This window comes from Lonchura striata, chromosome 2 (assembly GCF_046129695.1).
Source record: "Lonchura striata isolate bLonStr1 chromosome 2, bLonStr1.mat, whole genome shotgun sequence".
NCBI lineage: Eukaryota > Metazoa > Chordata > Aves > Passeriformes > Estrildidae > Lonchura > Lonchura striata.
This window is the reverse complement of record NC_134604.1, coordinates 110464741-110527673: the sequence shown is the minus strand read 5'-3', so window position 1 is coordinate 110527673 and position 62933 is coordinate 110464741. Positions and strand designations below refer to the sequence as shown.

Sequence of the window (62933 nt, the reverse complement as noted above, 5' to 3'; positions counted from 1 at the left end):
CTGAGGAAAGCCCTTGCTGTCAGGCATCAGAACCTGGTCAGTGGGACGTGGGAACCAGCTGGTGGGAAAGCTGGATGTTGAGATGTGTCAGACTGTGCTGGCACATCACCCTGGCTGGTATTTTTGTTCAAATACATAATGCTAATTTTGCCAGTAGCTGGGGAGTATGTTTGATCCTAGGAAAAGAGATCAAGTACAAACCTGGGGGCTGAATCAAATATTAATTGAAAAGTATTGCTGGTGAAGGACTAGCAAAGAGACCAAGTGAAGACAGCAACCTCTTGCTTCCCCAGAATGGATTTTCACAATAGTAATAGAAAGGAAGGGACCATAAAGAACAGGTTGGAGGGGACCTTAAAGACCATCCCATTCCAATTCCCTTTGATTAAAAATGAGTTGCCTGGGGCTCCATCCAGGGAAACCTTGAATACTTCCAGGAATGGGGCATGCCCCAGTTCCCTGGGCATCCTGTCCCTCACCATTTTGAGGCTGGATGTACCTATTTGGCAACCTGGGTGTGTTTGATGTGACCTCCCCCTTGTCCCACACAAGGAGCATGACTGGAAGGCCACTGTGTCCCTGGGGGATATCCACGTTCACTGCCCCAAAACATGGAGCCCCTGCAACCTGGCACTGCTTCCTTGGGGTGGTGGCCCTTTCCCAGACCTGTCACACAGTGGTTCCCAGCCAGAGGGGTTTGTTTTGTCAGTTCCCATGCCAGGAGGTTGAGGGCTGGGCAGGTAATGAGGGAAGGAAAGCCTTGCTAGGCTGCTGGTGCTAAAAATAACCCAGTGGCTCTTCTCCTGCACCTCCTGCCCACCCAGCTCCTGCTGACCCAGCAGCCCATCCTGTTTCAGGGTCCCTGTCCCCATGGGATGGTTGATGTCACCCTTTGCAGGCAGGAGCTGCAGCCAAGGGGAGTGGGCCAGAAAGGAGGAGGGAGAGTCTCACAGGAGTGTTTTTCCATCCCCAGGGCTTGGGCAAAGCTGCTGTACTATCTGTAAGCAAACCCAGTAACGTGATTAAAAAGAGGCAGATCTTCTCATATGTATCACCCTCACTTGCTTATTTTGGACTGCCTGATCTATGTGCTCATTGGTGTTTCTTATTTCACTGCTACTATGGAGCATTATGGGTGATTTTTCTCCTTCTGCCAGTGCTTGCTCTGGTCTTTGTTTTACTTCCAGCAGCCCTTTCACCTAAGGTTTTCCCATTTCCCAAGGGTGTCAATGCAATTTAGTTCCCACACTAGTGCTGCAGGATTTGGTGTGGACCTCAGCCTCTCCCATCTCACCCTGTATTCAAAGAGGACAGAACATTTCCCACTTCTGCCAAGGGAATGCAAAGTTCTTCCTCCAAAAACTGGGGCACTGAGCACCTCTGGTTAGGGAAGGTGTCCCAAGGCATTCCCACTCCCCAGCCTGGGAGAGGGCTCTGCTTGGCCCTCAAAAGAAATAGCTGCTTCTTCCTGGTGCTTAATCCTCACAGCTTTAATATCAGCAGCAGCTCACTGGGGAGTTGTCAGTGGTAATAAACTCAGTCCCATTCTGTTTCAAAATTGTTTTAAGAAAGATGCCTGGCTGTTTAATATTTAAGCTAAATGTTTAATGTTTAAACAGGGAAATTGGTCTGATTGTCAGAAAGGGCATTAAAGCAGGATGGGAACTGGCCTATAATCTCTGACAAATGCTGCCCTTTCTCTGCACCAGCCTGGTGCCTGGGAGCTGCAGGAGTTTCAGAAATGCCAATTTTAATCAATCTCTCTCATTTCACTTGCTGCCTGCCAATCCCACAGCAGTGAGACGTGCCTTTTCCTGGGAAAGGGGCAACATTGTGCCTGGCCCTGTTTAACAGTCTGAGATGAATTCAGCTGAATTGCACTGGTATTTCAAACCCCAAACTAATTTCAAAAGAAATGTGTACGGATAAGCTGAAAAGTGAAGCTGGACAGTGTTGGCTCATGGGTGCATTGCAGATGATTTGGGGTTCCTTTTGTACGGAAGTTCTGATGTTAAGTCTAAAGTAAGCCTGAAAATGAATGGTTCTAAGTGCTACAAATGCACCTATGGATAAATTATTTTTGAACAGGTACAGGCAGTATTTTTCACGTGGTGGCAATGTCCCCCTGGGGGAAGTGTGTGGCAGTGTAGAACTGTTTCACACCACAAAAGGCTCATCAGCAGCCTGTGCTCCCTCCCTGAGGAGGCACTGTGGCTGTGCCAGGCTGCATGCACAGGATATTCCTTGTGCACAGGAATCCCTGCTCAGCAAGGGCTGGAGCTGGGGAGAGCACATTCAGCAGGGAGCCCTCGAGCCAACCAGCAATTCATGTAACTCACAAAAAAACAAGCAAGACAGAATCTGAAGAAAAGTTTATAAGAAGATCAAGGTCTCAGGACTATTGAAAGGCACATTTCACCCATGTTGAACGACAGCTGAGTTCATGGACATGTACAACACTCAAAATTCATGGCAAAAAGACCATATAATGATGGTACATTGTGAAACATACATTCCAGACTTCAGTAAAACACTAAAGTGATTATTTTTAAGTGTATCATGTACATACTAAGAGCGGAACAGGCAGATGCATCCAGTTATTGTAATTAACAAGGCAGTAATTCGAGCCTCAAATACATTTCTCCTTATTAGAAGAAGGGGCTACAGATTAGCAGCAAAATGAGGGGCAGCAAATGGACAGGGAATCAAGAAGCTGCTGCCATTTGGAAAATAACAGCCAGCACCTGCTGCATGTCAGGGGAATTCAACTTTGCTAATTTGTTTTACTGTGCTGCCACAGCACAAGGCTGGGCTGGCTGGATGCTCTCAGGGCAGGCACCCTGCAGAGCAGATGTGCACAGATGTTTCCTTGGCAGTGGGCAGGATGAAGTCCAGCCATGTCTCCTCTCTCCCTGTTCAGTGATTCGTGCTAATTACCTCCTTTCATCCAGCTCGGGGTTAAGTTTCACGTTGCGATGATTAATAATTAATCAAATGCATTTGAAAATTAATTTGGCAATTCTACCACTGATTGGCATGCTAATCTCTTCTGTGCAATGGGGACGGTAAGGGAACAATCTTGGATGTTCTGAGCTGCTGACTGAGGGGAATGCATGAGGGCATTTACTATCTTGTGTGGTAAAAAATAAAACACTGAGTGGAAACAAAAGCGTTCTCTGAGACCTCTTTGCAACTGCATTTTGCCTTGCCTGTATTAGGTAAGGTAATATATGCATGATGGTATCATTGATATTATCAAGTCCAATAAAAAAAAAAAAAGGACAAATTTGAAGAATGCCCCCACAGTTGATTTATTTCTGTTTAGCTGGTAGCAACTGCAGTAGATTCGATGCGTTAATTATGGGACGAAAAAGAAAAATCACAAGGAGAATAACTTTTGCTCCTTCAAGCTGTCCATGCCACTTGTCTCCAAAATAACACTCATCTGGTGAAAGGGGAGGAGAGGGGGTGTGCAGCTCCCACTGGGCGCGTGGTCCCCTCTAGTTTGGGATGACAAGTCCCTTTCTACAGACGAAGAGCCCGGCGGCAGCCACGGAGGTGAGACACAGGGTGCAGCTCAGCAGGCACAGCAGCCCCGGCGCCGAGGGCAGGTTCCTCTCCCAGAAGGTGCTGGGGAATGGTCGGGCTGGGACATCCTGGGGGAGAGAGGAGATGTGACTCCACAGCAGAGAGGTGGCAATTCCCCCCATGAGGCTGGGGAGGTCACAACTGTTTCCCAAGGTTGTGCAGGGAAGAAGAGTCATGGCTGTGAGATCTTTCTGCAATCCTGAACAGCCAGTGGATGGTGAAGATGGAGTTACTTGTGGCTGGGATGAGGTTCTATTTGGCTTTCAACCATGGCCTGGGGCTGGGCAGAATTAGGCTGCATTTTCAGTCTCCCAGGCTCTGAGATCAGTGTGCTTGGCTCTTAGGCATCCACACTTCAGACATGAGTGACAATATTCCTTGGACAAGTCACGAAAATTAATGCCATCAGCATGTGAGGTGGTCAAAGGCTTGCCTGGGAGCAGGGTGCACAGGAATCCCTGAAACAGGGACACACCTGACTGGGGGGTCTGTGCCTGACTGAGTGACAGTGATGCTCTGGTTTACCTTTGACTCTGGCTCTGGCATCCAAATTTCACTCTTGGAGATCTTCCCCATACTGTGCAGTACCTAGAAGAAAAAATTATTTGTACCACATGAAAAAATTATAACCCACAGTATTTCCAGTTTTGGAGAAACAGAGGAAGTCAGAGCAAGATAAAAGTCAGACATTGATAAAAGGTGTAACCACGACTAGCTGAAAGTCTGTTGAACCAGAAAATGTACAGTGATTTCTACTAGAGCTTCTCTATATATTTTGGTGGGAGGTTCTTAGGTTTGGGTTTTGTTTTGTTTTTTTTTTTTTCCTCGAGGCAGTTTGAGAAATACCAAGGGGAGGTTACAGCCATGCACTTGGGACACAAAACCTGTTAGGAGTGATGCTTCTGGGATATAGAAACATGAGAGATGAAACCCTGAGGCTTTCACAGCATAGAATTGTGGCGCCCTCCTTCACCCATTCAGGTAGTACAAAGCTCATCAAGGATTTTTCTTGAGAATAAACTGATTGTAAGAATCATGAGGATTTTTGGGGGCAAATGAATACCTCCAGAAGACAGCTCACTGTCTTTGTAGCTACCACTCACAGGCATGGAGAAAAGAGAAATTAGGTGACTTGAAACAAAGCAAGTAATAAGGATTATAAGGCACTATATGAATATGACATTCTGTCCAATGGAAGTAAAAGACTGATTTTCCTTTAAATAACAACTCTGTGGCTTTGCCATGCAGCAGTTGTAATTGTAGTGTGCACCCTTTAATGCTTTTTTCCCCTCCCTCCAGATTGTTTTAAAGGGATTTCACTGTGAGTGGGAACACAGCCCAACATGTGTCATTCTGACGAGATTTAGACATTATCAGAGCTGCACAGTACAATTCCATAAAGCTTAGCTAACAGGAGTGTCCTGTAAAAGGAGAAGCAGAAGGGATAGATCAAAAATGAGAACAATGTTCAGATTTTCAGATTTCTGCACAGGAAATAGCTGTAAGCATTTGAAATTACTTAGACTAGTTTTAAAACATGCAGTGATTAATTTGTTAGAAACTGAAGTAGTGTATCTACAAGCAGCATCAGGTTGGGGTTTTTTTTCCTGTAGACATGCAGTACATGGCATAAGTTTTATTTTAAGTCTCCGGTTCAGTCATATTCTGATTTGATTGAGATTCTTGGCTTCACCTTATTCAATAACTAATTAAGTAGGTTTAAAAAATAAAAATACTTTGATCACTTTGTTTTCTGGGATCCCTCCCTGTCAATTCTAAATCAGACTCTCCAAGCTGTATTTAATATTTTGTAGCCTTTAGATAGGGATGTTGAAAGCAGAGCAGTGGTCTGTACCTCTCTGGCTGCTCTCTCTCCTGCCTGCACAGCCCCCTCCATGTATCCACTCCACTGGGTCGCTGTCTCCGTGCCAGCAAAGTAGATTCTGTCAACAGGCTGGCGAATGATCCTTCAAAACAAGTGGAAAATGTCAGGTGACAAGTGACAGGAAGCTGATGATCCTTCTAAAAGCAATTTATGGCTTTTATAGAGTGCCTGGCTTCAGCTCTCCAGAATCCCTGCAGACCTGGGCTGAGGTGCAATAAGCTGTCCCTGCAGGACCACCTGCTTGCTTCTGCACACAAAATTCAAGATCTGAGAGAAAGAAAAACCTAAGGCACAAATCAGTGTTTCCAGTTTCCATACAAAGTAATACAGGCCTTATTTGAGTGCTGGGATAAGGGATAATCCAAACAGCCTCCAGCAATGCAGTGCAGCTGATAGACTTGTGTCTTCTGCATGGCAGCTTTGCTGTTATCCTGCCATTACAGTGGAATATGGGTGATGCTTCTGCAGTGCCAGATCACCAATATCAGCTTCTATTTGGAGGCTGGACTTGCCTGGCTGCTGAAGGCCTGGCATTCAGGGAGCTGCACTCTCCCCATATGGTCATAAAGCCAGTCCCTCAGCAGTACCAGCTGTAGGTACTGAGCTCCCTCTCCCACTGGGAATGTGCTTGCACTGGGGTGTAAGGGCTCCTATCTAATTTATCCCCATTAGGTTTTCTGTGTATGTTTGGCAGCAGCTTCCCCAGGCAGACTCCTCACCCATCACTGCCCAAGTGTTTGGATAAATGACAAGAGGAGAGGATGTACATGGGACAGCTCCTCCCCACGTGCCCTTGGCTCAGGCAGGGTGTAACCCCATGCTGGACATGCTGAGGAGCTCCTGGGCTTCTCCTGAACCTGATGCTCCACCTATATAGTCAGTGCAGACTTCATCTGTCCAAGATGTGTGTCCTCAAGGGCTTGGGGGTCACCAGAGGGATCCCTTGCAAATACTGCATAGCACAAATGACTGTAAATAATCCATATGGGAGAAGTTTTGTGGCTTTAGCAGGTCCCTTTGTGGCTGAGTTTCATTTTCTTAAAAGCCACAAGAGAAACTCTGCTCTTTACTGCAAATAGCAAGATCCTTGTTAGCTGAGGAGTAGGGGAGTGGAAAGAGGGTTGAAATTCCCCTAATATTGTAAATATGCCATAGGTGTGTTACCTAAGGAATATCATTGTACATGAGCTAAGAAATGTGAATTATAAAGCATAGCATTCTCTGTTTTACCTGCCATAGGAATGCATTATTCCTGGTGGGAAGTAGGCTGTGTAGCAGCCCCCTGAATATTGCTCCATGGCCCAATCCTTCTCTTCATAATGCACAGGCTGTGAGTTCCAACAGAGAAAACAGTGATACTGACAGAGAAATTGGAAATAAAAAACATATTTCTTTTAAAGAGGGGGATAACAGGCTAAGAATACCTGACAAAGGAGTGCCATGTCATCTGGCTAATGCTATCCATCTGCACAAAACAAATTTTTGTGCTTTTACAGAAACACCAGTCTCCCACGGGCACATGACAGGACAAATAAACACATGCACTGCCTTCTCTTTTCTTGTGCAGGGTGAGACTGGCAGTTCTTTTCTTCTTGCACTCAGTCCTCCCCTCCCCTTGGGAATATAGATTGCATGGCCCAACATTCAATTTTAGGTACACATTTTAGGTGCCAGAAACTTTGCCCTCATCATCCAGAACAAAGGAGCAACCTTATTGTACAACAGAGGCAAAACCAGGCATTAATTCCTTACTTGTAAAGCCTCTTTCATCCCCAGGGCCTTGGCATATGCCTCACTGATCTTCTTTTTCCTATATGAAAATAAAATCAGAGTCAGAAAAAAAAAGGGGTTGTGGGGAGGAACCTCTCCACTCTCATTTTTCTTATTAAAAAACCCGATCTTGCTGCAACACATTAGAAAGAAAGTTGGGTTAGGCTTTGTTTTTAAGTCAGATTTCAAGTTCTTATCTTAACATACATATTTCAAATGCTGATGCCTAAAAGTTACATTTAAAATGGACCCAGGGAATGGGAAATGAAGGTTGATTTTGGCAATGAGCTCTAAAAAAATAAATCTTTGTACAGCTATTTTAGGATGCAGAGCCAATTCATTCTCATGTTCACTGGTGTAAGACCAGAAGAAAAGCAATATAAATCAATTAAATCCCTAAAGATTTACTATAGCTGGGAATAAAATATGAGCTGAAGAATGCTGCTCAGATTCCTAAGCACAGCTCCCCTTTCACTTGCACAGTATCAAAATTCACATTTAGAAAGAACTGTTTGTTCATTTCACTGACTAATGGGGAAAGCATTATTTTATAAACACAGAAATTTAAAAATTTTATATCACCCAGTCTGAATCTGAAGGAGACCCAAAAGGAGACATGTCAGCACTGCTGTATCCCTGGATCAAAGCATCATTCAGTGGAGATGTAATCTGGGAACATGGTTGGAAAAATCTTCTGCATTCACACAGAGACCCAGAATTGGTGAATCATAGCATAGAAGAGTGGGCAGGACTAGGAAATGTAGAAATATCCATAACTGGATGAATATTAGCTTTAGTGTCTCAGCCTGTTTATGCTAAAATCTCAATTTCTGCCCCAATTTCCAGTGTTGGTAGTTGCACTGAGCATGTATAAATGTGCACATTCACTCACACATATTCACACATATTCCTGTGGGGAAGCACCCCAGAGAAACAATTTGTTTCTGAATATCTACAGCTTCTGAACTCTTACCTCTCTTCCTTGCTGAGATGGGCCAGTTTGATAGCCTTTCTGGTAAGGATGAAACTGAAAACAAAAATAAGGTATACAAACATCACCCCAGCTGATTTGCAGGCTCTTGCTTGAAATTATTCTAAAAAAGGGATTGGCAAAGCACTTTACTAGTAATGAGCTTCATGTTTCTCATCATACCTCAACATAAAATAATTAAGGTCACTCAGGTGAAAAAGCCCATGCAGGGTAACCTGCAGAGTTAACTGAAAGGGAGGGTGTGCATTGCCTATCTAGGTCTGATCCAGAAGGACTGAAATTCTGAGCTTTATTAAGCTTTTGAAGTCCAGCAGGCAGCTGCCTTGTCACTTGGTGGTAGTAAGTGATGGCAGCCTGCTGCTCTGACAGGCACTGCACAGCATCATGGATCACTCCTGCAAGAACTAAGATTAATATTTATCCATCTTGAAGGAAACATATTTGACAATTAGTTCATCTGACCCTAGTGGAGATATCCAGGGGATGAAGTATGTTCCTAAACTCTTTTAAAAAGTCAAATAAATCCATGAGGAGAAAGAAAGCTGGAAGCTGTTTGCCATATGGGCTTTGAAGGAGGCTTGCTGCTCTCAGGTCATGGAAGCTTTTAAGCCTTGAACATGGCCATAAACATGTACAGTTCAGTAGAAGTGCTGAGTTTCCCCTGACAGACACTTAAGGAGTAGTTGCCTGACATTTATATTGGCCTCTTTTGACAGTCTCACCTCAGATTGTGGTGGAAACATTGTAAAGATTGTTTGTTCATTTGGTTTCAGCTATTTTAAAAGCCAGTCAATGCTGCCATGTATTTTCCCACCAGTTTGTCCAACTGTAATATTTTTACTTGTCATTTTCTACAGAATCTTGATTTTTTTTTTTTTCACCGCACAGCTGCCTCCCTGCTCCAGCAGCTGATGTTCCTTGTCCTGCCTCAGCTTGTGGGGAGAGGAGACAAATAAAGATTTCTTGGACAATTGCACTGTCATTTTGGACCAGGCACTAAACATAAAAGCCCAGCATAAGCCAAATACATAAGCTCAAACAGAGAGGTAAGGGAGGGATTTATTTCTAAATCTACTCCAGAACAAAAATCCAAATGTGAACTGAATGCTTAAAAAAGACTGCTGAATTCACCAACTCCTTCCCTACTACATCCTTGGTGTCTGGGATCCTGAGGTTGTTTGTAGCAGAACCTTACTCAAATGGTTTATATGGACTAGAGAGGCACAAGAGGCTTGGCAGAGTGCAGTCCTCCATCTGTGCAAACTGTGAAAAGTGGGAAACACTGATGTAACCTGGTCATTTCCCCTCTCCCTCCTGCTCCCACTAACTCTTACAAGAAGAAATACACATCTGTGAGTATGGGCTAGCAGCTTTTACCCCATAATGGCAGGGAAAGTTCCATCAGGCTTTGTGTCATCTATGGTTATTCCAACTGGAGACTCTTCATCCTCAATGATGAAAGAACCACAATAACCTAAGGGGAAAGAAACCCCAAGATGATTGTTAGAGAAACTTGTTGATAATCACTGTTTCTGCTAGTAATGAGCAAGGAAAAATTATCCATAAAAGGAATTATACAGTATTTCTGTTATTACCAATAACACCTGCATGTCTGAAGTGTCTCTGTAACAGTTTCTCTTTTCTCTCTGACTCTGGGAAACGTGTACATAGACTTGTAAAAGTCTTTAAAATTCCATTGAAACAAGGAATTTCTGTGGATTGCTGCAAGACCCTTTGGCTTTCTATTTTGGGGAGAATAAACATTAAAAATAAATGGATCTAGTCAGAATTATGGTGATTCATTCCACGAGTAACTTTGATCAAAACAAAACCCAGTGTAATTATATCTGGTCACTGCAGGCTCAAATCTATAATATTTTGATTTTGCTGGTGATAAGATTGTTAGGAATGGTGTTCCATAACAGTAATGCAGCAGAAGCATGGGCTGTCTAATCTAGGATCACATCAGGACATGTTTCAGATGAACATGCAAAAAATCTCATCTAGAGGACACACCTGACTGTACTCCTGCCTAAACTCAATGCCCAGTTTATGCCCTGAAACATGCAAAAATTATATTACTTTGATAAGGAATTATTCTTACCACTCTCAATATTGTTAGGAAGAAAGGGAAACTCATCTGTTCATACAAATAGTTCTGAAAATAGTATCAGTTAAAGCTGAGAAAAACAAGATATTACAGCATGGAAAAAAAATATCTTCAACTAAACAAAAAGCTAACCTACTTTTCCCAGTCCTCTGAGGCATCAAGTCTGCAGAACAGAAGATTAAAATCAGGGAAAGGTCTTGCTTACACCTTAAGCTCTACTTGTCATCTGCTGTAAATTCTCTTTGGTTGACCTAACTGTCCCTGCAGGAGAAGAAGGAAGCTGATGCTGCAGGGAAACTGATGCTTCTGTGCTCTGCAGGTTTCAGCAAAGTTTTTCCAGGGAAACATTGCTTGTTCTCTTGGTCATCCCACCTCAGCCACCTGCTGTGAGATTTGGGATCCAGTTTGGGTCTGGATTCATCTTTGGGACAAGGCATGCACTCAAGCTGAGAGAAGGATTTCTCCTTTCTGAGGCGCTTTACTTGTCACTTTTCTGTATGTTTGATTTTGGGGTTTTGCACATTTAACCCTCCCTTGGATTTATTCTTTGACTGTTAGAAAGCAGAACTTCAAAATTTGCACAGTTTAGAGTTCCCAAGTCTTCCAATTTCCCCACCTACCCTTCCTCCTCCAGAAGGCTTCCCTGTAGTACATCATGGTTTTTATGACACTCCCCATAGGCAAACGCTGAATTAACTGGTTTCTGTTTGGTGGCAGCTCTGGTTTGTAATGAATCTTTGTTGTCAGGATTGGAGGGATGGCGCTGATCACGTACTTGCCCTGAAATGCAGAACAAAGTCAGCACAAGGCACTGCCTCCCCAGAGCTCATCCCACAGGACATGTTTGAAAGACATTCTTAATAGCTGCTAACAGCTTTCCCACTCCTGACCCTGCTAGGTGCCTTTCCCACACACAGATTTCCACGTGACAAAAGTAATTCTGCCATTTCAGAAGAAAGGAGCTGGAAAAAACAGACCAGGGTTGAAACTTGGCTAGAGACAGGTGGGAAATGGGACAAGACACATCCTATGGCCTGGTAAAACTGCCTTTGTCATCTCCAGGAAAATATGACCCACATTTGTCCCAGTTATAAGATGCTAAAAAATCACATTTGTGCACATTCACAGGATGATTACTTCAGGATATCAGGATAAGGAATACTAATGGTGATTCCAGCTTTCCTGAACATGCTCCATCCCTCTCGCAGGACCTGGGTCTGATTGGAGCAGTGCAGGAGTCTGTAGGGTGACCCTATATCACAACACTGCTGCTGGTGCCACTGCAGGTCATTGGGTGCTGATGGAGCATTTCAAAGCACCACAGTACAGAGGCAAAATCTTACTAAAGGTGTTTGAAATGTCTTTTTTTTTTTTTTTTTTTTTTTCCCTGTGCTGCAAACCACAAACTTAGACACAAACAAGAAGGTTATTTTTCCTTCCTTTGAAGTGGTCTCAATGCAGAACTAAAACGTAAAAATATATAAAGATATAGAAAGTTAAGGCAGAGAAGTCAGAGAAATGACAGAAACCAAGTGGCAGAACACCAGGAAGAGAGCCAGTCATAAATAAATCTGTAAAGCAGGTTCCATGGAGTGTCAGCATAGTCCAAGAAGCAGACACACACAAATGGGTACATCCTGATTACTGCTGGCTAAGAGATACAGCAGATATATTCCCCTACTAAATGCATACTCTACTTTTATTCTGATTGAATTACCTCATATATCTCATGGTTTAAAGTCTCCACGAGGACATCACCACCTGTCTGATCGATACTGATCACAGGTCTCTCCAGTTTAACTCTGCCTTTGAGGCGTTCCATTATTTTCTCTGATATCTGACCGGAACCCCCTTTAAACTTCCTCTCCTGAAACAACAAAGAGGAAAGAAACACAGACAAAAATATCAACAGCATTAATCACAATGACATTGAATATGACTTCTGCTCACCATCACAAAATTGCAGGCCAAATCTTCAAGTCCTAAGGGTTCATAAAGACACAGGCTTTCAGAAGAGCTAGGGCATAAACCTGAGCTCAGTGGTGATTACTGACTAAACCATTTTTGCAATGGCTTCCCTAATGACCTGGCTTAAAGACTCTTTGAGCCTAGAGAACATGCACATATAATGCAGGCTTTCTAGCAAAAATAAACATATCACTTCATTCAAAACGTGTTCTGAGTATTTTACCCACCATGGTGCCACCAAAACCCTCAAGTGTGACAAAGAAATCAGCTGTACAGTGAAATACTGTGCCAGCCCAGAAGCAACATCTTTAACTGAGTCTGGTCTCAAGGTAATGAGCTTTCTCCCTGTGTCTTCCTGGGAAGACACAAAGACAGTGCTGCCAGGAAAAAAGCACAATCTGTGACACACATTTACTTGTAATGTCCATGCAGAGAATCAGGGGAAGCACTAAAACTTCTTTCATCTACTAGCCACCAGCGGGAGGTAGAGCTGCTCACTTTTATCTGTAAGATGCTGGTACTGGCAGGGAGGAAAGGATCCATAAAGTTTTGTGCTGAAAGACTGAAATGGCTGCCCAAGCAGGTTTTATAAGGCTTGGAAGGGCCACTAAGACAGAAATCCTTAGTGCTTTTGCCTAACTAAAATTGATTAGGGTGAGAGAAGAAGGAAGCATGATAGGAACAAAGACAGCTTTTCCCATCCAGCTGCAAAGAAAAGGAAGTGCTCTTCCCAGGTAGCTTTCCCTTCTCCACATGTTTCATTTAGCTATGAGTATCTTGGCATTAATTTCATTTTTAGTTCTTGCTGCAACATCTAGCAGCTGCTAATGTGGGACAGCAAACGTGACTGAGGGGCTCCTGAGGAGGAGTCAGGTCTGTCTTCTACCACAGGACAGCATCAGCACTGCTTACATCCTTCCTGACACATGGTTGTCTATTCTTACCACAATGGACAGATGTTGATGGAAACTGTTGCCATGTGAGCTGACCCAAGAAGGAAGGGCCTTTTGCTATTTACTTCCAATTCCTGCTTAATTAGAGGACTCAACACCAAAGAAACATCCACTTTTCACTCTGAAGTACACTTGTTCTGAACCCTTGTAAATATTCATATGTGCCAAATAACCCATAGAAAATAAATTGGTAAAGAAGCAACACAACTGCAACAACAGTACTGTGCTGAAGTGAATGCAGAAAACCCCCAATTGTTTAAATAGTCCCAATTTATTCCACATCTTAGCTAATGAAATCCTTCATTAAACAGAGTTAGTTGACAGGGCTGAGAGCACGTTTCTCTCTTGTGCCACAGGCACTCATCTTTTCATTAATTGTAGGATTTTGATGGGTACAACAATGCACTTGCTCGTAACAGCTTCAAGAGAGGAGGAAGGAAATGAGATATGTTGTACCTGGCCCCCATTGGTGATAGAGAAGATCCTGAATGTGCCCCCACACTGCCTCACATACCACAGGAACCAGAGGGCAGAGACTTGGTGAGGCTCAGACGTGACGTTGACGTTCACAAAGACCGTGGCGAAGTCTCTGACAGCTCTGTGTGAGACACAGGACCAGGAAAAGGCTGTGAGAAAAAGATGACTTCCTGACTGCTTTCAGGATTTTATTTGTCAAACTAAACAAGGGCTGATTTCCCAAAGTCATAAAAGTCAAGTTGATTAATATTTGTTTAATTTTTCAGTACGTAGTGAGTCTGTTTAAATAGGTTTCTACCAGCACCTCCTTACCTCCCAAAGTATTTACCCATTTAGTTTGAAATCCCACTGATTTTCACCTTAGTTAAATAGTTTCCCAGCTGCTATTCATTTCATCAGAATAAATATTTTTCTCAGCAGAAGAACATTTTTTTTGTAATCTATCAGTGAAACCTTTCTGCATTTCTCATGGGGAGCTCATTGGGCACATCAGTTCCAGGGTCTGGTGGGTCCTGAGGGACGGAGCAGCCACACAGCTTCGACACTCCTCACCTGCCATGTAACACTGCTGCACTGAGCTTTGGTGAAATCAAGAACCAGACTTGGTAAATAACCCAGACAGAGAAACCAAATTGGCAATCATTACCATAAAAATAAGGAAAGGGTCACCTGTCTACCACAGTACATCCTCTGAAATAAAGAGCGAAACAGCTGCAGCAACAGAGGATCTGGCTATCCACATTTCTTGCATTTGTGGCCACAGATTTGTAAGAAAATGGGGATAGCTTTGCAAAGAAGGTAAAAGGACTTTGACTTCAGTGAAACTTCACGAAACAACATGAATTTAGAATCATCTGATAAAGGAAGGAACTTTGCAAGTTATTTGGGCTAAAATATGTAACTTACAAACTTTTATAACCTCATTTTCCCAAGTATGAAGTCCATTTACCCCTATTTCACTAGCCTGGATATGAAAACAACCTGTGACAATTCTGAGAGCACCAAGACACTAAAGAGCTGCAGCAGGTTCAGGACTAAGAAATGTGAAAAAAGTCTCTGGATCAGTAGATGTTGATCTGTGACATGGGGCAAACAAATCTTTTGTAATCTTGGCCCTGAGTCATACAGAAAATGCTGTGGTAGAGCTTTTCTGTTTAGGCACAGTTTCTTAACTGTGTGTAGAAAAATGTGGCTTGGCTTAAAGATCTAAAATGGGTTTTTCTGAGTTTTTGAATGCATTTCAGCTAAGCACATCCATTAAAACTGGATGCTTTACTGACAACATTGGCAGTAGAAGCTGCCCAGCAGAGAAGTCTGTTAAAGGAGGGATCACTACAAACCCAGTCCTGCTTATGCTCCACCAGCTCCATGGCTAAAAGCAGCAGTAAAAACTAGAAGAGGAAGAGTCAGTGCACTTGCAAAAGCAGTTCAAACTAACCAAGTCTGCAGGCAAAAGGCTCATAAAACTAATAGCAAAGAAAAGTCCAATGCCACAGGGAGCCTGAGCAAGTCCAATGGCTGTACAGCATATCCCATGGAGCTGGAGCAAGACCTAAGCCATAAAAATGATCTTCAAATTGAGAGGTTTGGTCAGGAAGCTGCAGGCACAGCACTAAACTGCAGTCAGAATGAAAGAGGAAACAGAGCAGAGACACAAAATAAAAGACATTGAATAGGAGGGAGGAGAGCATTAAAGAACAGCACAGGGGCTGGCACAGCAAGCAGGGACACGAGTGCTCATAAGAGCACATTTCTCTTTGCCTTACAAAGAGAAATTATTGAAAAGATTGAAAAGAGAAAGGAAAGAAAGAGACTTTCCAGTTGTTATCACCTCAATGTATTGAACATTTTTCCTTTTTTAATTTGAACAGTGCAGTCCCTCACAGAAAACACACTGGTCATTTTATAGATGATACAAGGCCTTGAGCCCTCTTCCTACCACCTATTGTGGATGTTCTTTTTGATCTGTTACTCACAGACAAAGAGGATTTGTGGAATGATGCAAAGGTGAAGGGCAGCCTTGGCTGCAGTGGCCAGGAGACTGGAGTGGAGTTTAAGGTCCTGAGAGGAGTTCAGCACACAGCAGAACTGCAGCCCTGGAATTTGTAAGGGCAGATTTCATCCTCCCCGAGGGCCTGAATGTCAGTGACTCGTGGGAAGCTTCACTGGGAGGCAAAGAGCCACAGGAGAGCTGGCTGGAGTTCAATGAGGCAATGGTTTGAAGTGAGAGGATGGTGGGAAGAGCCCACACCACCACTGCTGTGCAGGGACCTGCTGAGGCAAACCCCAGGCTCCCCCAGCACCTTTGATGTCACCTGCCAGCCAAGCAAAGCTCGTCTCAAACAACTCCTGACCTGTACTCAGCTGTACACCTGCCAAAAAGCCACTAGCATTCCACAGCTGGAATTTCAAAGCAGGAAAAGAGCTACTTACTTGGTCCAGCAAATCTTATTTATCAGCTCTTTCATGGTCATTTTGTCCCATTCTTCAGCATGTGGAGCATCCCATGGTGCATCAACAGGAATCTGGAGACACAGGTGAAATATCCAAGAAATTATTCAGTATTTCACCATTGCCAGCTGTGTTAGATGGTAGCGCAGACTTAACAACTTATGTTGGCCGAGAGTTACTTTTGTCCTCTGCAAGTGGATATAAACTCGGAACAAATTCACTAAATGGAATAGTTTCCATTCACACCTTTGGGCATGAATTGTACCACGACCACCAAATCTGTCTTTGGCTGACCAGTGAACCATATCTTTGTGTTGGGTCTCCTCTAACTTTCACTTTTCCAGAAGCAATTCCAATTTAGTTGTTTTGGTGTCCTCTAAAATAGAGGGGAAAGTTGTTTTTCCAGTCAGTTCCAAGATGCATATCCAAGGGCCTCTATGTCCCTCTGCTAATTGCAGAATAATAAAAAATGTCTAGATACTTTTGAAATACTTTAGGCAGTTAAATTCTTAATAATAATTCTTTGTATGTAAGTAACATGATGTGGAGGATACTACCATATCCCTAATTATTTTAAAAATGTAATATTGACCAAAAAAAAATGTGTAGTATAACATAAATTTAATTCTGCAAAACCACATATAAAACCAGTGGAATTTGCAGGAGCACAGTGAATTATACTTGAAGATTCTGATAAGATGAAGCCCTTGGTTTGTTGCTAGATTTTATGGAAACTGATGAACATTTGAAAGAGAGCATAATGCTCCAGGGGCTGCATTTGTACTGCTTATGTTTTGAACTGTAAAAATAAAGTCACGGTGAAGTCAAATTCGAGTCCAGCTTAAGCAGCTACCAAAAAAAAAAAAAAAAAAAAAAAAAAAAAAAAAAAAAAAAAAAAAAAAAAAAAAATGCTGTCATGAGGGAAGGGGAAAAAAACCCCTTCTAATCTCCCAGCTCATGGAATATTTTTTCCTGTCATGAGAAAATACTTACACTGTGTTCAACCTCATTTTTTCATATATCTTAGACACCTCCAGATCTTTTTGTCTTCTCATAGAATGATAGAATAGTTTGGGTTGGAAGGGGCCTTTACAAGTCATCTTGTCCCTGGCCCTCTCAGTGAGGAAAACCTATTATTTCTGACAATATAGAAATTTTCTGATGGATGCTTCCCTTCTGTTTTGTTTTGTTGTTGAGGGTTTTTTTTTTTTGTTTGTTTGTTTACATTAAAGAAGTAATAAAAAACCCTGCCAGAAACAAAACAAAAACAAACTTGATTTATTTATGGAGCATTGTAGAAAACACAGAATTTTGACAACCTACTTCTTTTCCCATCTTGTCCATGGTTCTCCAGAAGTTATTGTAATCCAGATAAACAAAGGGATTCCATGATGAAGGGGAAATATCCATGATATTTTGTGACTTTCCCTGAAAAGCACATAAAAACACAAGGAACTGATATACAACAGAGCAGATCTCCATTACTCAAGAACACAAAATTCTCAGAGTCATCACGTTTGGCCTTTTCCCCCAAAAGACCTGGCTGGGTTTTTTTTTTTGGTTTTTTGTTTGCTTGTGTTTTTGGGGTTTTTTTGTGGGTTTTTTTGTTTGTTTGTTTGTTTGTGTTTTTGGCTTTTTTTTGGAGGGGGTGTTTGGTGGTTTTGGGGGTTTTTTTTTGGTTTTTTTTTGTTTGTTTGTATGTTTGTTTGTTGTTGTTTTTTTTTTTTTTTTTTCCCTGCATATGAATGCAAGCAATGGAATACATGTTGCTAAGTAGAAGGGATAAAACCAGCTGGACTGGTTTTAAAAAGGACAATAACACCTTTTTATATTTTATGTTCTGAAAGGGTGGGGAGGAGTATATTTCTTCTGAGCAGGTTGTCAAATTCTGGGCTCATGGGCAAAGAGGTAATATTCCTTGCTCCTCAGCATCCTTCATTATTACATTTAAATGAATCTACTATTTGCCTGCTGCTGCAATGTGCATCCTGAAATTTGTGTGGGTCTAAAATGGAATGCATTTCAAACTATTTAAGCACCTTTATGGTACACCTCACTTTCAAAGCAAACATACCTCTTTATTATTCCATGGAAGAACCCTAGCCTATAAAAAATATCTGAACAGGAAGCTTTTAGCTGCAGGAAGAAAAATATTGTACACTTGCAAAAACGGTGTCAGTACTTACAATGTGTGTGACACAGAGTTGCAGCAGTGGCTGACACTGTTATAATCTGAAACTATTTCAGATAATCCTGTAATATCACGATAAGAGAAACAATCTAGCAGCAGCTGCTTCTTTGTGATAGCTTTAATCTGAAAGAGGACAGGATGAGCAGGTAATATTTTCTCTTGTTAATTTGCTTTGAACCTTCCCCCACCGAAGTCAGTGGTGATTTTCTGATCACACCTCTCTGTTCTCTGCCCTTCCAGCTGTGTCAGATTTTTGTGTGAGGATGCAGGTGTGAGAACCCCAGGCTTGGTCTGGGGTCTCATGTGGTGGTAAAGTCTCTCCTCCAACCCGTGCTTCCAAAGAAAGGCTCAGCAGCCTCTTGCTGTTCGGTCTCAAGGCAGTTTATTGTGAGTTATCTAAAATATTTTCTTCTCGGGCTGTGGCTACTTGGTCAGCAGCCCAGGCAGAAGCTCACACACACCCTGACACCCTCACTGCTGTCTTCTCTCTCCCCACCCAGGGCTGCTGCTATCTTTTATATGATATATTACATATTACATGTTTATAGTTTTCCCCCAATACCTACTACCTATATTACAAAGTGCTTTTCTACTCTAAACCAATCTGTGAGTGCCAACATCACCAAGAACATGGAGGTAAGGAAAAAGAAGGAGGAAGAACAGGATCAGCCCACTTTCCTCCATCTTAGAACTTCTGATCCCCATGTACAAAGTAAAAACCCCCCTGTACAAAGTAAAAACCCCCCTGTACAATACTAAAAAAAATTTCCCCTCTGTTTTGTAACTACTTCTACTATACTATCTAACCCTTTGTGACTGCTTGTTCCACCTCCAAAGTTGGTAACTCATTCCATGGCTCAAACTCAAAATCACAGCTGTTTCCAGCTGCCTGCCAGGATCTAAAAATGCTCCTGACCAAGGCCTGGAACCTCTAAAAATGTCTGAGAAACATTTTGAGTTCCAACATGCAGGGAACACTCTGACCATGACAGGCAGGAGCTGTGGTGCTAAAGCACTTTGCAACCTGCTTTTCAGTGCCATGGAGCCCGTGCCAGCCCATCACACCTGGCAGGTGGAGGTCACAGACAAGAGAGAGGCTGCAGTGCTTCAAATGCAGGAAATGGGGACCCAGGGACACGAAGCAGGAGCCAAATATGCCTTCCTCACACTTGCTAAAAGAGAAATTATTCATCTTCTCCACTGATGATTGTGTGTTCGTGTGTAAATACATACGGGTTTCTGATATTCTGCAGAACCTTTTTCTCTGCAAAGATCATAACAAAGGTAAAGGCTGCAAGGTGAAACTCAGAGATCACAGTGAGCTTTCAGACTTGGCAACAGCAGTAAAATACTGAAATTCCTACACTTTGGTGAACTTTTGTCAGCTCCAGGATAGGTGCAGTAAGGGAGCACAGCAAGCCCTGGCTGACACTGCCTGGTCCTGTCTCCTCTGGAGCCCATCAGGTCTCTCTGTGCTGTTCCTCCTCATCATCTTCAGTGAGGGCAGCAGCAAAGCCACTCTCCTGTTCCATCCAGACTCAACAATTTCTGCTCTGGGCCAAGCAAAGCACCAGCTAGTTCAGCCTGAGATCCACAAGTTTAAGGTTTTAAGGTTTTTTGGGGTTTTTTTGTTTGGGTTTTTGTTTGGTTTTGTTTTTTGTTTTGTTTTGTTTTGGGGTTTTTTTTTTTGTAATTCCAGCAAATGTTGTGCTTTCAAGTCACCAGGAAGTGGTTGGTTACCTCTGATTTCTAGGTATGTAATCTCAATCTTGTGTACCACATACTTTTTACTCTCTTTTATCCCTATTTTGTTTTTTTCAGACTTAGACTGAAGGAAAGTGGCAGTGGGGTTGCTGCTCCAGACTTCTGCAGATGCACACCTGCATGCAACACATTTCTGCCAGAGCAAGAGCAGAGTAAATGCTGCTGTGAGCTCCCAGCAGGGAATCCTCCAAATGACACTGGCTCCTCCTTTCCCTTGAGGACAATTTCTCACTGCCAGGCTGCTGCACTGTGTTCAGCCACAGAAAAGAGGGCCAAACAGTGCATGCAAAGGGATATACTGCATCCTACAGCTTTTACTCTCACAAACTAATGCTGTATCAAACTAGGAAATACAGATACCAAGCAGTAGCACACTATTAATAATTTTATTCTTATTGCACAACATTTTGCTTTTCTAGAAGATCATCAAACAATGCTTCTCAAAATTCATTTGTTGCTAGTCTTTTTTTTTCTGGTTGGGAACACAGGTGCCATCCACATTCCTTCCTTGACATGCTTTAACCCCAATAATTCTGCCCTTCAGCAGAGATGGGGTGCAGGTCTATCAGCCACCTAAATCAGGGTGAGGAGAAGTTATTACTGCTGTTCTGTCCTGTTGATACTGCAGGGGGGCAAAGGGAAAAGATAAGCCTGTTCTAATCAGGAGTAGCAGCAAAAGGTTCCCAGTTTTTCACAGGTGAGTGAAAATCTCTTTTCAAAAGTCTTTCTGATAAGTCACTGTGTTTGTACAGAGTTATGTAACTTGCAAACAGCTCTCCTTAGCTTACTTAGCTTAAAATATTTTTGGTCAATGGCATAGCCCAGGGAGATCAATGGGAACACATGTTTTATTCCCTGAGAACTACAAAATGCCAACTGACAATTTAAAAAGTCTAAAGTTGTGTTACTGCTCTCTTCTGCATGCAAAACACCCAAAACTTCAGTGAGACTGGAGTCAGGAAAAGCTGGAAAAATACAAGAGTGCTAACAGACCTGGAAGAGAATAAGACTGAATTCAGAGAGGCTGAAAGAGTTCACAGACACAGTGACCCTTGTGTGGTGGGGCTGTACCTATCAGAGATGGGATCAGAGGAAACCCAAATCTAGCAAATTCCAGGAAAGAAATTCCCATTTCCCATCAGGCAGCATGAGCCCGACAGCCTTTTAGACACATCAGTCTCCAACTTTCTCTCTGGCTCAAGTATTTCCACAGCAGGGAGTAAATCCAGCCTGAGTGAGCTGGGCTGGTAAGTTATTAATTTGGTTTTAATATTGTCTCCCTGCTAGGCAGAAGAGCTCTGGCTGCAAGTTTCACAGAGGAGCTCACTGCAAACATGGGAGGTCTTGCAATATTCAATTTTTAAACAGATTTGTAGTGTTCTGGATGTATCATTTTCAGAACTACTGTTTTCTTAACTGAAAGGCAAATAACCTACTGGCTTAGCTCCCATGCTACACGGCTGCCTGGCTGACCCACTGGGTTTATCTAACTCTTTTTTTCATTTCCTGCTGTGTCAAGTGGTTTCCTGCAGACCTCAGATCTGAGTCCTGCTGCCTGCTTGGATTAGTTACCCCACACCAACCCAAAGAAAACAAGATCCTCAAGCACCATCCCTCAGTGCTTAGAGAGAAGGAAGTGAGAGATGAGCTCTGCCAGGTCCCTTCCCGGCCCAGGGCTGTGTTGGGGCTTGTAGCCAAAACTACAGGAATTAACCCCAAGCTGTAACACCACCCCAAGAGGAGCAGACAATTTTTATCATAATTAAGAAAGGCAAGCTGCAAGTTTGTGGTGATGTCTTAATCACAGACCTACCTGCTGCACCCTGAGCTCTTAATCTCAAGGCAGGATGAAGGAAAGAAAGACTAGAGGGCTAATCTGAAGCACTGGATAGAAATCCTCATATTTTGTCAAGTGTTCCCTCCCTCTGAAAATCATAATTCTTTATTAAGTAATATTATATACCCTGGAGCTGTGTGCTGCTGCCAGATACTCAGCACACACATGAAAAGGTTCACACCACACCAAGGCCCAATGCCTTCACTTTCTAGGGTCTCCTACTAAAAAGGTGAAACCAGCACAGAGCTTCAAAGAGCTCTGTTAAAACAAACAAAAAAAAAGCTGTCTGTCAGTATGTTGGAAAGGATGGATAGCCCAGCCTTCCCTACACCAGCACACCTGCCCTTTCTCAGTCCAGAACCATTCTTGCTGAGATATGGGACAGTAGCCACAGAGAAATTTAGCTGGAAAGAGGGCCTATAACAAACACTTAAGTTTTAAGTTACAGATTTACAAGGGCAGGATACAAAAAAAAAAAAAAAATTCCAGTCTGACATTAAAGGAATCCATGTTACCATGCTAACTGACAAAAAAGAAAGAACAAATAAAATAAAGATATAAACAATAGTTACATATTTGGATGTTCAAAGAAACTGTAACTACAAAGGAAACCTGCACCAATGAAGCAACTTGGTTATTAAAGCTTGCAGTATGTGGAATTTTTCCACACACATATGGGAAAAATTCCTGACAGAGAAAAGAAGCTCATTAAATCCCTCTGGGGATTTTCACTTTCTCTTGGCTGCTTCTGCTGCTCAGATAAACCACTTTCCCACCTTCTCCCAGCTCAATCCAAGCAGTATCCTGGAAATCTTCAGAAAAAGCCAAGCTGAACCGATTGTTAAGGTAAAGAGAAGACCAAAAATCTCTTAATCCAGCAATGTTGGAGATTACATAGAGATGTCACAAACACAGCTGAAGATGTGCTTAGTCATTGCTCAAAACATTTCCTCTCCCCTCTGACAAAGCCACACAACATTGCAGACTTTGGAGAAGGCTCTTGGGAGGAGACCTTCCTGTCTGGCCCTGGCTCCACACTCCTGGACAGCCACCAGACAAACACCAGACAGATGAGACACCAGGGGAGAAGATTTAATCAGACCTTTCAAACCTAAAAGGCAGCAGGTGGCCCATGGCTGATGGTGTATTAGCCCAAGAGGCTGAAAACATCCATCTTTCAGATTAATATTGAATTCCTGGTGGATATGATCCTTTAATATCAAATAATCTCTTTGCTAACACTTTCTGCCATCTAGGAAATACCCCAGCTACTTGTGTTCCTGGAGCATCTTTAATGAATGTGAGGGGTGCATCTGCAGCTGGGAGAGCACAAACCCCTACCTGCACCTCACCACCCAGCCTGGCAGCAGTGTGCAGCAGGCAGATGAAAGAGAGAAAGGTAAAAGAGCCCTGGGCATTGAGCAGCCCAGCCAACAGCCAGGACTGCACAGATGGAGTTTGATAAGCTTCTTCTAGAAGTGGGATATAAGAGAGGGTTCAACAATACATCCCTAAATCAAAGGCATGGTGACTTCACAATGTCTCAAGGAAAAAGAAAGGAGAAAAAGCTGTGGAAAACCATAGGAAAATAAAATTAAAGGGCTACAATTCACTGGAAGAGAATGTGGGAGAAAGGAGACCTACAGGAAGAAAAGCATAATTATTATTCATCCAGTGCTTAAATCTGGGAGACTTAAAGCCCCTTTGCTGTCACCTTGGTCCAACAATTACAGCTCCCTTGGGACCCTGAGTAGCTCAGCAGGGCCATGATGACAAATCCAGAATTGATCCATAACTTGTGAACCAGCTGAATGGCTCATAATGCTGCCTCTTGCTTAGAAATATGTTTTCATTTCAAAGAAAACATACAAAATGACATGGTCATTAGCAGGGATGTGCATAATGCAATGTGGGACAATAAAAAGCTGCAGCTTTGGTGTCAAAATGGATTAAGGGCTCAAAGTAATGTAACCCATTACAGCCTTTTATTTAACATAAAGAAGATAAGTGCTGAGATATTCATGCCTGATCTTAAATTAGAGTGGGACAAACATTCTGCTGGTACAAACCATCCCATCCATCTTTCTGGAGAATTATATCAATTTTGCATGAGGGGGTGACAAGTAAGTTTTTTAGTATTATGGAGTGGCTGTGCAATTATTTAAGATGTGCCTGTTCTATGAGCATGGCATCAATCTGCCCAATAAGGAGTGCTTGCAGAACCAGATGGTAAAACTTTGCAGTGTGAACACATTGCTCAAATTCTTAGGGAATAAAATAGGAAGGTAATAGAAATTAAACCAGTTAAGGATCCATCACATAGGCTGGCTTGTCTGTATCAAGTATGTCAGCTGTGACTCATATAGTCTTCAAGTTCTGCCAGAGTCTGTTAAGTGCCAAAACTAAAGAATATTTTTTTAAAAAATTGAAAGTGATGGGTGTTTGCAAATTAAAATAATACTTTGAGTTATGGTTCCTGACAGTCACATCTCACACCTATGAATCTTAGGCCTTTCTTTGTCCTTCTCCCTGCTGCTCTCACCCTGCACTGGTTTTGGCAGCAGGTCCTGGGTAGTACCTGTGCAAAAAAATCAGTGGGCTAAAGATCTGGCAAAAGGGCTGGAAATCTGCTCTGAGGACAGGTTTCATTCTTGTTCACTTTAACCACACCAGTATTTGTTCAAGAGTGGCCACCTGGACTCCTGCTGCCCCACATCTCAGAGGTTAAACTTTTTGGTGACTTTTGGGAAGGGCTTGTGTGTCACCATTATCTGGAGAGGGAAGCTCAGAATCTCAGATTAGATTATTGACTTCCAAACACCCATTTGTGAGATGAATCCTACTCTATGGAACTGGGAGAGTTCTCATGTGAATCCAGTCATGTGGGCAAAATATATTATCCTACTCCCACTCTAATTCTATAATACTGCTGTTCAGTACTATCCATCAAAACTATTATTTTTAAATTTAAATCTGGCTTTTATTTCTGAACAAGTATTTCCTGAATTTCAGGCAAAACTTCTTTGGAGGGTATGTTCAAAGCCAATGTGCCAAATGCATCACAGGTTTTTTAGCTGCTGTCAGCTGCATTTTCTGAACACTTTAAAAAAGAAAATAAGAACCATTCATTCCCAAGTTAAAACAGAATAACAAGACTTCAAGCAGGTGCTTTCTGGATTACTAAGGGTGAGTTTTAAAGGAAACCCTCGACATGACTGTCAGTAATTTCCAAGTTTCAGTGCTACCTTTGGGTACCTCAGCATGGAAATTCAATACTTACCCCTTTGTAATGGAACATGTGGCCCTCAACATACACTTTATAGTTCTCCACCCCCAGCTCTTTTGCCAGTCGCAGAATCCGGTTTTGGGTAGGTCCCACATAAGATCCACCTACATCTACATAATTCACTTTATCATTCTGTGAAAAAGAATACAGGAATCAGAATCTGTGCAGGAAGCTCCTCAATACAAACATCTAGAAGCAGAAAGAATTGTTCCATACTGAATGTGTATGGAATGTATGTGCATGACAGTCAGGAGGGATTTGTTAATGGGAAAGGTTGTTGAGCATTGAAATGGGCTGAACAGGGAGGTGGTGGAGTCACCACCCCTGGAGATGTACAAGAAACTCACATTACTTTTCTTGTCATTGCAAAACATTTCTGCAGCTGAAACCACCTTCAGCATCAGGGCTTGTTTCTCTCTCTAGATAATGCTGCAGGTGCTGAGCACTGCACTGCAGTTTTCCAGGAGATTAATCTCCTTTCCAGCACTGCACACCTTGGCTCCAGCTGCTGTCTGGGCAGGGACCCCCAGCCATGCCTGCCACGAAAGGTGCTCAATGCACCCCTCAGACCAGCACCCCACTCACTTGGGAAGTGGGAAGAAAGCAGAAGGTTTCAGGGATGCACACTATTACAGCAGGCTGATCTCCCAAGGCAGTAACTCTCAAACACTGTTTATAGTGAATATTTTAAGGCTGGAATTCTCAGTGTCACAGAAGGATGGTGTTTATGCTCCATGTTTCACACACAATGATTTCTGCTGCAACACCACTGTTTATCTATGGTTCCCCAGCAATGGCACCTGACATAATTTACACCTCCCTCAATTCCAGGGTGGGAAGCAGAGGTAATGTCTGTATTACATTACCCTGTGCCACAAGGGGCTCTTCATTTCTTTCATTTTTTTCTAATGGAAATCAAGATACAATCCATTTTTAGAAGCAGAAGTGTTATTTCAAATAATTTTAAGACATTTTAAAACATATGTCTGAGCCATAATGATGCTTGGTACTGCTCAGGCTGCTTCTTATAGTTACCATGTTCTAAGTTATCAAGCTGTTAACTTAAGCTCAGGCTCTAAGTTATCATGCCTGTTACAGTACGCAAAGGGAGATGGGAAAAAGAGGGGAAATGCTCTGACACTCATGGTCCCAGATGATGGTTTTCAATATATTATTGAAGTCTAGATAGACAATATTCATTTTTCCCTCATCTACTAAGCCAGTCACTGCACCTTAGAAGGCTGTCAGGTTGGCCAAGCAGGGATTCTTCTTGGTGAACACATGCTGACTGATGACTTTTGGATTAGTTGCTCTGTCACCTTCTGAGGGATTGAGCTGAAGCTGTAGTTCCCTGGATCAAAATAATTGTAGTTCCCTGGGTCAAAATAACAGGAGTGACATCTGTCACATTGCAGACCAGCACAAGTGGGAGTCTCAGCTCATGAAGCACTTACCCTGATAGTGAATGTCCTTCCTCCCACTCTGTCCCGGGCCTCAAGGACCACCACGCTGACCCCAGCCTCAGACAGCAATTTGGCAGCTGACAAACCTAGCAAAAAAAAAAAAAAAAAAAAAAAAAAAAAGAGAAAGTGCATTAAAGCCAGTGGCAACAATACGCCACATTCATGGTCAAAAACTGAACCAAAGCTTCCAGGTCAGAGACTTCAATAGATAGTTCTCAAAAATCCCTGAGAGAAGCTAGGAGATTTGCATGGTATCCCACCACAGAAATCATGTGGCTGCTGCTTAGTTTATTTTATAACCACACACAGAGTGAAGTTTCCTTCTTGGATTGCCATTTTGGCCTTTTAAACTTTAATTATTAAGGGACAGACACATGTCCCTCTTCATGTGGAAAGGCAGCACCTAGCCTGGGAGCCCTGCAGTGCTGCAGTGACATCAATAATTCTCCTCTCCCACATCTGCCCTTGCTCCTCTGCTGTCCCTAGGTCTCATTCACATGCAGAAGGAAAGTCTGCTCCACTGTCAGGATTCATTTTCAGCAATGCAGTTTGACCATGACAATCAAACAGGCTGCATGCAGATACTTTATAAGTGGAATTATGGTCTCAGCAAAAATCATCTAATTATGGGACTTTGTGATGGAGCCACTAGAGACAACTGAAAATTCAATAGGACAGGAGACCTCTTTGCTCCTGACAGATGTGAGCTGAAATTGTAAAAAGCAATCATGAGTTGGTGAAATCAGATTATGCCAGTGCCCTGCAGGCCAATTTGGCACTGAAGCATTGTTTCTTGGGAGTTGTTTCCCCTCCTTAAGTACACGAAAGGCAGCCCTATTGATCAGAACTTCCAAGATACCCTGCAGGCAGGAGTAACAATATTACCCTCATGTTTATTACACTACCTTGAAATGTGATTAAAATCAACTTTTTCTGAGCCTACAAAGAAGGCATGTCTGAAAAGACCAGGGGAGAGTTAAATGTACTCCTTTATTTAAGGGCAATGCAGAATTGACCATAAACTCCTATGCATAGAATCTTTTAATGGGAAAATGGAACACCATTCACTGGAAACAAGAACTAAGGAAATTCAAATGTCTTTCATAGGCAGAAATTATATATATACTTTTCATACTCATCTAAAAGGCACTTTAAACCCTTGCACCATATTCTTCAGATTGCAGCTGAAGAAAAAGTATACTAAATTCTTCCAACTATTTACTATTTTAATTTTTTTTAATTGCAAGCCATTTTTCAGTGGAGTGGATATCTTATAAATTGATCTAATTTATTTCAGTGATAATTTTTTCCTCCATGAAACTCTAAAGACATTTTTTTTCTAGCTAATTCTTTAATCCATTGAGTGATGGCTTCTCTTCCTCCCCTACATAAACAGAGAAGACACAAATCTATGATGTTGAAAACACAAACTGCAATATTTTCTTACAGATATATAATTTTTTATATGCAGAAAAATTAGATTTCAAGGTTTTGTTACAAAATAGTGAATATCCTACATGTATAAAATAAAAGACTGAATTCTTTATTCTGTATAAATACCACTGGACACTCAGACATGAGTGGGTAATTCTTTTGTAAGAAAGTTTACTGCAGATATACATGCCTTGAAAAAATTGAACATGAAGCCAAAAGAAGTCTGGCCTAGGTATGGAAAAAAAAAAATTAAATGCAAATCTTTGGTGCCTAAGACCATCATTTCATGCTGATACAACAGCTCTATTCCTGCCACAGTAGTTTAGGAAGAGTAATGGTAACATTGGACTGAGTTGGAAGTTAAACTCACTGCTGGATTATAGTTTAATTATGGGATGTATCCAAATAAAGAAGGGCTGCTAAGGGATGAACGTGTCTGAATGCAACTGAGGTTCTGTAACCTGTTTGCCTGCTAAACTGTGCTTGTTCTCCAGACTTACAGGTGGTTAAGTTTCATTACTGTTAACCCAGTGGTCATCTGAGAAACTGGTCCAAAAAAAAGAAAAAGAAAAAAGAAAAAGAAGGAAAAGGCTTTGAAGCTTCACAAACTGGGAAAGAGCAAGAAATACATTGAGACAGCAATGGCTTACTGGGAACTGGGAGAGGGCATGACTCACAAGTATAAACAATACAAAAGATGTTTATTCAAGATTACTACTACACATTTTTTTGCTCAAAGCATGGAAACTATTTTCTTTCAAAACAGAAGACTAGGAACAACAGCCACATACAGCATCTCTATGTCTGTCTCCATCTCTGTCTGTTAGACCCACCTCTTTAGCTCCATCCTGGTCAGACTGAGGTGCACCAGGTCCAGGTGCTTCCACAGGGGAAGCACCACACAACTGATGAAGCCTCTGTGCTTTTTATACACAATTAACTTCTAAATTGACTGCATATTTACCCTTCATCTTCTCCATAACTTGACTTTTCAAGACTTTTGTTGCTGTTCCCATATCCTGGACAGGACTGGACACCAGAGAGTGATTGATTGATTGATTGATTGATTGATGGGATAAGAATGAGAGAAGAAGGAACGAGACCACCTCCTTTCCTGCTCCTTGCCTCATCCCTGCCTGCTCAGCTCCCCTCAGGCTGCATGGAGCATTTCATCTCCACCCCAGAGGACATGATGAACTTCAGCAACTCCCAAGGGACAGGGACGAAGCTGTGCATGCCCCATCCCTGGAAGTGCTCCAGGCCAGGCTGGATGGGGCTTTGAGCAACCTGGTCTAGAGGGAGGTGCCCTGCCCACGGCAGGGGGTGGAATGGGATGGGCTTTAAGGTCCTTTCCAATCCAAAGCATCCCTTCCAGGCACACCATTCCAGGCCAAACTGGGCCCAGTGCTCAGACCAGGCAATGCAAACGCTCCAGTGCCTGCTGGAGTGACTGTGAGACACTCCTGCCACAGCTCAGCCTGAGGGCAGCCCTGAGATAAAGCTGGAAACCACCCCAAATCACTGGGCAAACTCCTTCCAGACATCCCCTAATTCCCGGAATTAGAAATACACTTGACCAGCAAGATGGAAGGAGCCTGCCAAAACCACGGCTCATTCCCAGAGTCTGGCTGTGGAAATTCACTTATTGTAAAATGAGAGCAAACAAGGCCAGACATCCTCCACAAGGGTTTCTATGGAAATCTCACAAGCAGCTCCCCTCCTCTGAAGATGTCATGCAGGAAAGCTCTGTTCCTATTGATTTTGCAGTGCTAATAAGGACTCAGAATTGCTGCTGCTACAGATCATACTGTGGCTGCTTTCATGGCAGAAAATTGTCATAATGCTACCACAAGCAAAACGAAAAAAAAAAAAAAGAAAAGAAACTAAGATGAATTGATGCCAACCTGCAGACTACAAGACACACCCCATGACTAAAACATAAGGATGCTGAACAATACTGCATTTTGTAATACAATAAAGCCCATCTCTACCTCTTGGGAAAGAAAAGTTCAACTTAATAGTCAGTGAACAACACTGGGACTCAAGAGATTTGAACTTGATTCAAGAGGAGTCCTGTAATGTGGAAAATGGTGCCTTGTTCTGTAGGGAAGTGTTTATAAGTGTAGATTTATGAGAATAATTCCAAGTTGCCTCAATACTGGGGTTGATACAGGGCATATGAGCAGAAATGAGTTCTACAGCACAAACAGTGAGAGTTTTTAAAAAGTTACTTTATTGGAAATGTCCTAATGATTGCATACTAACAGTATAGAGTTATAATTTTCAAAATCTAGGCTCTGTAAATATAGAACATTCCTTCATAAAATCCTTATTAATCCACCCTACTGTACACAACATGGGATAGCCACATTGTGAGAAAGATGATTAACTCATTACTGTAGTGTTCTAGCAAGATTTGATTGAGAAAAAGGGGAAAAATCTTCCTGTAAAATCCCTACATTTTTTCTGATCTTGAGTGAGGAAATAATGTTAAGAATTTTTTTTGCTCATTTTTCTAACACATATCAGTAAAATAATAGAACTAGCAATATATCATTATTAAAGTTCCAATGTAATGGCATTCTAATGCTGTGATTATTTTCACTGTTTCATTGATGGAAACCTCAACTTTTTCTAAACACAATTGAGTAATTAAGCCTGTCAATGACCACCTTAAAATCAGCTCTCATATTTCCAGCTAGAAATCCCTAAGGCAAGTAAAAATGAACGTGTCAATGAGAGATGCAAAACATTTCTTCCATGACCATAGGGTAAAATCTCCCTTCCTCACCTCTTTATTCTTCTGCAACCTTGATTACCCTTTAATTGGAATTTCTGTGTACATCATAGCATTTATTTGAATATTAAAATACAGTTAAAATGTGCCCAGTTACATCAGTTTGACCAGAGAAGCCACTAATGGGCAACAACACAAAAAAAGCTAAGAATGAAAAAACTGTTTCCTTTCATTGACTTGAAGATTTTAAATTGCCACTAAAAATATAAAAAGACCCCAAGCCAACAATGCTATTAATTCAGTAACAGCATCTTAAATTCACACAAACGAGCAAGAATGCACAGTGTGGATCACAAGTCTACATTTATTTCTACTTCAGTGTTGCCTAATACCATAACAACACTAATTTTCTGCTTGTCAGAAACCATGTTTTATCTTGCCATACTTTCTTTCATGTCCCTTCTTGTAGAATACTTGGAATTAGAGAGAGATCAAGTAAATGTATTTTGTCTTTTTCAAGCAAATCTCTTTAATCTCTTTTTCATCAGTATCTTTTCCCTTCTAGAAAAAAAAATCCACTTGATTCAGCCAAGATCTTAACCAAAAGAGAATAAATATTTTGTATTACAGAGTACATTGTCCAAAGGAGATCAAGCCACTTACTGGTCTCAATGGCATCACTGTCTAAATGTTTTCTACAGATGCAAGCCTTGTTCTGCAGGGCACAAAGACCGTTTCTCATGGACAATGTTAGCAGAAATGCAGTGGGCAGGAAGAGGGAATTCTATCCCAAGGATGAATCCACTCCACACACACCCACTGGGATTTTTCATGTCCACAACTTCTTGCAGTAAACTTTCCTTCCCCAAACTAATGCTTTCCCCCAAAACAAAGGCAGAAAGAAGTTAATGAGTGTAAGCACAGGGTTGGAAATGAGGCATCTTTCCTCCAATTAAAATGAGCAATTAAAATTATGACAGTTTGATCCCACCTATTAATGGAAACAATCAAGGTAAGCACACATATGCTATGCCTATTGACAATTTTTTTTAGTTAGTGTTGTGCAGAATAAATTCTTGTTACCTAAATGGTGACCTCAACTAAAAAATAATGTCAAAAATATTGCTGCTAATTTATGATCAATGTCATCACCACAAATACCAATAACATCTGTTGTGGTATTCCCAGAAAAGACATAATGCGTGTCCCATGCCTGGTTTTGTTATGTTAGGCCATTTTTAGAGATCTGTCCTAACTACTTAGCTATTTCTTTTGCTTGTTGAGGCAAATAAATTTCATAAAATTTCAGTAGAAAAACAGCAGAACACATTATGGAGGCGGCAAATGGAAATTGGTACTTCTGCTTATTTGCAATTATTGTAGAAAGCATCCATTACACTTTGTACAGGATTCTGGGAGTTTTGTTCCTCCTGTAAATTTTTGTCATAATGACAGCTTGCTAGGAGTACATTGGGAACTCAGAGCTCTGTGAAACATTGTTATTTATTTCTGCATCTCCAAAAATGGTCTTTAGGAATCCCTGCTACTAAATGACAACTCTAGCACTGATCGCCAGCTTTCTAGTTGGATCCAGAAAGAAAGAAAGAAACCAGCTAGATGGAATGCAGCACAGGACAAATGCAAAGTGATAAAGAGAGAATACATTTTATTAATCAAATATTATATTCCTATAGGTCAAATCCCAGGTAAATACAGAAATAACAGTAGGGGAAAAATTTACTGAAAACTACTCCAGATTTACACAGGTCAGGCTGATTCTATCTCACACCAACAACTGTGTGTTCAACAGTTTATCTGACACCACCACCCACCAGCAGCTTAGCATGCTGTCAAAACAAACAGGGCAGTGAACAACAGAAGTTGTGCTGCCAGGATGGCAAGCAAGGAAAAACTGCATTTCCTCATTATCCAGTCTTTCACTCAGAGCCCCAAGCCAAGGCGTAGGTAGCTCGAGGGGTAAGGCTGTCGATCACACACTGTGGAGCTGCAGATGCCAACACAGAATGCCTTTCCACAGAGAGAAAAACAAAGATGTCTTAATAATATATCATATGTTTTATTTCTATAGAAAGGCTAATCACTACTATTTTTACATCCCAGCTTTTCCTACGATTTGTGGCCCTTGGAATCCTCCATAAGTGCAGCAGAAAACAGTCTTTTTTCCTACACATGGCTGGGAAATCTCAGCTTTGATTTTGTAGAACCAGGCAATCTCCTCTTTTCTAGATAAAAACAAACATCTTTTTCTGTGGAAATAAAAACTACCCATGTCAGCAAATGATAGCCTTAAGTGTAAGATTCAATTATGTCTGGTTTTCCCTTGTGTTTTGTATTTGTAAAACAATGTGCTGAAATTTCTTCCAAACCATATTTCCACACAAGACTTTTTGGGCTTCTCTGCATCTGGACATACTTCTCCATATCTGCTGCCTCTCTGGTTTGCATTATGTAGACAAACATTTTTAATTTTCCACGTAATCTCCTGATAAACTTGGCTTCCACATGAGGTGAGGCTGGCACATGAATATACTCCCATGAAAAAAATATTTTTTTTTTTTTTTCCAAATGTGGAACTATTTAAGCTTGAATTTTCAGGGTGTGTTTTTCAGGGTGTGGTTTTTTTGTGATTCTTTTCTGCTGGAAAATCTTGGCCAAAATTGACTGTCTATTTCTAAATGTCTACAGAAAACATAGTCTTTGATTTTTAAAAATCATGCCCTTTTTTAATGCCTATTTTGGAAGTTGCAGCAGCAACTTGAATTTGACAGGGTAGAGTCAACACAGCACATTTTGTTATCCATGTGAAAATATGCCCCAATAAGGTCAGTTAGAAGGTTTTGAGAAATTAAGGTCATTACAGAAGTCATTCTCAGATCTGACAAGCTGAAATATCTGAGGTTTCTGTCAAAATTCTCTGAGCATTTAATGCTGTCCAGTTGTTAATGAGCAGTGCCTGAGGAGTGACTGAGCACCCAGGCCCTCCTTACGTTTTGTGCCATCAGCTTGCTGAGTTTCAACAAACACACAATCAAATAAAATAAATCATGTCAAAATCAATCCAAAACAACACTCTTCAGTTCAGTAGAAAACCCTATAAATAGAAAATGGGAGCAATTTTCAAGCCATAGAAATAAAAACTCCCTGTGGGTATGGGGAAAGTCTTTAACTTGAGGCACCAGTTTATTTAATATGCTTGGCTATAAAATGCTGTAATCAATGTTAACTGTATTACAGGGGGCATTATCTATTAAGAGTGACACAAACATGTGCCTGGGGCTTTTACTGGCCACAATCCACATTTTTAACATGCAAGCCCAAGTGGAAGGAGGAATCTATCCCAACCTCTGCAGCTCCCTCTCTGCAGGGTGCAAAGGCACTTGCTGATGCAGCATGGACAGTTTGAGTGCAATTCCATGGGGTACAGCAGGAAAATCCCAGAGGTAGAAGCCACCTAAACAGAGACTTCTTCCAAAAACACTCTTTGCAGAGGTTCCCTCCACCCCTGGACTGCAGCTGCCTACAGGCAGAGGGGATTCTGTGCCCCTGGAATAACCACATTGCGGTGTGCAGGCAGAGGCCAGGAGCAGGAATGAGCAGAACATGTTCAGAAATTCATTGTTCAGAAATTGCCTCTCAGGACCATGCTTTGCTTTGAGGAACAGACAACTCCAGAGATGCTTGTCAGGATTTGAGCTCCATTTCACAAATAGTGGACAGAGAGATTTAAAAGCCACAGCATCAGTGCTGGGAAGTTCACACTTAATAGAGCAAGCACCTTGCTTATACCTCATACATATTTCATGTATTTGTAGTAAAGAGCTAGTTTATTTCAGAGTTTCCTATCCTTTCCTGCAAGAACCAGGTAGTGAGTATTTAAAATACAATAGAAGGAGAGGAGACAGAAATCTCACTAGATGAGTCAACTGCAAATTCATTTTCAGAGATACAAACAGCAAATCAACAGTGGAATCAGAGAGATGTTGAGGGGAAATCCTGTCCATACTGGAGCATGACTTACTACAGATTACTTTTTTTTTTTTTTAAGACCAGAAAGCACTGTCTAAGTTCTTGCAGAACTGAGGTGTAGGCATATTGGTGCAGGAATGGTAGTGACAGAGAAGCTCTAAGAAAAGCAAAACAGACCAGAGGCTGATCAGAGTTTAATCCCCCAGCTATGAATGGCAATGTAGAGTAAAAATGGATTAATCATTAAATAAGGCATTTAATGTCTATTTTTCAATGGCTATTTTCTTAACATTATGCCTGTTCTAATTCACAGCAGGCAGACACCAATGTCTATGCCACTGGCAGTGGAGTTTCCATTGGCATGAGAAATGTTCCTATATACCAGGAGTGCTGTGACATGTTTATTTGTCTTCCTCATGCCACTGACAAATTTTCAGGGACCATGAGCACCATGAAATTTTCTGCTTGGCTCCATTTCAATCCCCACACCAGGCTTTGGTCCAAGGCATGGGGTGTTATAAAGTAACTTAGTGGTTTTGCACGAGTGAAGCAAGACATCACATAGAAATGCTCAAAGCATTTTCTGAAACACTGCAACAGGTTGGGGACCTGGAGGAACGAGGCACCCTGAAGGGAATGAGAGCTTGTCAGAGCTCTAAAAACCATATTAAGAGAATGTTGGCATCAGCTGCACACAGAATGGGTGATAATTCCCGAAGGACACTCTGTGCATTACAGGAACCCCAAGGATGAATACCAAATGTCTTATTCTAGCAGGAAAATTACCAGGCATCTGGTACAACTAAAAAGCAAGAAAATCTACATCCACACTCTTCCTTTCTGTTTAGCAATGCTACAGATTATTTGCATATTTACATATTCACCAATAATTCTTTAAACAAATACTTTTTTTTAAGTAGATGAAATAACATAATTATGTCAACCATTTTCTGTTTTACACATTAATTCACAGCAGATTACACCAAAGGAAAGCCTCTGACTCCTTCTCAACGCTAATAAAACCTAACTTTACCCACACCAATAATGGCTGTAATATCACTGATATTATACAGTCACAAAACTCACCTTTTCTGAATCATCAGTGAAGTAAGGACTGCCTGAAAACTTGAGACCTGGCCAAAGCTGCTAACACAAAAATGACCTGAGGGACAACCTAAACACTGATTTTCTCCAGCACAGCAACATTCTCATTGTAGGTAACAGAAAAATAATTAATTAACGGGGTTTTTAAGCATAAGGATGAGGGGCTGTGATGCAATTGCTGGTGTGAAAGTAGAACTGAAGAGTATTTTGGGAAGTGTTGCCTGTTGAAGTGCAAGGAGTCCATGGCACTTGGGGAATCGGGCTGCCTCTAGAGCAGCTCTTCTCACAGCAGCAGAACCTAACCTAGAGACACTCCCAGATGTTTACTCTTCAACACTTCCCCAAACAAAACATCTGCCACCGCTGCGAGGGCAACCTGCAAAAACCACGTCAAAGCACGGGACACGGATCGCTCATTCCCCTCTCCCTCCCGCGGGGCTCCGCGCTCCCATCGCCAGCCCCGCGCCACCGCCCGGCTCCGCTCCCGGCGGGATGCCCGCGGGGGCCGCGCCGTTCCCACCCTGACCCACCTGAGATGCCGGCCCCGATCACCACCACGTCGTATCTCTGTGCCATGGCGCTGTCCCCGCTGTCCCCGCTCCGGGCACGGCCGCGGCTCCGTCCCGGCCCCGCTCCGGCGGCTCCGTCCCGTCCGCTGTCCCCGCCCCCTGGGCGTGGCCCCGCCGCCCTCCGCCAATGGGCGCGGCCCGGGGCGGGGCAGCGCGAGGCCACGCCCCTCGGTGTGCGGCCCGACGGGGCGGGGGAGGCTCGGCAGCGCCGGGAGCGCCGGGAGCACCGGGAATCCCGGGACATCGGGGATAATGGGGACATGGGGGACATGGGGACATGGGGGACAATGGGGACACTGGGGACAGCAGGGACATCAGGGACACTGGGGACAATGGGGACAGTGGGGACATCAGGGACAGCAGGGACAATGGGGACACTGGGGACAGCAGGGACATCGGGGACAGCAGGGACATTGGGGACAATGGGGACAGTGGGGACACCGGGGACAATGGGGACATCAGGGACAGTGGGGACACTGGGGACAGCAGGGACATCAGGGACAGCAGGGACATTGGGGACAATGGGGACAGTGAGGACACCAGGGACAGCAGGGACAATGGGGACACTGGGGACAGCAGGGACATCGGGGACAGCAGGGACATTGGGGACAATGGGGACAGTGGGGACACCGGGGACAGCAGGGACAATGGGGACACTGGGGACAGCAGGGACATCGGGGACAGCAGGGACATTGGGGACAATGGGGACAGTGGGGACACCGGGGACAGCAGGGACAATGGGGACACTGGGGACAGCAGGGACATCAGGGACAGCAGGGACATTGGGGACAATGGGGACAGTGGGGACACCGGGGACAGCAGGGACAATGGGGACACTGGGGACAGCAGGGACATCGGGGACAATGGGGACACTGGGAATCCTGGGAATCCTGGGACAGCAGGGATATCGGGGACAATGAGGACACCGGGGACAATGGGGACATCGGGAACAATGGGTACACCGGGGACAATGGGGACACCGAGAACACTGGGGACACTGGGATAGCAGGGACACTGAGGATACCGGGAACACCAGAGACACCAGGGACAGCAGGGACACCGGGAACACTGGGGACAGCAGAGACACCAGGGACACCAACAACACCGGGGACACCAGGAACAGCAGGGACACCGACAACACCAGGGACACCAGAGACACCGGGAACACTGGGAACACCAGGGACAGCAGGGACACCGGGAACCCTGGGGACACCAGAGACACCGGGAACACTGGGAACGCCAGGGACAGCAGGGACACCGGGAACCCTGGGGACATCGGGAACCCTGGGGACACCAGGGACACCAGCTCCGGGCCGCAGGGATGGAGGCGGGAGGTATGAACCTGCCAGCGCTCGCTGAACCCTGCGGGAGCCAGAGGTTATGGCAGCCTGTGAGCCTCAGCTCCAACTAGAACTAATTTGTACTTGATCCATGAGCCAGGCAACAAGGGGTTAACCTTTCCACGGACGTATCTTCCCAAAGACAATGACTGAAATAATGATTGGTTGTCAAAATTCTGTTTGTACTTAGCTGCCATCACTGCTCTGGAATACGTGATGGTTGTGATATTCCTTGCCGTGCGTTTTACAGCTCGCACAGGTTTTATTGCCAAGTGTAAATGTCATCTCTGTGGAGTGGAAAAAGCCTGTCCATTCCCTTCCAAATAAGCACAGGACACCTTTACATCCACACAATTATAGGAAATTGTAACGCTGTTTCATGTTAAATATTGGTATAAGTTCTGACAGTTGCCCAGTTCAGCAATCATATTCCAAGTCTGGGTATAACCAATGAATCAATTGAGACTGTAATACTTTTTGGCTGGTATTCTTTGAAATTAGTTGGTTTTCTCTTCTATAGGGAAAAATATAGGACTTTTGGTTTTGGTTAATTGTCCAAGTGAGTGAGATGTAGACCTGTTGGTGTGAACCAGAGGAGGGATACAAAAATATTTGGAGCACCTCTCCCATGGGGAACAGCTGTGATGGTTCAGCCTGGAGAAGAAAAGCCTCTGGAGAGACCTTATTGAGGGCTTTCAGTACTTAAAAGGGGACTATGAGAAAGATGGGGACAGACATTATAGCAGGGCCTGTTACAATAGGACAAGGAATAACAGGTTTAGAGTAAAAGAGAGCTGATTTAGGTTTGCTATAAAGAAGAATTTTTCACAGTGAGGATGGTGAAACCCTGCAACAGGTTGCTCAGAGATGTAATGGATGACAAACCCCTGGAAACACTCAAGGTCAGGCTGCTCCCAGCAACGTGGTCCAGTTGAAAATGTCCCTGCTTGTTGCAGGGCGAGTGGACTGGCTGAGCTTTAATGGTCCTTTCCAACCCAAACCATTCTGTGCTCCTATGACAGCAGTGACTGAATGCAGAAACATCAATAAATCACTAAGCAACCGTGTGGGAGACAGAATAATGGATCTTAGGCACCAGTAAGAGCAGGTACTTTACAAAGTATAAGTGTGGAGCTCAGTAAGTGTGTTGCAATATCTGCAGGCACAGAAGTGCCAGACACTGTAGCGAGGCAGAACAGCAGATCCCTGCTGCTCTGGGAGATCATCTGCTGACACAGAAGCTCATTATCACTCAATTGCTGCTGCTCCATGCCAGGGTAAAGGGGGCACAACGGGAAGAGACCAAGGTTTTGAGAGTGGTATGGATTCTGAAAGAGAAAACCTAATGTAGCACCACCCACTTTGTGCTCAACAGAGAAAAAAGTCTGTGTTTCTCAAGGGAGATAAGGACACCCACTCCCACAGCTCTGCTGGCTCCAGTGGGCAGGTCACAGGGAATCTGACAAATAAAAACTTCACCCAGGGACGCCTCCCTCATCATTTAGAAGCCAAGTTTGGAGGAAAGCAACAAAAACATCCTTTGTGATAACAGCAGGAAACTTGTGTGCATCTAGATAACTTGCTGATAGATAAGCTTGCCAACAAATCTCCGGTGCTAAAAGGAGCCGTAAGAGCCTTGCTGAAGGGCAGTGGAGACTGCAGTGGTTCTACCCAGACCAGCTCTAAAGATGAGAGATGAATTATCCAAATTGTTGGCTCAACCACTGTAGTAAAGACTGAAAGAATTCCTGAGGGGTTACCAAGGGTTTCCTCAGGCTTTGACAGATTCCAGAGGTAGTAATGCCTGTCAGAGCCATGTGACTGCTTAGTCCTTGGCATCAATAAGAGCACTCAGAATAATTCTCTCTCAACCCAGAACTGCAAGAAAAAAAATCAACCCTGAAGCCTTGCTTGAGAAAAACAAGGTAAACCCAATAGACTTGCTGAAAATACAAGAAGTAGGGAAGGAAGAAGGTGATGTGTCATATTGAGGGTGATCCTCCTCTTCTAAATGCGATGACCATGCCTTTAAAAAAAGTTCTGAAATGTGTCAGAAATCAACAGAAAATAAAGAGATGCTGTAAGTTTGCAGGCCCCAAGTTGAGCAACTCCCTGGGGGATCCCCTGGCAGGGGAAACCCTCCTGGAGCAGTTCTGTGTCAGGAACAAGAGACACATTGAACTTTTTTGGTCTTCAGCTTCTGTTTATTGTTATCTTATCAAAACTTCAGCACACTGTCTGCACCAGACTCTGTATGCAGGAAAAACAGCACAAAAATGGCCAATAATCTCTTGTTACAATGCTTTTAAGTTCTAATAAAACACTAAGCTACCCAATTAAGAAGTGACACCTAAATTATTTTCCTTTCTAACCCAATAACTGACCCCTAAAGACCTGCAATGTGGATTTTTCTGCCCAACTACAAGATACCACCTAAACCCAAGAAGAAAGAGGAAGAAGAAAGAAGAAAGGAACTCAAGACAACACCCTATATCCTCCATCTTGAATGCATCTATAACATACTAAAAATCCTAAAACCTAAATTTCTCACCCATGTGACATACTACACTACTCTCTACAATCTCTACAATCTATTTCACATTTTTGTGGTTTCTAGTTTACCTTGAGGCTTTGGGAGTTTTCCCTATAAATGAGGGTCGAAGTCAGTGCTCCCCTGGGGGTCAGGACACCTCAGAGCAGACAGAGAAATATTCCTGGTGCCCTGTGTTTCCATATCGTGCCCAACCTCACATTAAAGGAAATTCCAAACAGATAAAATTTTATTTGGAAATAAATCAGTTGTTGCTCAGAAAGAAGAGTTGATTAAGAAGGAAATGCTCACCACTGGGCCCTCTATGTAATGCAGTACAAAGAACAAGGGAACAACACTGGAGGATGAATACAGGAAGCTTCTGCTGCTGAAACCATTTCCTAGCAATCTCTCTAGTTGATTTATGTCTGCCTCAGTGATTGATTTGTAGCAATAATTTGCTGAGCCTGCAGAACATGCATGATCATAAATGTGAAGGTATAGAAAGTCACAGATATAGACTTTCAAATTTGCTGGGAAAAAAAAACCCTGAAAGCTGCTGAGAAATACAGTGGAATATCAAGAACAAAGCTTTCACTTGAGATCATGTCTATGTCAGCAACAAAAAAAATTATTGGGTAGCCCCAAGAATGGGCAAAAATGGATTAATTTGTTGATCAAAAAAATGAAGAAAATAATCCAAAAGTAAGTGATATGACCAAGTCCTTTATTGTACTACCAGTGTTTTGCTTTCAGTTTTCCAGCTACTGATGTGAGGAAGTCAAACTTCTCAGGTCATGCCATCAAGAGTCACTATTATTTTGTGTCTGCTCAATACCCCAAATGAAGAGTAGAATCGGTCATAATTGTGAAAGACACAGATATTTTGCATTCCTTCCTGATTTCAATGTTACTTATTTTGCCAATGCATCCAAAAATTAGAACACAAACATAAGGAAAATCTCTTGCATTAAAAAAAATTGGTATTATAAAAATAAAATCTATTATCTGTTGTAGAGAAATATATATAGTACAGGTTTTTTAGTTACTTATTTGTATTATGAGTGTATTTTGAAAGGTAAATAGAACCTAAGTGGTCTAAGTGAAGAGTGTATTATTCCTGGGAGACTGATTGCCATTACCAAGGTCATAATTACCACCACTTAGCCACCTCTAAAGTCATGCAATTCTTGTGTCTTAATGATACCAATAGAGCTCCTCTAAAGTACCCTAAAACCTGTCATCTTCAGTGTTACTGTCAGCTGAAATTTTTGCCATTAACTCATCATGTGTGTTGATTAGCACTCTACTCTGCACGCACAAAGATGAGCTTTCCAGGGAGCACCAGAGCCTTTTGCAAAGCCTAAATCACAGAAATTTGCATTCACATGCATTTTAATTCTGGTAATTATAAGGTTGGCAGTGTGGGTTGCATCAAGCTGAAATGTGAAAAATGTGAAAAATAAACTCTCCCAGACATCAGACTCAGTAGCTCTGTTTGCAGCCCTTTTGTGAGGCATGTGGTGGGGACCAACTTCAGAACTCAGCTGTAGGTGATACTGTATTTTCTAATAACAATTTTCTATTTTGGAACAGTATCTTAGAAAATCTTAGGCTAAATTTAGGGTCAATAGATAATTTATATGGCTAATAATTTTTATAGATGGTGGTTTTCTTCCCCTTCCCTTTCTCCTCTCCCTGCCCAAGGCCTTTATCTGTAACAGATATCATAAAATACCATGTAGCACATGACATTTGGACAGTGTTGCATAAGTAGGAAAAAAAACATAAGTAGAAGAAAAAATGTTCCATAAAATGTTCCAAGCTTTAGAGTATTTTCCTCTGAAACAAATTCCAAACAAACAGCAGCAGATCATTGTCTCCAAGGGTATTGTGCAAGAGGAAGGAGAGAAAACATGTATTCACTAACAGCAAGGAAGGGGCAACCCAGCCTTCTGTCCAAAGCAGATCCAGGGCTTGTGTAGGTTGAATGTACTGAAGGATGGAAAAACCCTGAGCTCTGTGGGCTTCAGGGTCTGACCAACCTCAGAGTAAATCCTTTTTTCCTTATATTGTGCTGGCACTGCCTGTGGCTCCAGGCTGTGCTTGCTGCCCCTGTTCCATCACAGGGTGCTCAGGGTACTTTTGTGTTTTGGAACTTCTCCTGTTGGAGGCATTTCAAGAAGCATTAAAACCATGGCACTGCAGAGTAGGTCTTGAAGGCAAAACATCATGATACCATGCCCTCAGTGAGTCACTCAGGGAATATTCCTACAATCCTTTCACCTCTCTCTGGTCCCCTAACTACAGAGTTATCTATATCCACTGGAATGGTCCCAGCTGAGGATTCACAAACAGATTGTTCAGCATGTTGGCAAAAATTGGTTAGAATCAAATTGGTAAACTGTGGATGCCATTGTTGAGTATTAATCTTTGTTTTTATAGACTAGTGTTATGTGTAGTAAATATAATTCGCGTCATTCCTTGTATGAAATATGCAATATTGGATACTTGTTAGATTATGCCCATTGTATTAGTTCCCCCCTCCCTTGCAGGCAAGACTGGGTGTATATTGGAAACTGATTTACAAGTAAAAGGATGTGGCTCAGCCAGGAGATGGGCCATGGCTGGACTCAAGGTGCTGACCATCGGGACTCCAGGTGTTGATCATCGGGAATCCAGGTGTTGACCATCGGGTGCTGATCATCGCACAAATGGCCCAAGATGGATCTCATGGGAATTCTCAGACAGATCCATGTGAATGCAGCCTTCCCATAAAATCTCATCAGGGATTCACCTACTACGGACACTGAATTATTCCTCCTCATCACCAAAAAAAGAAAATCTTATTAACCTATGGACTCTGAATACAAGAAAAGACTGATTGCTGAAATCTTGGCCTCAGGCGGAATTTTCCCTATAAAACCCACTTGTGCCAGGATGGAGGGGTGTGGGCATAGAGGAAAACCTCTGCTGAAGCTGACTCCTTGTGGCACAACCAGGGTCGATGCCCGGGCTCGGCACTGTCTTTTTCCGTGGCTGGCTAGATAGAATTTGACCACTAATAAAATTACTTTTTTATTTTTAATCTGGCTGAATAAATTCTCATTTATAACACTAGGATGTATCGTCTTAGTTTTTCAATGTAATTTTCTTCTTTAGATGTGTATTCAAAACCATCTGAAAAGCATCACCAGTCTGATGTTGCAGAACAGTCTTCACTGGTATGAAAAATGGGTTTGTACACAAAGATGGCTGTGTCATATTTATTCATCAGTGTTCATTTCTACTGGCACATTTTCAGCAGTGCTAGTGATCTCATGCTTCCTGACCAGCTCTTTTTCAGGCACTCTGCTGAACTCTAATCAATGAATAAGCACCTTGAAGCAAATTACCATCATCCATGGCTATTAGCATTTGGTTGGTTCATTTTGCCTTATAATCAAAACCATGAATCTTCTGATACATAAACACAGACAACAAAAATTCAGTGTCCACCCTCTCCTTGACCCGTGTTTCTCTCTCACTCATTCACAGAGCATCCCACGAACCTCCTGGTGCAGTGCCTGTCCTGAGTGCAAGACAGTGGCAGTGGGATATGGAAGGGCATGAGGGGAGTGGGATGCTCTGAGTCAGCCCCCAGCACTGGCAGAGCTCCTGCTCTTCAGTCCCTGATTGATACAGGACCTCCTCATGCCCTCCATCCCCTGCAGAGCTCCAAAGCTCTCAGTTCCTGCTCTGGATGCAGAAGGCATCATTATGTCACTGCACTGCATTTGAGGGAACTTCGAAGTAGGGATACAAATATTGCAAGGAGGGTGTCATGAAGACAGATCCAGGCTCTTCTTGGTGGTGCCAAGGACAGGAGGCAATGAAGAAAATGAAAGAAATTTCATGTGAATATGAGGAAGAATTTCTTTCCTGTGCAGTGACCAAGCACTGGAACTGATTGTCCAGAGAAGAGTTGGAGTCTCCTTCACTGGAGATATTCCAGAACTCTGTGGACACAATCCTGTGCCATGTGCTGTGGGATGACCCTGCTGGAGCAGGGAGGTGGGACCAGATGACCCATAGTGGTCCCTTCCAGCCTGACCCATTCTGTGATTCTGCAGTGGAGAAAACAGGCAACTGCATGTCAGGAGTTTCCTGAAAGCCATGAAGAAAAGGTCAGCTACTATGACTTCAATGCCCCTAGATTAATCTACTAGAACATGTTTAAAGCATTAATTCAAATTTCAAAGTGCTCCTCTACACTGGGGAATAGAAAAAACAAAACACAAGCTTGAGTCTTGCTCCCTCAAGAGCAGTGCCCTCAGCTGCATGCAGTGAAACTTTCTGTTCCCCCAGAGAAACCTGTTATGTACTCACTGGATGAAATTTCACTGCCTCAAGATGCCAAAAGATATGTGGAATAAAATTTTAAGTTCTTTTTAGCCACCAAAGAATTATGTAAATGTTTTCTTTCATTGCTAGGATAGCATCAATAATTTCATTTTGCAAAATATTTCCAACTCTTTATTTCATTGGGTAATACCACAGAATTAGGCATGTTGGGTACAAAAATTCAGAAGATAGTTTGACAAGGAGACTGAATTACCTCATTCAACTTTTTAAAGTAACTTCTCTGCATGGTTGTGCAGTCTGACTAAAACCCTTGTTGATCTTTTAACAGCATCAAACGCTCCTGTTTGTATGTCTCAGAATTTTCAGATACTTTCAAATGAAGAAAATGTTTCATTTTTCTTCTAAATTTGAGCATCCTACTGATGAGCAATAGGTAGGCTTCATCAGTGGCTGAAACACAGCACAAATTCCAGGTACCAGAAGCCAGATGTGCCCAGGGAGGTCTCACACAGAGAAGCAGTTTGGTTCAGAGTGAGGAGAGCTTTGTTCCTGGTGTTGGAAGACAGGAACACAATGCTCCAGGAAGTAGCAGGTGAAGTGCAACAAGCCCATTTTTTTCTCCAGTCAGCCTTCCCCCACACACAGCCTCTCTGAAAGAAAACAATGATTTTTAGATGTCTGTACAATTTCATAGCTAGTCGAGTTCCATTACAGTGGCAACAACAGATTTCAGACTACCTCTTGACAAACATCTTCTGAAGGCAAAATGATCACAAAATACAATTGTTGCCTTTCAAAATGTACAATTCCTCTGTGTGGGAGTGGGTATCTTTTTCATAAGATGTGAAAGAAACATAGCTGCAGATACATCTCCTGCTAACAAAATAAATAGAGGCAATTCAAGTTAAAGTTAGCATGTGTGACAAAAAAGATTATGCTGGTAACTAGGTTTTAATCTCTTTAGCTCTATTTTTTTGTCTTTAATGATGTGCATTTGTTCAAATGCCAATGTCAAGACAGACATGAAGTCTTTCCCTTTCTCTCTAATTTATCTTCATGACTCATTTGCCTTTGAAAAGAGTTTATTGTAAGAACTATGGGATAAAACATAGTCACTGACTGCAGTAATAAGGACTTTAAAAAATATATATATGTCTGTATTTGCTTTCAAATTAAAGAAGCCCTGAGATGTTTTCAAGAAGCTTAAATTAAATAAATCTTCCAGGAACTTTTGTCTGACTGATACTTTCAGATCCAATATAATGTCAGTAGGGGAGGTCCAGAAGAAGGGCTCCAGGCACTCCTCAAACCTCTGGAACTCCTTCATCCCATCTTGATGAGGGAGGAAGACCTTGCTGGGCAGGACACGTGGTGCTTTCAATGCTGTCCAAATAGCTGCCAGCAGATGTCTGCAAGATTTTTGTCCAAAAGTCATGTAAAGAGCCCAAGAAGTGGTACAGGTGACAGCAGGGAGCAGCCATGGCAGAGCTGCCTGAGCTCTGGGAATTGGGAGAAATTCCTGTGTCACCTCTCCTGGACTCATCCTGCACATTTCAGTCTCTGACTGTCCCTGTGTGCCAGACTTACCTCCTGCTCTTTCTGAGGGCATGTTAAATCAACTGAGTTCCATTCCTAGTTTAGCAGCTCCTGTTGATTTGCCCAGACTCTCTTTTCAGGTTTTGGACTCCCTGTGACTTTTGGAAGGGAAGGATTGGTGTTGCACAATGAGTGACCCAGGCAGTGAATGGGACTTTATGTGAAGACTTGAACTTTGCTCATGTAGTTTAAAGCACTTGAAACAGATTTCTACTCTAAAGTGTCATTGGTGCTATCAAGTTTTCTCTGTGCCCTTCACCACTTCTATAAAAAATTTTTATGCAATAGGTTTTAAAATGAACTTTCAGTGGTATTAACTTAATGTCCCCTTAATTGCCAGCTCCATAAAAGAGTGGCTTGGATATAGCTCATGGATTGCTGGTATCATTTGAGGTTAGATCAAAGCTTGTATAAGAGATAACAACAAGCTGAACATAATACTGCCTTTGGAGAACAAGGATTTGTTACAGATCACAAAGCCTGGCTGCAGCTTGGATGGGATTTTAGAAGCAGAGCTGCCATTACAGGCATATGGGGAGATGAGTGGAGATCATTAGTGTAGACATCAAAACAGCAAAGGTTTGGTCTGGGAGAGCAAAAAAGTGTGGTAGAAACACCAGCAGGAATAAATAATCCACTTAGAGACATCAAACTCCAGCCAATAACAAAAACGAACATAAAAAAACCAACCAAACAAAACAAAACATCAAAAAGCTTTGCTATAACTAGAACAGAGCAATTTGACATTCCCTCTCACTGTCTATCAGGTAAAACAGCACTGGGAATCTGCAGAAGCATCCAAAAAGAAATAAAGGTTTTTCTCCACTGCAAATCCTGTACAGGACAAAGTGCATGGAAGCCATGAGCACAATTTCATTTTTCTCCTAGATAATTGACTTCACTGGACTCCCAAAACCCTCAGCACTCCTCCTGAGAAGCAAATTCAGTGCAGGGCTTTGGGAGCTGAACAACCCTTCTGCCAGCCCTCCTCTCCCTGCAGCAGCCCCAGCCCTGAGTTCCACCAGCAGAAATCAGTCACAGACACAATTCCCTACCTCTGACAGGTAGATGAGCTGTGGAGAACAGAAAAGTCATTTCCAAGGTGTGTCATTTCTTATTTTCTTTCAAGTCCTTCACTGGATGTTACCCTGTAGATGCAGGGTGTTTTCTGGTGTCACCCAAGGAATCACATTCTTGTAATAAGTAAATAATATTAATTGCCTGCTTTTCTTTTTGCAAACCCAAGCAGAGGATCTCAGATCCCACCATTGTGCTCGTTCCTAAAACTGACTTAGAGGGATGTGCATCCTTTTTCCTCACACAATCACTCAATTTATTAGAAATTGGCCAAAGCAATGAATTAGCAGATTTTGTAATTAGGAACTGTAAATAAATTGGCTATGGTTAAATTCACAAGAATAGTTAGTAAATTAATTGACCTCTGGTGTAACTATAGTGTCTCAGCAGTATTTATGATAGTGACTACTGCTTATCTGGTGATATCAAACATTCTCTAAAAGCATATTGATTACCTCTGCTTCATGCAACTTAGCAACATATAAAACTTTTTGACTGCTTCAGAGAAAACAATGTCTTAATCTGCATCTCCATTTAAGAACTCCCTAAAACCAATAGAATCTCTGACCAAGTCTGTCAATGTTCTTCCTGCAAAAGAAAAACAACTGAGTGTACCCTGTGATGAAATCCAGCAGCACCACCTTATGCAGCTTCTCAGAGCTCTGTTTAGCAGTAGTTACCAGCTTACACAAAAAAAAAAAAAAAAAACCAAAAAAACCCAACTAAACAAAAAAAAAAAAAAAAACACAAACCAAAAACCCAAAACCAAAAAAAATCCATACAGTCCCAGAAAGGAAATGGAAATACCTGCTTACACATAATATTTATTAATAAATATGGATGCAGCATTCACCTGCAGAGAGCAGGCAGGGTGAGCCTGCAGGGCCCCAAAGAGTTATCCCCAATGCGAGCAGAACAAAGCAATCCAAGCTGAATTTGTAGTGCCAGGGCAGCAGCAGGGAGAGCAGGAGAGCTGCTCTCAGACTGAGCTGCTGCTCCTTGCCTCAGTGATTCAGCTCCAGCCAAAATTCCCAGCACACATAAGTGAGATTTGCAGCAGAGGGAGGCAGCTGTGTTTGTGCTCTGCCTTGGGCATGCTCCAGGACAGGGCTGCACTTCTGGTGCCAGCACAGGTGCCCAAACAGGGTGGCAAAGTCCTTGCTGCCACCAGCCCATGAAGCTGGGAGTGTGGGAAGCAGCAGCAGGCAGGTTTGCAGGTACCTTGTGCTCCTGAGTCATTAGAAAAGTACATTGCCTCTTTCTCTCCTCCTAATGAGTCATTTAAGAGACAGGGTGATCACTGCAAGTTTACTAATTTTTTTTTTTTTTTTTTTGAGATATTTCTGATGGTTCTCAGTTTTCTGAGCAGTGTTATGAGCCACAGGTGTCATTATGAGTTCAAATGTCACCCTGCATCTGGGAGAAGAGGACTGGAGGGAGCTCTGTCTGCTCCAGGATGGTGTAGATGAATGGAGATGGGAGATCTCTGAAGGCTGCTCTTGGGGTATCAGGTTTATTAGGGATGGAGCAAGGTCCTGCTTGGAGCTGCCAGATGCAGCACGTGGCGAGGCTTGAGAGGAGGAGGGAGGGGAGAGACAAAAGGATGCTCTAGGACAGGGGAAGTTCCAAGAGGAGGGGAAGATACAAGAGGCTGTGTGGCCCCTCAGAGACCCCTTATCAGGGGGCTTCAAGGTGGGCTGGAACAAGGCTCAGGCCAATGGGGTTACAGACACTTGATGTTTTAGGGGAGGATTACAGGTGCAGGGTGAACTATACATCTTTTGGGGGTGAGATGGAACAGTCCACTTGATCCCTGGACCCATCCATAGGCAAGGACATTGTCTGGCTAGCAGAGAGGACTGTTCTCATCCTAGCTGTATTGTTTATGAATAATTATATTTATCTCTCCTCTCCAACAGAGGACTGAGGGAGAAAACACACATGGGAGTGTACGTTTACTTTGTGCTGGCAGGACTGAAGGCACCTGCTGCAGCCTGGACAGGCATCAGCAGTGTCCACCCAGCTGCCCTCCCCAGGAAACTCCTCTGCCCACCAGTCTGGCAGGCAGTGCCAGGGAGGCAGCAGGGACAGGGGACAGCAGCCAGTCCAGGGGGGATGATTTCTACCCCGGGGTTTGGGAGTGGAGGCATCTGGCTGAGAGGAATGATTCACAGCTCCTTTTCTTGTGTGTCTGCCATGCACTCAAAAGGGGCTGGAGGAAAACAGTGTCTCCAAGAACTGCTTTCTGCCCCTCCTGAGGAAGTTTGTGACTCCTCCACCTGCTGCAGAGTCTGGGGGATGAAGCACAGGCTGAAGTGTTCAGCCAAGACACAAGGTGCCATCAGCAAGAACTCTCACTTCGTATTTTTCTGTACTCTGACTTCCCTTTCTGGACTTTCCCTCTTTTCTACATGACAGAACCACCTGAGACAAGTTCCTGCAGCTTCCCCAGCCTCTAACAACTGGGGGTGCTTGCCTTGCCTGATGCAATGCCTCAGTGTAAAGATTATTTCTGTGCTTCAGTTGTACAGTGCTTAAGTAAGCAATACCTTATTTGGTGCTCTTTGGATTTTGACTTCTGGTAGGTCTGAATTTTATTATCTTAAACATCACAGAGCTATCAGAAGGAACCTACAGCAATAAACAATTCATTCTGATTGCTCTCCAGTGTGAAAGTACACTTTCTGAACTGTGGGAGCCTCCTATGTGTGAGATTTCATGTTCCATATCTACCTGAACTTTTTACCTGCAGGACGTTTTGTGTTTGCAGGTGTTGAAGTTTACACACTGATGAATCATGGAGTCCTTTGAAAGGAGAATTTTACCTCTTCTGCAAATTGAGTGGCTTTCAAATACATTTCTAAGGAAACAATACCCAGATATAATTTTTTTTTTCCTGAGAAAACATTTATGTGGTGAGAGAATGACTGCCAACAGGAGATTTCTGAAAAAAGAATTAATAAACTAAGGTATAATAAAGCATTAGGTATACAATTCCTGTGTGTTTGCAGGCTTGGAAATGGCTATTAGTCTGAACCACTCCCAGAACACTTTGTTACATGCTTTCTATGTTTTTTCTATGCCTATTTAAACCACCAGTCAAAAAGTTTTATATGTTACTAAGTTGGCACTTGCTTGTAACTTTAATAGTTCCTCTTTTCTAGTGTATGTTTGCCATTTCCTCAAAGTCCTTGTATGTCTGAGGTGTGCTGATCACATCCTGATCTCTTAGTAACAAATCTGATAGGAAATAATCCCATTTATTAAATATTCTTCTAGTAAGACTCTGCTAGATCTTTCTATCTTATTTTCCACAGAAGAAAAATATCTGTTCACATGCTACACTATGTAATTTAGATACTTATGGAGTAAAGCATATGGATTATCTGCATGGTTGGTTTGTTTGTTTCTTTTAATGCAGTTTTCCCTCTGCTGGGAAAAAAAAAAAAAAAAAAAAACCACAGTGTAGTAGCTAAGGGCAAGCAAAGCAGGCTGCAAGCAAATGTGACAGAAATGTTCCTTTCTAACAGGGCAGGTGCTGACCCACAGGGTGTGCTGGCTTCCAGGGTCTTCCTATCCAAGCCTGGAGAAAAAGCTGGATCCTCTGCTTGCATGGCTTTAGCCTCCTGTACTTGCAAATACATAATGAATTTATTTCTAGGACACCCATAACCAAAAGCATCCCTTATTGTCAGGCCAAGTAAGCAGGGAGTGGCTCTGAGCACAATGCAGCTCTCCTGATTCACCTAATGAGAAGAAATTTAACTTGTCAGTACAGTTCAGGGAGTGGGTTGTAATTCACAGGCAGAATTAATTCTGCTTAAATGGCATTTCCAGGTAAATTTGTGGCAGTGGTAGGCAATATAAACACACAAAAAATACAGAAAAAAAAAAACCAAACCCTTTGCTTTGGAGAAAACTGTAACTGGGCAGGAAATTACATGAACCACATGTGTTCCTGCACAGCACACAGGGCTGCTGTCCCCAGGTTCACTGCAGAATGTAGAATGATGAGATGCATGAGCACAAGAGACAGGATCAAGACTCCTACTTATGTTTTTATGCACTTCAGTGCTTCTTAGGCGTAGCTGAGACTTGCAAAGGGAATTGCTGAAACCCCAAGAGAAAAATTTCCCATTCTATCAACCCCAAGACAGATGTGCTGACTGTATTTGTTCCCTCTGGGAAATTTCCTCTTGAGCCCATCACTAAGTTTGTCTAAATGAAGACAGATAATCCAAATTTTAGTTTGAGACATGTGGACAGCTCAGGTGGTGATCCAGCTCTCATGCTCCTAGTTTGACCTGCATTTTGATGGTTGCCATCAACCTGCTAAAATTACAGCACAAAAATCTCTCAGACAGGAGGATGTGCAGTGAGCTCTTGACAGTGATGACTGCAGCCGAAAACTCCTTCTCATTCCCAGATCCTTTAACAAAGGAATTGTGTGCATGTGATTTACTTTTTAAATTCATACACGTGTGTACACACATGAGCACACAGAATCCTTAAGGCTCAAGCACACCTCAGCCTCTGCTCACCAGGAATTTAGGATAAACACAGTTCACATGCTAAGGCTACTTCTACAATCCATTACACCAGAAGCTGGCAAAGCCTTTAAAATGAAAATGCTAATTCAGAAAAGGAAAAACCTATTAAAAATAAACTAATGCATTAACAAACAGAATATTTAGGTAGTTATAAATGTGTTTTCTGACTGACTAGCAGCAATTCATTCCAGAAGGCAGCAGGTATCTTTAAGCACCTGTGAAAGAGATAGGAAAAAAAAAGGAATGTTTTCAATTGTATAGGATTATAGATATGGTGGCATAAATATAGAAAACCTCAAAATCCTGGAATACCTGTTAAACATTAACTGTTACCTTAATTTTCTAAAAGTAATTTCTGAATTTTATGATTTTTTTTTAGCAGTTGGTGTACTTTTTTTAGTACAGTTAATGTAGCAGTTAGCAGAACTTTTTTTTCTTTCCATGAATAGCAGGTAGGTGCCTGCAACACTTACTACAAAAACAGGAAAGCAAAGAGAAAATAGTCTTCTCAAATGTTCCTGGTTTCTGAAGAGTGCATAAGATGGGCAGGGCTAAAATCTAACTATGGAGTAGGTTGTTCAAAACTGCAATCCAATGATGCAGTGCCATAGTTCAGCATGATTTCCTGTGCAGTTTGGCAAGAACAGTTCATGACAGTTCTTGGTTTGAAAAGCCAGATGTCTGCTAAGGAAGGCAGGAGCCTCCCTTGAAATGGAAAATGTAAACCCCCTCCCTATGAATTGTTATAATTTTGAAATAAGGGGCTGTCAGGCAAAGATATGGGAATAGGAATAACAGTTATGTACTAGGAATATTAAAATTAAAAATGCAATAGTACACAAAAACCACAGACAGAGTCAGAATAGACCTGGCACCCATGGATCAGGGTGATGGCAGCAGTCCCATCCCAGGGTGGCTCAGCCCTCCTGCAGTGCCAGCTGTGCTTCTGCTGGAGCAGGATCCTGCACAAGGGGGGAGTTTTCCTCTGGAGCTCCAGGGCTGGGGGAGATGGGCCTGGGCTTCCTCTGGGAATGCAGGGGGAAGGAAGCTGCTCCTCTGGGAATGCAGGGGGAACAAAGCTGCTCCTCTGGGAATGCAGGGGGAACAAAGCTGCTCCTCTGGGAATGCAGTGAGAAGAAAGCTGCTCCTCTGGGAATGCAGTGGGGAAGAAAGCTGCTCCTCAGGGAATGCAGTGGGAAGAAAGCTGCTCCTCTGGGAATGCAGTGGGAAGAAAGCTGCTCCTCTGGGAATGCAGGGGGCAGAGGCTGCTGTGCTGTTCCCAGGTCAGATTATATCCAGGTAGGAATGCTTGGCTCCTCCTCCTGGGCAGAGCATCTCCCCACGGGATGATGGAATTTTCTCAGCCATGCAGGGATACTCACTGGCCATGAATAGAAGGGATCTCCTGGCGGGAGGATGGGTGCTGGAAGAGATGAAGAAACAGCTGCCCAATGAACAGAAGAGGACTGCCCCAGCTATAACAGATGGCAATGCACACCCCCATTTCCAACCTAAAACACACAGGTTTGATCCTGTAGGAAGGACAGGAATGATTTGGGAACTGACCCTGGCCACAGCTGTGCCCTGGCAGCAGCTGCTGCAGAAACACATGTGTAGCTCTGGTGGGAGTGAAATGCTGCTGGTGAATCCATCAAACTGACCCAAAGCCAGGCTTTATTACACTTTCAGCCTTTGACATCAATAAAAGCCACAGTTATCCCTTGTTACTTTGCATTTCATGCATCTCTGGCCACAGTCCATCAGATTAGGATGGGATACAAAGCTGAGATACTACAAGGGTGGCACTTCTCACAGGAATCAGCATCCACTTTTCCCCTCAGGAGGTGTGACAATTTGAAGCAGTGGGTTTGGTGAAGAGGAGGAGGATGGGGGTGCACCAGAGACATCTGATGCCTCAGAGGGACTCTGCATCCTTTTCACTTCCTTCTCATCTTGCTCTGGGAGCGATGTCAGGAGCATTTCTGGAGCCCAGTGTGTGTGACACTCTCCTTACCCAAACACTCCAGTCCATCTGACATTTTGAAACCCCTGAGAAATGACCTCTCAATGGCTCAGCTGTCCATGAGGGGCAAGGCTGAAGCCATCTGCTGATGTTTATACCTGGTGACCAGAGGTGCAGGCAGGTGACAGAAAACAAGTAGGCAGTGCTTACCCCCAAATCATGGGATGCACATGATCTTATTCTCACAGCTTCCAGGACTGGGGGTGGCAGATAGCTAAGCACCATCAGACAGGCCCTGTTAAAAAAAAAAAAAATTGCTTTAAATTGTTTGGAACAAAAAAGAACCATAGAAAGAAAAGAGGTATTTGTGCAATTTCTTTTGCTGTGTTAGAGAAGTTACAGGCGCAGTTTCTTCTCTGCAGCTCTGGACAGCAGAAGCTCACTCCTCTAAAGCCAGCACAATCCAATATTTCCATAAATCTTAAGGACCTGCAATTCAAAGTTTTAAAGACAAAGTGATAACTGTGGGATTTTTGGTGGAGGCAGAACAATTGGCAGTTTTTGCATCTCAGTTGTAGTAACTTTGAGAAAAGCACAGAAATTTTGGGTATGACTCTAGGAAAAGAAATCCTGGGCTTTCAGCGGTTGTTTTCTTTATTCTCATTTTTCTGCAGTCGGACCTGAGGCAGCTGGTACAAACCTACAGCATTTCCAGCAGTGTGTTTATGATTTCTGTCAAAGCATAATGATTTATGTAAAAACGTATGGCACCCTCAGGAACAAGCTTCTGGAGACAAGATGTTTTATAACAATCAGAAATACAGATCTCCTTCCACACCTACATACTGCTTGTACCAATACTCTCCCATAATAAATGCTTTCCCTCTTTTTCTTTCCACACCAAAACACAGGCTGGGCAACATATGAAGTATTTGTACAATGCTTGCAAATAAATTATGCAAAATCCAGTTAACACACAGTGTTGGCACTCAGATGTGATATAAATCAGGTGCTGCTTTCCTGACAGACAGCAGGTTGTGTCCCAGCAAGATCCAGGCCCCCTGGACACTGAATTTGTCACTGTGCTCATTTATGCCCCTGTCCCTTACCTGCTCCTTGCTCAGTGCTGGGGGACAGGAGCCTGCCAGTGCCACCCTGCCACTCTGTCCTGGCACCGCGATGGAGACCAGGACAGGACACAAATGGGACTGGGATGGAGCACAGGTCGACCTACACTGATATGACCACATGAAGTGCTGCTGCCATGAGTTTGGCCCCCCTCTGGTGTAGGACTCCTTTTCCCAAACTTCACGAGTCCTTCACACACCAGAGCAGGAAAGTCCCACAGCCACCAGCACCTTCTCCTGCAGGTGCTCCAGTGTCCAGGACAGAGGTGGTGGCCAAGACACAGGAGAAGAGATGCTGGGGAAAGTGAACCAGAGGTGGAGTTCCACATCTGTTTTTGATTGAATTAATTGAACACTGTGAGCCATAGAAGTGGAATTTCTGAGGCTGCTGATCTCACCAGCAGCACAGCACATTGCTGGTCCTTTGCATGACTTGTTAATTGCAATAATGATGTTCAGCTCCTTCACTTCAGTGACATTTAACAGAGACATTTTGAAAATATGGCAATGAGCAGGAATGTGACAGACTTCACATTCTTAACCATGGCAGAAAGGGTTATATTACAAAGATTTAGCCCGGATCGTGACGTTTCACAAGGGAGTTACAATCTCAGTTTTATCTGGACAGACAAAGGGAAGAGGATGTGTACCCCTGTGACAGCCACCATTGCAGCTGAGACAGCAGTGGCTTACATGTAGATATTCAGAGATAAAACTATAAGCTGGCTAAGCTTAAGCTAAAGAATGAGCATCAGGGGCTGTAGGTGCTCCTTGTAACAGTCCTCAAATAGTGGATTACAGATTTCTCACAGGCTAAGAAAAATAACATTCCTGTGGTCCCACACAGCTGGCTTGAATTCATTCTCCTCCTTCCAAACAGGAATAAAAGACTTGGTGGTAATCCCCAGCTGCCAATTAAAAATAAAGAGGATATCTAGGCCTAAACTGTGACAATAAAGAGTCACACAGTAACAGGCTGTCACTCCACTGCCTCCTTCTCTCCAGCTTCTGGTACATGACTCCTGCACGTGAGACAGATTTTTTAGCAGGGCCTGTTGTGATGGGACAAGAGAAAATGGTTTTAAACTAAAAGAAGGTCAGGAGCAGTCCCCAGCTGTGCTGGCACAGCTGCTCCCTGGGACCAGGTGTTTGGCATCACTGGAGTTATCTGATTGCTACAGCAGAGAACACCTGGGCTTCCACATGCTCTGTGCTAATTGCTGCTAATGAATTGCCGAACTAAAAAGGCTTAAACTCCATGATTTGGGTCAATGTCCACTATTCATTCATCAGTGGACACCACCTCTAATTTCAAGCTTCATTAGGCATGCAATTATGCTGAAACCCCTATTTCTCATGCATGATTTGGACTACCAAGAAAGAGGAGTAATGTAGAAAAAACCCAAAGCCTCTGACTTTGCACAAAGCCTTTGCCCAAGGCAAAAATGTCTCTGTGGGAAAAGAACGCAGAGGTCAATAAAATATTCCACAGATGTAGCCAAGCTGGGGCTTTAGACACAAGCAAAAACACTAATGATGGAGATTCCTTGTTTAATTGAGCAATGAAATTACTCAAAACCCCAAGAAAAGCTGCACCAACATCAATAAGTGTAGAGGTGCTTATTTTTGGCCAGCTTTTTGGCAACCTGATTTTCTCCTGTGAGGACGTGGACTGAAGGTTAGTGGGTCTTGTTTTGTGATTGGCCTCTGTTGGAAGGAGTTGAGAGGGGAGAAACGAGGACAGGTCCAAGTTAAAGGACAGCAGGAGCTCTAGAGACATGGCCAGCTCATGCAGAACTGGTTTGGCATTCTTCCTGAGTGTTTCTGCTGGAATTAATAAGCTGGACTGTGACAGAAAGGCTTCCTTAAACCTTCATTAGAGCCAGCACATCTAGTGAACACAGGGGTGGAAATAAAGGCAAAATAAGACAGGTTGAGAAAAGGCATGATCTGACACAGTTGCTAGTGGAGTTCTTCTCTGAAATAAGAAGAAAACAGGATGAGATTTTTCTGTCTGTGGTGAGAGAAGATATGTTGGGCAGTTAAACCAAGATCAGAATCCAACCTCCCCAGTGCTGGCAAAGAGACCTGGAACAATCTGTCAAGCAAACAGCTTGGAGAGGATCATCAGGAATGCACAAGGAGAGGAAGTTGAGAAGCTGACCCAAGACCTTCTTTTGGTTTTACCAATGACTGGACGAATTATTGCTTTGGTATTTTAATTGCCACTACCTCTGCAGAGGCCTTCTGGATGCCCCCTGTGCAGGGTGAGGTAGAATTTGCTGTGGAAGTCACACCCATGCAAGGCAGCACCGACCCAGAGCTCCATGGAAAAACTTGCTAAGTAAATGATTTAGGAAATTTAAAAAATAAATTTGAAAATTACTTTTACTTCTAAAATTTCCATCACTACATCCAAGCCTTAGCACACAAATATGTCTTTAACATGGGACAAGCAACACCCTCACTTATTTTCCTCAACACTGGCTTTGAAGTTCTTTAGGGCTTTTGTGGCTCATGGCTCCTGGCATTGGAGAAGCTGGAACAACAGGCACAGATCAGAGAGCTGCACAGTCTGAAAAACCCATTTCCAAAATAGGAAGACAAATTGAGTCTATTTCTTGGGCCATATGGTGTCCGCAGAAATAGAATAATAAATGAGACGTCTTTTCAATGGCAAATTTCATTATTTTGGATGGATACTTGGCAAGTGCTGTTTAATGTTGTGAACAATATGAAGGAAAAAAAAAAAAAGCACCTGTATAGCATGCATACATATACCTAAACAGAATCAAGAGGATCAAATTTAAAATATTAAATAATAACAAAAAAGGCATTTAGGTTTGCCAAGTCTTTTATCCCTTTGTCCTATTATCTTTCTCATGGTGACCACCCAGGCCTGTTTCTCTGTTGTTCTATTTTTCACCTAAAGTGCAAATCCTGACACAGAGTGTGGAAAAGCAGTTTCACCCTTTGTAGACACACATTGTGGCAAAGTACAATTTTTAAGGTGAGGACATGATTACAAAGCTACATTAAAAACTATTAAATCAACTCTTACAGGGATTTGGAGCAAAATTGGGAAGGACTGAGTCTCAAACAGCCACTAATGCAAATGCTTTGACTTTTTTCCTTCCCTGAAACTAAGAGAAGTGTGTGTGAACTGGAAGCACTTTGCTGCACTGAGCTTATTAAAGGAACCACAAAATATCCAGGTCTGCTTCACTGTATCAAGCAGGAGAGAGGGAAAGCAATAATGAACACCAAAGAGACTGAGACAGAGCAAACAGAATGTAAAGGTTCACACAGAGGTGATCAGTAGCTTACTGCTCCCTCTGTTTATCCAGAAAATATGAACTCTGTGGATAATCACCACATGCACTTGCTGACTTTCATTTCCAAAACATACCAAACTGTGCTAAAATGAGAATATACAGAATAATTACATCCACAGTGGGCTGGAAAGCAGGAACTTTTTAACCTTGCACCACAGAAAAGCTGCAGGGGAGATTTTAGTTGGGAGGCAGGATGGGGAAGGACCCAGAAGACGTAGTGAATCCTCCTAAATTTGTAAGGAGAGTAATTGATTGTTTCATGGCCATCATGGCCACAAGTGTCCACAATATCGCTTCTTTTTTTTTTTTTTTTTTTTTTTTTTTTTTTTTTTTTTTTGTCCAAAATCCTCCTCTTCTGTACACTTTGAATCCCTTTCTCTAAAATGGATCAGCCCAAATGCACACATGCACACAGATGTTCTCTGGACCAGGTAAAAGAAAATGTTGGTACTTTTCAGCCAGGAGCAAAACTGACATTCCTGACAAACTGAAGAGTTGGGAGCTTGAGAAGCAATACTCAGAAGCCCCCAGAAGGGTCTTAGAGAAACCACATTATGCAATGGGAAACCTGGCTGCATAAGACTACGTTTATTTATTTATGCAAATACAGGATTTATGGCCACACTGGTGATTTGTTGTTCCGCTGTACAATGATTAGGCAGAGTGATAGATTTTAACCAGAGTGTCATCTTGGGTCTTTCTTACCTCTATTTGGCTATTATATCTAACAGTGAAGACACTGAAATAAATTGTTATTGCCTCTGATATGTAATCAAGTCCTTGGGAAGAGCCTCTGCACTTGGGGAGGGTTTGCTACACTGACAAGTGAGTGTTTGTACTGGAGCTGTTTCTGTGGTGCCTTCTTACCCCTTACATTTGGGGAAAAGTAACTCAGTGAAAAATGCTCACAGGTCCCTCTAGTGCCAAGGTTAAATCCTCCAGACTTTTGTACCAGTGCTCATTAATTTTTGGGTATCATCCTTCCAAGACCAGTGGCTCTGCAGTGCTGTTTCCTCGTGCCCAAAATGCTGTCAAGCTCCAAGGAACAGCTGCACAGGTGTGTTGGGAGATGGAATGCTGGGCCCTCCTGATCCAAGGGGATTGTGAATAGCAGCAAATAAATAGGATTTGCTCCTGAGATTAAATCTTAGGAGCTCCTGCACTCCTTTTCCATGGAAAGATTAATTTAGTGGAGAAATTTGTTATTCACTCCCCTAGCCTCTCCAAGCTACTTGGTGCCCTGCAGTCTGGGACCAGGTGAGGTGCAAACATCCCTGTTGCTGCTGGCCCCAGTTCAGCATCCCAGAGCTGTCCAGGCACTCAGATCAAATCCCAAGAACAGGAACCTTGCCTAAGGCAACAGAAAATACCTTTGTAAGGGCAGGGACATCCTCAGCGTTTCCAGCTTTGACCAGATGAAATGACAAGATTTAAATCAGTGTCTGAAATCTCAGCCTGACTCCAGATTTCCTCCCTTGGGGACCTGCTACCAAAGGGAAAATTTCTTTTTTTGTAAGAACTGCTCAACACTACTTGTAGTTTGGGTCTGCAGGGCCCAAAAAGCTTTGGCAGGGCTTTTTGCTGTCTGAAAGTGGAGACAAAGCACTTTCTTCAGCAGAGCTACCTGGGAAACACAGTGTGTTGGCTTGGAAGGAAGAGCCCGCTGGTTTCATCAGACCCTTAATTAATCAGCAGAGCAGCCCCAGGGTTGGTTTGCCTGTGCTGATTGCCCCGGGCAGGAGCTTTCTGCCTGTGCGAGCAGCTGACCTGGCACCCACATCTCCTGCCTTGGGGAGCGAATACAAACAGGTCTGGAAATGCACCAGCGAGTGGAAAATGGAGAAAAGAAATAAAAAACTGAGGAGCGCTGCTCCTGCCAATTCTACGCCCTGCCTTTGGAATGGTCGGGGTTTGCCTGGAGACCAGCGGGCAGCTCGGATTTATTTTATGGGATTTTTAAAATTATTATTATTTTCATTTCCTACAGGAGCAGGGGAGCCTGGAGCTCGCGAGAGGGCGGCATCAGCTCGGGAAAGCCGCCGGGAGCAGCGGCGCACCGGGAGCGGGAGCGGGGCCGGGGCTGCCTGCGGCAGCTCCGCGCATCCCCCGCTCCCTCCCCTGCATCCCTCCCTGGCACCGACAGCCGGCTCTTTTGCAGAGCCCTTCGCCCTTCACACGCAGCGTGCGCTCAAATGATAGAGGACACTGCATCCTCCCTGGTTCACCACCCCCCTCCAAAAAAAAAATGAAAAAAAAATCCAGCTGGGCGGAAAGGAATTGCAGGCTTGAACCGTAAGTCCTCCTTCCGACAAGCGTTGAGAGCTCCCAGAGCCACGTCGGCCGCATTTGTGGGTCCACGGGGCTGTAAGGGCAGAGCAGATGGGATGCTGATGGAAGGGAAAGCATCCGCGCTCCCATGGCAACCGCGGGAGGATGCTCCGCTCCCCTCCGCTCCTCTCCGCCGCGGAGGGACCGGGCAGCCTCTGCTTCGCACACCCCTTGGGCTCTCTGCGTTAGGACAGGGTTTGTTTCGAGCCGGACTCCTCCCTCAGGTGTGTTATATTTAGTTTCAGCCAGCTGCACCGTGAGCTAATTGCAAATCCAAACCTGCAAATTTGCTGTAAAATGTAAGAAAGTAGCTCTGTAGCTTTTTCACTTAAGAATCCGAACAGATAGATTTTTTTTTTTTTCACCTCTCTCCCGTGGCAAGGACAAAGAAAAGGAATTATCCCCATTTTATTATTCCTTCAGGAAAGACAATGGAAACCACTTGCTTTTCCAGAGACATCTGCCCCTTGATGACTGTCTTTACAAGGAAAGAGTTCCAGTCTCAGCTAATTCCTTTGAAAACCCCACTGAATAAAAGGCAAGTCATTTTTTTCCTTCCTGATTTAGAAGGACAAAGTAAAGACAAATCCCACAGACCTTTCATCACTTGTGATTGTTCAGTGCATTAGGACAATAGCTCGGTCTGCCTGACTGTGACTCCACTGCCTCAAGATTTGGGTCTCTTTAAATGGCAATAGATTCCCTCCCTCACTCTCACAAAGTGATTACCTGAATCTATGGGCTGTGTTGTTGACATAGGGACCCATTTCTTTTTATTTTCTTGGTGTGGCTTTAACAGCTCTCCCATTCCCATAAGCTTAGAGCATTTCCAGTGCACCTCTAGAAAGTGCAGCCCTTCTGCTTCATTTTAGAGGCAGGCAATTTCATTTTAATTGCCTGACTTTCTATATTTATATACTTCATACATTCTGAAGCCCTTATATTGCATGCATTCTATTTTTTCTGGCCTCATCCCTGCCCAATCAGGTATAAAAAAAGTTTGACCTTCTAGTTTAGCTGGTGAACAGTGTGATCCTGCTGCAGAGTTCCTTGGCAATCTGTAGTGCCCCTCTGTGTACACACACATCCATCCATGGAGCTCAACCCATTTTTACATGCTCTACTTTGCAGTTTTTGTGATGCAAATGGTGCACTGGCCTAAGAGCTAGGTTTTACAATCTTTTGTATCGATGGAAAATCAGCAATATGTTAATCAAAGATCTAGATAGATTAATGCCAAGGAAAACTCAGAGTATGTCCAAAGAATAGAAAAATATCCACAGATGTTTACAGCACTTTCCATTTTTGCTGTAAACCACATGGGTTTTTTTTTGATGGGTCATCTGATATTCTCACAAGATCCTCGTGTCCAACACAGACACATAGATAGAGACAGTTTGCTCTGCTTTAGTCGACAACATTGCACTTAGATAAATGGCTACAAGGTTTTGTTTGCTGCACCCATCTGCATTACACCAGAGGACTAAATGAGTCTCCTTTGAGGACAAAAGAAGGTCATATGTCTCTTTAATTGAAATTGCTCTTTTGGAATGGCACAAACAACCAGAAAATGAACAGAGAATTGTTCCATTTCTGTTGAGTAGAATAGAAAAATGCACTGCTTTTCTAAAATGTTGTAAACAATAATTACAAGAGCTTTCCTTTCTTGTCCAGTTTCCATCAGTGTACTAGCAAAGCAGCTTTGTGGTCTTAAGTCAATACTTCTTGATAAAAATTTATGATTTTGATAATTTTTAATTTATATTGTTAATATCTGTTCTCTCTGAAGAAATTTCATTTTTCTCATGGACTTAGAGTAGGTAATTTCTGCTCCATTCAATATGGGGCAGGAAACAGGGAATACAACACAGCTGTCTGGTTGAGATAGCTGTAAAATCAGCCTCCTCTGAATCTTCTCTTAATGGAGGTGGCAAAAAGCAGAGCTTGGGACTTCAGAATCAAGTGATGTAAGGTTTGTAAATCCTGTGCATTCGAAGTCTGGGCTCTTGGGCTTCCTGAATTGCTTTCAGGCAGAGCCACATTGCAAAATGTGTGGAGGAAGTTTTTTTCCCTGAAAAAAAACGTGCTGAAAAACAACGGTTGTTTTGGGTGTTGTCTAGACAGTCCTACTGTCTGCTAGAGACCTACAAAACTGGGAAGTCTTTTGCTATGCTAGCA

The 62933-nt window shown here is 42.9% G+C and overlaps 1 protein-coding gene across 1 annotated transcript; it reads right to left on the bottom strand.

The window, feature by feature from the left end:
* Positions 1-2357: 2357 nt before the first annotated feature.
* On the bottom strand, positions 2358-36675 carry LOC110474872 (amine oxidase [flavin-containing] A). The gene is made up of 15 exons (XM_021538642.3): positions 36527-36675; positions 26726-26820; positions 25266-25403; positions 17517-17621; positions 16176-16267; positions 13722-13863; positions 12062-12211; positions 10965-11124; positions 9612-9708; positions 8217-8270; positions 7226-7283; positions 6704-6801; positions 5444-5555; positions 4114-4176; positions 2358-3656 (listed from the first exon to the last, which is right to left on the bottom strand). Exons 1-15 carry the CDS (start codon positions 36570-36572, stop codon positions 3501-3503), a joined length of 1566 nt encoding a protein of 521 aa, XP_021394317.2. The 5' UTR covers positions 36573-36675; the 3' UTR covers positions 2358-3500.
* Positions 36676-62933: the final 26258 nt, after the last annotated feature.

Excerpts from the sequence above, each read along its gene's own strand:
- LOC110474872 (XM_021538642.3), bottom strand. The coding sequence starts at position 36,572 with ATGGCACAGAGATACGACGTGGTGGTGATCGGGGCCGGCATCTCAG. Across the intron at positions 25,404-26,725 it reads GAAGGACATTCACTATCAGG|AATGATAAAGTGAATTATGT; the intron begins GTAAGTGCTTCA and ends TCTTTTTCACAG. Across the intron at positions 6,802-7,225 it reads GGATGAAAGAGGCTTTACAA|CCTGTGCATTATGAAGAGAA; the intron begins GTAAGGAATTAA and ends TGGAACTCACAG.